The following is a 72,089-nucleotide window of genomic DNA, read 5'->3' as shown; positions in this document are numbered from 1 at the left end:
TGACTTTATGGACATTAGTGTTATCTCTGACAACGCAACACCAATTCTAAATATCTCTGATTTGGTTCAAAGTCTTGAGTATCCTGAGAAATATCTCATATCTCCTGATGGTTTTTCAAATTGGTTGTAGTTGTAGTGGTAAAAAGGTTCTTTTCAGACTTGTGAAGGTAACAAAATTTCTAGATTTAAATAAAATTTAGGAAAATAGCAAACTGACGTAAAATTTTATTGAGAAATAGGGGTTAAGATTCCACCATTCAACAATACTTATGTGATCTAATATTTTTTTACTATGCAATTTAAATAATTGGGTTGATTCTGAATATTGCCAAAAGCAGATTTTCCAAAATATCAAATGTTAATCACAAGTATAATGCATCAAGAGAATAAAACTAAGCATGCATTATCAAGGGAAAACACAGTTGATTAATAAAAACCATATCATTTTTATCAATGCAATCAATCATATAAAAATATTGCATAAATTAATAAAATAGAGATTACCACATAATTATTGTGAGAATGGCTTCCTCTGTCACCCCTGGGTTTGGGTTTAGCTCCTCATCCCAAAAACACACTCACAAGATAAATTCATGGCTAAATAGATGTTTTTATTGATGATATGGTGTTTAACAGAATTTTTGCAACGCTGTATAAATGTTACAGCGTGACTGTTACAATGTTCGAAAAATACTGTCTTTAAACGATACTTCTGAACTGCAGCAAAATAACGACACAGTTATGCTGTTGTAGGTACTATTGAAGAACGACGTTCCAGGAGCGTCTGTTCTTCGTTCTTCGTCTTCCTCCTTGAACAGCAGCAGCAGCAGGAACAATCAATGGTATCTTCCTCGTTTCGGCTCGGAACTCTCTCCTATTTCTCTCTAAACTTTTCTAACCCCTGTAAGTCTCGAAGCAATGCTTTATATAGCCAACAGGACCAAAATTCTCGTGCAAATCCGAGAGTATTTCTCTTTTTTTATTGTCGAGCAGTTGAGAGAATAATCTCTTTTCTGTTGCTTTGTACGCGTCCTATGGCCAGTTATTACGCTCCAAAATTCTCTTAAGACTTGAACAAGACTAGGTGCATAGTTATCTAGCGTAAAAGTCTTCCAAAAATCTCTCACAAATATTTGAAAGTGAACAGCACGGTATTGTCCTGTTTGGACTTTGATCCATTCTCCCGGTCATTCCAGCCCAATTGGTTGGGTTAAATTGCTTATACTGATCTTTTTATAGTCTAGGAAGTCCATCCCAGTGAAAATCCGATGTTGAATCTCCTTAAAACTCGCTCAAATTCGAACCCCTAAAACTGTTCTTCTGCAGAGTTCTTTTCCCGCAAAAATCCAGTTTTGAAACTTTGAAGATGACCTCCCCCTATCCAGTTCCGGTGTCCGTTTAGTACATGCCCTGAAATGGGGTGCCCCTTATCCAAATTAGGGGTGCCTTTAGCAATTCTTCTGGGATATTTTCCGCACTTTTTCGGGGTTCCTTCGGGGTATTTCTAGGGTACTTCCGGTACACTTCTGGGGAGCTTCCGGTATGCTATCTACGGAGGTCCAAATGCCATATTTTTAGCCAATTTCGCCGCAAAACCTTATTTTTCCAAAAACACCTACAAATAAATAAAATAACCAAATAAGTACAAAATCGAGCACTAACACTATATACAATTGAGATATATTAGACACATAAACGCGTCTATCAAATACCCCCAAACTTATTATTTGCTAGTCCTCGAGCAAATCAAATAGAAAATAAAATGACTACACTTAACACGTGCAGTAAGCCGTTAAACCACTAGGTGGCCCTAGTGGCGGAGTGTTGTCTCCGGAGGGTTTACCAGAGGTGTACCCACTAAACCTTTACTCCTAATTGGTCACAAGTATCCAAAGAGCTATGAGGACATACATATTCTCAACCTATCTCCAAGTAACTAGAATGCCAGAGAAATTAAAGGTGTCAGCTCTAAAGCTAACTGAAGAAAAGGGGAGACACATCCACACGACTGCTGGATAAAGAGATATCCGCTATACAGCTAGATAAACATTGTAAGATGCGTCCGCTGCTTTACAGCTGGATAAGATTAGGAGAGAGATAAAAATGAGAGGGACATATGCTATACAGCTGGACTAATTACGTGTGATGAGTTAAACCAGTGCTAGAAAGATCTTGTGCCAGATTGAAAGCAGACTAACAAAGCAACCAAAATGCATCTTTCTTCGACTCTCTCACAGTGCCCATTAGAAACAACGCCTTCTTCGGTCTTCAACTGTTGATGATAAACTCTCGAACCTCATAGAACCTTGACAATTAACTCTTCTCTTCGATTTCTTGCTTGACTTATAAATTTCTTCTTCCCTATGGCCTTATTGAACAAAAAGAACGTAATGATGTTTCATTATTTATTTTTTCTTCATTCTTTTTTTTTCATGGCTAAAATAAAAAAAAAATTACAAGACAAAAATTTACATGGCCATGAGAGAAGGACTTTCAAAACTTGGATCTTCGCAACTTGTGATGTCTTGGTATCATGGATTCTAACAACTTATATCATTTTCTCTTATAACTTCAACTTTGATTTTTGAATTATTCTCTTCTATTGTTGCTTCTAAACCTAAAACGTCTTCACTTTCTTCATAGATTTTGATGTCGCTCCGCTTGTTGATGATGATAAGTTTCTACTGAGAGAGAGTCGCAATCTAGTAACTAAGACTACATTGTGAGGTTGCTTTGTCTTTCTGGCATTTCCTGACCTACTTGCCTTTCCATCATGTATGGTTAGGTCCATCACGGTTACCCTCTAAAAGGAACAAGTTCTCTCCTGAATTTCAAGGATCTCAATGTTTTTTTCTCTAATGTCTCAATAGGTTGTTATCTCTAGCATTCCAATTTCTATCTTTTCGATAAGAAACAGTATGTAAACTTAGCTAACCGGAGATGAAATAAACAGTATGTTTCTCCCATACCCCCAAACTTAAATCTAACATTGTCCTCAATGTTCTAAAGATGAAATTAAAAGCATGAACAAGGAAAAACTATTACCACTGGGGGGGAAAAGAAATAAGGAAGGATATTAACGTATCACATGAACGCGGGAGCCTCCCAGTAAATGCTAAATTTAAAGTCATTAGCTAGACATCAAATACCTCTAAAAGAATTTTCACCTTCCAAAGTCGTATACCAATAGTCGAAACAATTGTGGGTCCATAAGACCAAATAGAACTGCCACGAATAGGAGACAAATACTCAAGATCAGAAAAATGAGCAGATAGAGCACAACCTGATCTAAAGTTTCTCGCAAGACAAATGGATTTATCTGAGGTGCCCACTTGGGCTTCATATGAGTGTCTCGGCAAACAGATTCATCCGAAAAACAGGTCTCTAACATATGGATTTTCTCCTGGGAAGTATCAGGCGGATCAGGTTGTGGAGTATGAATAGACTCAAGCGATACCTCAGATGCACTAGGCTTGAGTCCCAAGTTAGGGACTTCTACTGGGGATAATTGACAATCTCTACCCCCAAATTTAGGGTAATCACTATTCTCCGTAAGACCTTTAACTATGGCTTGAATTTCCGGATCCGGGGAGTATTTAAAATACTCTAGAGCTTCTTCTAGTTCACTACCCCCAAACTTAGAGTTTTGGGTGTCTCTAGATAAACTAGTCACAATATTCCTAATTTCTAGACCATCCGGTTCCTGAAAATGGTCAATTGCTTTCTCTGAGTTATAATCAGGTGGTTCATCCTCTAAATTCTTTTGAGGTATACTAGCTATAGAACTTATATGTTTCATATCCTCTATTGTCATCCCTAGAGTTTCCTTATTGTGTTGAAACACAGTTACTGGCCTAATCTCATGATATCCAAATCGGAAGTTATAGGAAAAATCTCAGATGGGCCAACAAATGCATAATTGGGGTCCAACTTAAGAGGATCTTTAGGCTCTTCGAAATAAGGGCTTAAGGTAGAATCGGTAGCTAGCAATGGTTCAAACCTAGATTTCTATCTATCGGTATCTAACATAGGAATAGAATCCAAGCGCATTTACTTGTTCAATGTTGCTATCATCGTCAAAATCCATGCTAAAACGGGCTAGACAACTCTCTAATGGATCTTCCGATTCGGTGTTTGGTACAGACTTCGGAACTAAGGTTCCTATCATGTTGACCTCTTCAATGCACGTGTCATCTAGCTCAGAATGTAGCTTATTGACATTAAAAATATTCAACTCAATAGTCATATTACCAAAAGATAGATTCATAATACCATTTCGACAGTTTATGATCGCATTAGACGTGGCTAAAAACGGGCGACCTAAAATCACTGGTATTTGGTTCTCTGGGTCAGGGACAGGTTGGGTATCTAGGATAATAAAATCCACTGGATAAATAAACTTGTCAACCTCTATGAGAACATCCTCGATCACACCACGAGGAACTTTAACGGACCTATCAGCTAACTGAAGTGTTATCTGGGTAGGTTTCATCTCACCAAGTCCTAGCTTAAGGTACACATGGTATGGCATAAGTTCACACTGGCTCCTAAGTCAAGCAACGCTTTCTCAACACGGTATTTACCTATTGTGCAAGAATGGTCGGGGACCCTGGGTCTTTATACTTAGGAGTAGTGGTATTCTGAATAATAGAACTCACATGACTAGCTATGAAGGCTTTCTTCTGGACACTGAGCTTACGCTTTCGCGTACACAAGTCCTTAAGGAACTTGGCATAAGAGGGAATCTGCCTAATTGCATCTAATAATGGAAGGTTGATATTAACCTGCTTAAAAACCTCCAATATATCATTAAAGTTGGACTCCCTCTTAGTCGGAACTAGCAGTTGGGGAAACGGGGCTCTGGGAACAAAGCCGGGCTCATCAGGACCCTTATTGGTCTCTTTGGAGACTCTATCAGTCTCCTCATTTTCTGGCTCAGCAGGGTGAACTACAGCATGTTCACTATCAGGCATGGAAACCTTGTTGTCAACTTCTTTCCACTCCTCAGGGTTGTGACAGCATTCACATGATTGTACGATTTCTCTCCTTTGGGGTTAGGATCAGTATGACTAGGGAACCTTCCATTTTCTCTCTCACTTATAAACTTAGCTATTTGTCCTACTTGAAGTTCTAATTGGCAAGACTCTGGGAATATTCTTCAATCTTGCCTAGTTTCTTGTTGAAAGCTAAGTGGTTCTTTGATAGCATGTCATGGTTATTTGCTAACATAGTGAGAGTTCTCTAAGGTAGATCTTTTTCTCAGAAGTGTTCTGAAACTGGGTTTGACCTGAAGAATTCTTAAAACCAAAACCTGGGGGAGGCTGAGAATTGCTAGACTGGCCTTGACTCTGGCCCTTAGACCAAGAGAAATTAGGATGGTTTCTCCAACCAGGGTTGTAGGTTTCTGAGTATGGGTCAAACTTCTGACGGTTCTCAAACCTAGCATTGTTATAGACAGCATGGGCTTGTTCTTCACTAACTGACCTTCCCAAAATGAATTATCGGGCTCTATTCCACAACTAGAGACTTGAGAGGCTCTATTAGGTTCAACAAGGGACCTATTTTAGACTGATTCAATTCCAAAGCTTCTAACCTTCTAGATAAAGCAGCAAACTTAGCATCTGAACCAAAACTTGTATCTACCACATTGGTGCTACTTCTATTGACCAAGAGTCTTTTAGGGGGTTCAACACAAGACCCACTGTTGGGATTTTTCAGCGATAGCTCCTAAGAAGGTAAAAGCATCATCAGCATTTTTACTAGTGAACTCACCAGCGCACATAGATCAACCATGGCTTTGGTCGAATAGTCTAAACCATCATAAATAATCTACAAGTTTCATATTATCAAATCCATGGTGAGGACACTGAGATAGAGATCATTGAATCGCTCTAAAAATATAAAGAGACTCTCCCTCTTGTTGCACACTAGCACTAATTTCTGCCTAACAGCTGCAGTTTTATGCTTAGGGTAGAACTTCATATAGAAGGCAGCGATAAGTTCCTGCCATGTTTCATGGATTCAGATGGTAGGTTGTTCAGCCAGGTCTTGGCTTTGTCTCTCAAAGAAAAGGGAAACATCTTAAGTTTCAAGACTTCATCGTAAGGTCTTTATCTAATTGTCCCAAATTTCCTCAAAGTCCCTAATATGAAAATAAGGGTTCTCATCATCTTTCCTAAGAATATAGGGATCATCTGAAGAATACTAGGTTTTATCTCAAAATTAGCCGTAGTGGCTGGCAATTTAATGCATGAAGCTCGGTTGGTCCTAGTTGGGAACATGTAATCTTTCAAAGTTGCCATCGTGGCACAACTGGAGTACTAGGGGTACTTTCCTCACGAAGAGATTCTCAAAACTGAAGTTTCCAAAAACAGGGCTCTCAAAGAAGAGTCTTCGAGCTCCCTGCTTAAATCAGAAGAACTACTAGGTTTTTCGCTAATCAATCGACCTAGAGTATCTCTTTTCCAAGCCCTATTAACAAAATCGGGCATACACTAAAAAAATTCAAAAAGAAATAAAAATCCTAACAGGAAGGTTCTAGCAATCACACAGCAGGCTGACTCGACTTTACCACAACAAACCTAAAGATTTCTAGCAAACAACAAGCATGATGGCTCCACTTAGATTGTTTCTAGACCAGCTTCTAATCCTTCGAAAGGGAATTCGTTACAATTTAAGCAAACCCCTCTGGAATCAATCCGAGTTAAAGTAAGTTGAATAGGCGAGGGAAGCTCAGTGGAGCTTTGATACCCAAAACCTCACCGATCCAATGCGGCGCAGTCACGCATTCAACTCGCAGAAACCGTCAAGAACTTCGAGGTGTGCTTAAAAGAGTAACCAATATTTTTCGAATGATTGTCCTGTTAAGCTCGATACCCTATAGGTCTCTTTCTAGTCCAAATTTTAGGCTTAGGTTCGCTTTAGGTTTCGTTTTCCTAAGGCGGGCAAGAAGGGAGCGGTGATGAAATCCGAACCCTTATCTTGTTTAGGCCAGGCCTTGCCCTTTACTAGGAATATAAAAACAGTCCGGTTCGTCCTCAAACAATTATCACCTTAAGGAATACAGTAACCCGCTTGCAGGAGATTCGCGAGTGTTTCGATTGGACTTACCTCCCGTACCAGACGGGGGATGAACCGTTGAAGTCGACTCGGGCCACGACTCCTATGTCATGTACGAACCCGAGGGGCCGAGACGATATCGTAATCGCCGTCCTTCCCTGCACAGTTTGTATTTAAGGGTACCCTTCCGTAGGGTATAAAAATAAAAATAAAAATGTCCAAAATTAATGTCCAAAGTCCATAAAAAAATACAAAAGAAAAGAAAGTCTAAAAAAAATTACAAAAATAAAAATGTCTCTCTTTTTTTTTCTCTCTTTTATCAAAAATAAATAAATAAAATTCTTCTTCTTTTGCTCCTTTTGCTTTGCCTTTTACTCCAAGTCTTTAAATGTCCACCAAAAACTTTGGCAAAAATTTCTTTCGCTCCAACTTCAAAATCTGAAAGAAAAAGACAAAAAACCAGAAACGTAAAGAAGAACAAATAAAAAAAAAAAATCTAAAAAAAAATGCTAACTAAACACAGGTCCCCGGCAACGGCGCCAAAAAAATTGATGGTTTTTCAAATTTGTTGTAGTTGTAGTGGTAAAAAGGTTCTTTTCAGACTTGTGAAGGTAACAAAATTTCAAGATTTAAATAAAATTTTGGAAAATAGCAAACTGACGTAAAATTTTATTGAGAAATAGGGGTTAAGATTCCACCATTCAACAATACTTATGTGATCTAATATTCTTTTACTATGCCATTTAAATAATTGGGTTGATTCTGAATATTGCCAAAAGCAGATTTTCCAAAATATCAAATGTTAATCACAAGTATAATACATCAAGAGTCTAAAACTAAGCATGCATTATCAAGGGAAAACACAGTTGATTAATAAAAACCATTTAAATCATTTTTATCAATGCAATCAATCATATAAAAATATTGCATAAATTAATAAAATAGATATTACCACATAATTATTGTGAGAATGGCTTCCTCTGTCACCCTTGGGTTTGGGTTTAACTCCTCATCCCAAAAACACACTCACAAGATAAATTCATGGCTAAATAGATGTTTTTATTGATGATATGGTGTTTAACAGAATTTTTGCAACACTGTATAAATGTTACAGCGTCACTGTTACAATGTTCGAAAAAAGACTGTCTTTAAACGATACTTCTGAACTGCAGCAAAATAACGACACAGTTATGCTGTTGTAGGTACTATTGAAGAACGACGCTCCAGGAGCGTCTGTTCTTCGTTCTTCGTCTTCCTTCTTGAACAGCAGCAGCAGCAGCAACAATCAATGGTATCTTCCTCGTTTCGGCTCTGAACTCTCTCCTATTTCTCTCTAAACTTTTCTAACCCCTGTAAGACTCGAAGCAATGCTTTATATAGCCAACAGGACCAAAATTCTCGTGCAAATCCGAGAGTATTTCTCTTTTTTTCTTCTCGAGCAGTTGAGAGAATAATCTCTTTTCTGTTGCTTTGTACGCGTCCTATGGCCAGTTATTACGCTCCAAAATTCTCTTAAGACTTGAACAAGACTAGGTGCATAGTTATCTAGCGTAAAATTCTTCCACAAATCTCTCACAAATATTTGAAAGTGAACATCACGGTACTGTCCTGTTTGGACTTTGATCCATTCTCCCGGTCATTCCAGCCCAATTGGTTGGGTTAAATTGCTTATACTGATCTTTTTATAGTCTAGGAAGTCCATCCCAGTGGAAATCCGATGTTGAATCTCCTTAAAACTCGCTCAAATTCGAACCCCTAAAACTGTTCTTCTGCAGAGTTCTTTTCCCGCCAAAATCCAGTTTTGAAACTTTGAAGATGACCTCCCCCTATCCAGTTCCGGTGTCCCTTTAGTACATGCCCTTAAATGGGGTGCCCCTTATCCAAATTAGGGGTGCCTTTAGCAATTCTTCTGGGATATTTTCCGCACTTTTTCGGGGTTCCTTCGGGGTATTTCTGGGGTACTTCCGGTACACTTCTGTGGAGCTTCCAGTATGCTATCTACGGAGTTCCAAATGCCATATTTTTAGCCAATTTCGCCGGAAAACCTTATTTTTCCAAAAACACCTACAAATAAATAAAATAACCAAATAAGTACAAAATCGAGCACTAACACTATATACAATTGAGATATATTAGATACATAAACGCGTCTATCATCTCCTCTATTAACTGAAACTGTGTTCGATTGGGAAAAATGCCTAGATGAACAGTTGGATGATCTTTCATATGAAAGTGATTCATAATGGGGAAAAGATCTTGATGAGGAAGTCTCACAATATATCAAGCTTTTTGACCATCTCATAAATAAAATGAAGTCAACAACTTGCTTGGCTGAATATCTGACTCCTCTTTGTCAAGAAAACAGGAAACTGAGAAAACTCTTTAGGGGATATGATTGTGGTTACAAAATCTTACAATCTATACTTAAAGATCATGAATAAGATGTGCGTTTAAAGAATTCTGAATATGATAATCTTCGTCAAAATCTCGTTGTGTTGAAAGAAATACTTGCAGAAACTGAAGCAAGATATGACTCTCAACAAAATGTTTTAACGACAGATAAATCAGCCTTCTTTCCAGAAAAAAAAATTGGTGGATGACCTTTCTACTTCTCTTGATAAGTCAAATCACTGGAAGAGAATATGAAAAGATTCAGTGCTAGCTTTACAAAATTATCCACTATGCTGGGAGCATATAAAGAACATCGTGATACACGTTGTCTGGGCTATAAAGGAATAGACGCTCCAAGTAATAGTAAGATAAAAAAATTATGTGCTAATGAAAAGTTCCTAAGTGAAAATTTCACTGACGTCAAAAGTGTAAAACCTCCTTCAGCAGCTGATTTTCCTATGAACAAAGATTTTCCACCTTCGAAAACAGCTCATATGAGAACAGTCAAAAACATTCCCTACAACTGTTATTATTGTGGGAACAAAGATAACTTTGAAAGGAGATGTCGTTTTCGACTGCGGAATGAAAGAATTCATAACATTCTCCTATAGATGTCTAAAGAAGTAATCAAAGTTGCCTCTCGTTTTGCTGGAGTAAAAGGTCTTGTCTGCAATCAAGTAAAGTGTTGTGATGAGCCAATTCTTGATTATCAATATGACACAATACCTTTTTACAATTGTAAAGGGAAGAATGTCATATGGACAACAGACTCTTCAAATTACTTTGTGAAGAGAAAAAGTCATCGAAGGAAGAAGAAGAAGAGTTCAAACTCCTTGCCTCTCACGGAAGAAAATATTGAATCTAAATTGTCTACTCCTTATTAGATTCACATCGATAATCGTGTCTCGGAGCTCAAGACAAGTATAAATATATTTAGACGCAGCATTAACAAGGAAAGGAAGGAAGCAGTTTCAGGTATCTCTTTCCCTCCTCTTGTCAATTCTCTTTTGATTAACCCTTTCGTTTCTTCTGAAGATCTTCAATAAAGTAAAAGGGAAAATCTCAATATCATTGATGAGCAATATTCTCTTCAAAATACAACTTGACTTCCCAAAAGAGCATCCTCTTTGAAACTGTGTGAGGATGCTCATAATTCTCAAGAAGTTCTTTTGTCTTGAGAAAGTGGTCTGTGTTGTATTATTTTTTTTTTGTTTTTCTTTCTTGTTAAAATGATCATCTTACTGTTGAGTCATGCTCCAGTATATTATTACATAGTATAATATTTTTGGTTAATAACTCTTGAGAATAGTTTGTTTGTTGCTTATCTTGAAAAAACTATTGTTTTCTTCTCATTGACGGGTGAGTTGTTGTTATAAACAATTATCTTATGTTCTTTTGAGCTAAGATCGTCCGTCAATATGTTTAGAATTTGTCTTTGATTTTTTTTTTATCAAAAACTACTTCTAAATTAGGCTACATTGCTCTCTTGGTTTTTAACCTGGTTCGCAACCATGAGCATACGTGCACCCGACCCTTACCGAACATAAACGAGTAATCCTACGGTTTCCCTATGATGCACTCGTAATATGTATCATGGTTTTCTTCTCCTGATACATACATGTTCTGTAACGTCAAAAGTTCCCCGACTCTTTGTGGCGCACATAATGAATGGATACAAAAAGGAAAACACAGTTGAACAAGGCAAGGTTATTGAGTTTCACGAGAACCCTGTTTTCATAACTTTCTATCATGTTGTTGATCATGAAAACAAACTTCCAGTTCAGATGTCATCTCAATTGGTAGGAAATCTTCTTCGAGATTTTAAGGTCGTACGTGAACAACTTGGAATTGCAACAAAGAATCTTGAATTTCTGAAAAACGAACTGAAGAAAGCAACTGATGAACTTTTTCATGTTCAATCGATGGTTGCTGGTCATGTCTGATGACTCTCGGTGGTGTTCTTCCTACGAGTTATTTTTTGTCTTTATTGTGTCTAGGAAACTTCTTTGATAATTTATTCTTGTGTTTTAAGAAGGATAACTAGGGTTTGGAATAACAATTATTGTTAGTACACATAGCTATTCCCAATGATTTTCATCTTGCAATGTTTTTAGATTTATTTATTTAAATTTTAAAGTTTATTTGGAAGATGATTTTGCAGTATTAATCTTTATGGTTTTATATAGTGCAACTTGTTATGGGATATGTGTGTTTGCGTTTGTGAACTATGGTTATCCCATATTTTGTCAAAAGTTAAGTCTATCATATGTCTTTATGAAAATATTGATAAAAGATAGAATGAACTTTTGATAACAAAATTAAAGCCTATTATGTCATTATCCAAATATTGATGAAGATAGGATGAACTTTTGTCTACAAAGATTAAATCTAGCTATTACATGTCTCTATGGAAATATTGATGAAAAATAGAATGAATCTTTGAATATTCCACAGTATTGGTTTTTCCCTGATCCACGTCTTTGTGTAAGTACTGTGTGGCTCCATAAGTTTTCTTATGTGAGCATTTCCGATTAAATTAATCATGGGTTCTCTTGTGGCTAATTTAATTGAGTATTTTGGATACAAATTCATGTTTCATGTGATTTGTTAATGTCCAAAAAAATCATTCTTTTCTTGTGAAAGAAAGGTCGTTCTTGTTGTTCTTTCGGGAATGACATTTTATGGGGGAGAGTTCTTAATTGAACTTGTGCTTAATTGCCAAATCTTTGTGGGGAGTGCGTCTGTGGAATATTGTAAGATCTTTCTATTGTATCTTTATAAACTCCTTGATGAATACACTAGTTTCGACTATGTGAAATCATCGAAACAAAGTTGATATGTTCTCTTTTGGTCATCAAGTATCTCTATTGAAATTTCATTAGGATCCCACTAGTTTTCATACGTTTTCCAATTTATATTGACAAAAAGGGGGAGAATTAATGTGTAGTTCACACTACAAATACATATGGTTTACGGATCATTATGTAAGGGGGAGTGGTTTTCATGTGAGATGAAGTATTGACTAAGGGGGAGTGATACATATCACCATAGTATTGTTGTCAAAGTTGTGATACAATTGGACTTTGATGTTGTGTAATGATACCATGACACTGTATAACAATGATTGGGAGGAACTATTTTCTCATTGTTATAGCTACGGATCTTCAACAACTATGATGCTGAGTTGAACACGTTCAGAATCACTGAAGTACTTGGAAGTGATAAAGATTTCGAGTAATGTTGAAGAACCAAGGAAATCAAGCATTTGGATTGAGAGCTACAAAGTTTATTTATTTTGTAATCCATATTTATTAATAGTTTTGTTACTAAAATTGACAAAGGGGGAGATTGTTAGAGCACTGCTCGGTCGAACTCGCAAGCGTTCCTATCTCAAGCTTGTTTGTCAAGTTTAGTTGCCAAAAATATAAGTCTTGATTTTTAGTCTACTTATAGATATGTCTCGGATTAGAATAGAAAGTGTAGTTGAGCATTAAACTTCACGGAGTTCATCGATTGAAGACGAATAACTACTAAGGGGAGCTTGTGGAACTTCATCAACACAATGTATGTGGAGACTTGAACTCATCAATCACTCAAAAGTTTATCTATTGTATATCCTATTTGAGACAAAAGTCATATAGCTATATAGACTTCAATTATGCACATTTGATATTTCGAACGGAGTTTAACTCGCTTACATATTTCTCGAAATATGTGTTGGTAAGATTTCACTTTAACCAAGTTCATCTTATATTCTTGATGAAAGTCAAAGATGATTATATGACGCCTTGTAACATCTTACATGATTTGTGTGAGACAGTCATTTGATGTAGACTTAGAATGTTTCGTATTGATCATTCGATCACTTGAAAATTTCTTTGAAGCTAATAGTTTGTGTGAGACAGCTATTGTAGTCTTCCAAAAATGTTTTAATGGTTGAAATGAGAGTTTAGAACAATCGGATATAAGCATAGTATGTGTACTTGCATATATGTTGTCCAAGTTCGGGAACCATGGTATGCATACCCGTATGCGTACTTAGTGAAAGTCCGGGAACCTTGTATGCATGCTGGTACGAGTACTGGAGTGAGGTTCAAATCCGGGAATTTCTGCTGAGTTTGGTGGTATGCGTACCTGTTCGCATACTGGCGAACCCAAACATAGTCCGACCACTAAGGTATGTGTACCCATTCGCATACTGGCGAACTACTTGAGTGAATAATGTTCTAAAATCGATTTGTGGGGGAGATCATCTAAGGGAATCAAGTGCGTAGGATCCTGCTGGGACTCAGAGACGTAAGGAGCGCAACTGTACCTTGATCTATGTGATATTAGTTAGGGCTCAACTACATTCAATTCTGAAGTTAACTTGGAGTAGGCTAGTGTCTGTAGCGTCTTAATACATTGTGGTGTTCTAATATGGACTAGGTCCCGGGGTTTTTCTGCATTTGCGGTTTCCTCGTTCACAAAACTTCTGGTGTCTGTTTTATTTATTTTTCCGCATTATATTTGTTTATATAATTGAAATATCACAGGTTGTGCGTAAGTTCAATCAATTGTGAATCCAACCTTTGGTTATTAATTGAATTGATTCACAATTGGATATTGGTTTTTGATACTGTTCAAGTTATTTCTTATATTCAATCGGGCATACAAATTCCTATTTGTTTGATTGCAGACGATTGAATTGAGAAATTAAGATATAACTCTTTGATATACTTTTCTTAAGATTGAGTCTGACTGTCTAGTTAATTCTTTTGAAAGTATATTGGAGTTAGTCCATACATATTGCTAAGTGAAATATTGGGAGTGGTTGTTAGACCCCCGTTTTTTCAAAAAATGTCACAATATTCTTTCCCAGAAATAGTCAATGTTCATTGGTCTCATCATACGATGTAACCAAAATCGAACAAAAGTAACATCTTCTTCCATTGTAAAGACCGGGAGAGGCATTCGAGTGCAATACAGATGTGCTTGAGATGGAACATCTTTTAGAATTCTAAAACACGCTTCGTGACGAAAAGGTTTACCATGAGCTGGTGGACCCGGGAAAGCGTATAAAATTGAAGCGAAATGAAACGCGGGCCTACAGTAATACCGCAAGTGCACGGTCGTCGGTTGTAGCTCGTGCAAGTACGGGTCGATCCACAGAGACTGGGTGTGTTTTGGAGTGTGTAGCTGTTTTGAGCTCCTAAATTGCTATTGGGCTTTGGTAACTTCTAGGCACAGTGGGCTTGGCTTTGGTTTTGAAGTGCACTGGGATCTTGAATGTCAATGGGCTTTGAGTACCCTTGACAGTGAACTGGGCCTTTGGTGGACTGAATTAGGCTTTTGCCTTAAACCTGAATTGGACTGGGCCTTTAATTGAGTTCAGGCTTTGATTGAGTCAGGCTTTTACTTTAAAAGTGACATGGGCCTTTGTAATGACTGAGAACTGGGCTTGGTAACCTAATGATGAGCTGGGCTTGTGCTGTGAGCCAAGCTCAGTTGCAGCAGCAGCAGTGGAAAGAGGAAGGAAAGCAGCAGCAGCAGCAGGGTTGCAGGGCAGTGGCCAAGGCAGCTGAGTAGCAAGGCAAGGAGAAAAGAAGAGATGGCAGTGAAGTAATGGTGGCACTAAGACAAGAACAGTGAAAATTGATATAGGAAAAATGGACAGTGGAAAATGAAGAAAAACAGTGGCCAACGGCCAAAGGCAGTGATGGTGTGGCAGTGACAGTGACAAAGAAAAGCAAAGCCAAGGCAATGGCTTTAGGCATTCATCTAGAGTGGGAAGAGAACCAGCTTGCTCACAGTCACTAGTGAGCACTAGTTTCTCCCCACTGCTCAATCAACTAAATGCTCTAAGGCTCTAACCTAGCATTGACACAAAACAGTAAACTAAGCCTAACATTTGAGAAGCTAACAGTTGACAAAACAAGAGAGCCTAAGCATACAACTAGAGTGGAAAGAGAACCAGTTTGCTCACAGTCACTAGTGAGCACTAGTTTCTCCCCACTGCTCAATCAATCCAATGCTTCAAAGGCTTTAACCTAACATTCACACAAAACAGTAAACATCACAGAGATAACATAGTAACATACACAAATCATATACTAACAGACATCAAACACTAAAATTAACAGACATTGAGCATGAAATTGGAATTGAAATGAAATGCAATGAACATGAAATTAACATAAGGTAAATTGAACTAACAGCAAAGCAAAAAAAAAATTGAAATTGAATTAAATTAAGAACCCTAAAATTTTAACAGTTGAAATTGAAATTGGAATTAAACCTAAAATTGAAATTAAACCTAATTGGTAACTTGGCTAGTCCAAGAACACCTTCTATTCGACACCCTTGTGTTCAATTTATACAAAAAGGGACCTATGAACCCTAAATTAAAAACCCTAATTTTACAGACCTAGGGTTTGATTTTTTTTTACCTAATTTGATTGACAGGTCTTCACCACATCGTCGACCCATGCTTTATCTCTCTGCTCTGATTCTTCTCACGCTCCTGCTTTGTGTCTAGCATGAATTACTTCATCAACTCCACACCCTAGGGTTCAGAGGCGTGAGTGTGGGTTTGATGAAACAATAAAGGCTAAGTGGATGGTTTTTTTTTTTTTTTGCAGATATGGGGGTAGTTGGTGGTAGTTGGTGTAGGTGGTGGCGATGGCAGTGGAAGTAGCAGGTGGAGGTGATGGTGGCGGAATGGGTGTTTCTGCAGAGAATGGGGGAGAAGAAGTCGATGGGAATGATGGAGGGTATGTTTGGTTAAGGTATAGCATTAGGTACTAGAGTGTTGGTCGGGTGTAGCGGATTTCGATGTTGGCGAATCTGAGTCACTGGATGCGAAGCTGTAGGTGAATCGGATGGCTACCCCTGAAGAGGCTGGTAGCGACCGTCGGATGTCTTGATACAACGAAGTTAACGGCGAAGATCGAGGTTAGGTGTTGTAGTGTTAAGCGGAAATATCGAGGTTTGATGAGCAGGCAAAGAAGCGACCGTAGGATCTAAATGTGATATAATCTGAAGGCTTGGAATTTAGGTACTATGGTGTTTTGCAGGGACTTCAGATTTTGATGAACGATGAAGAAGCGACCATTGGATGATGAGATGGATCCGATCTAACGGCTGAGAATGGAGGCGGGTATGGATATAGAAAATGGGTTTGGGTAAGGGTTTTGGGCCTTGGGTATGCCAAGCCCATATCTTCTTTAAGAACAATTCTTCCTTCTTGAGCCCATTCCTAGCTTTTTGGTCTTGTGCGCACCATTCTTTGCGGCTTCCTTGCGTAATTTCTTCCGGCTTTTCACCACTCTTCAGCTCTTTTCCGCTCCGCAAGTTATCCAGACTTTATTTATTACCTAAAAATGCAAAATTAAGTAAGAAAAATATTTATTCTTGAAAACAATGAAAATACAGAATATGGGATAAAATGTAGAATTACTGCACAAAAGATGAGTTAAATGCCAACAAAAAGGGATAAATATATACAATATTTGGCACTCATCATGAGCTTCCTCCCAATTATCAAGAGTTGTTTGGATCACTTCTTCTCAGTTACACCGATGAACTTTTCTCGATCAATTTCCATTACCAGAGCAAGAAATGGCTGGACTGCAAGCCTAATAGATTGAAAACGAGCACGCAATCGACGAGCATCTCGGTTTCCTGGGTTTCCCGTCAGTGAGATGAACATTGAAAAACGTTCTCCCAAAAAGAACCGTCTTGAGAGCCCATACCAGTGATTACCCTATGAAAAAATATGCTTTGCATATAGTTACATCCTCTTCTTTAGTAAACTTGGGACCACGATTTCTAACAGACATTTCTGCAGAGTGAGAGAGATTAAGAGTTTTAGGGAAAAAAAAAGAAGATGTGATTTTGGAGATGGGAAGAATGGAATTTATAGGTCGAGAAAGAAAATCGAGCCGTTGGAAATTTAGCCGTTGGAATTTGTAGTAAAACTGCTCGGCTTTACTACAACCGCCCGTTTAAATTACCATGGGATTTGGCTTTACTAAAACCTCCCATTTGAATCACCAATGCCTATTTTTTTGTTATAAATACAACACTAGGTTTTATTCTCAACCAAACCAACAAATGTCTTTCTCATCATCCACCATGTTTTCTAAAGGCAAAGCGAAGAAAATATTGTGTCGAAGCAAAAGAGGTTTGTCCATTATGTTTCATGGATAACCACAGTCTTATGAAATGCCCTTGGATGTATTCAAAGTGTCCGCGGGAAGGTTGTTCACGCATCAGAATGGTGATTGAATCACAACCAGAAAATCTCAGGTATTTACAATGTCAAGATCCCAACTGTCCAGATAGGAACCACATATGCTAGATGATGCTATGAAGATTTGAAAAGAATAAGAAGAAAAGATTGCAACACTCTGCAAAAACTTCAAACTTCAAGCCAAATTGAAGAAGGAGTTATTACACTGCAAGCATTGTGGATATGGAGATCATGAATACACACATTTTCCACAGAGAATCAGTGGATGCTCAAAGACGAATTGCAAGACTTTTATGCATTTGCGGACTTCTTCTGAAGAAGAAACATATGGAAGGCATTTCTGGGAATGTCCTGGGTGTTTTTTGGTGGAGTGGGCTGATTGAAGTTGAAGGAAAAATCGTTTCACTATGGTATTATGTTATTTAGTTTGTTGTTTATTTTGTGTTATTACGATTATCTAAAACCAAACATGTGGATGTCTTCACATTTGCACCATCAATATCATAACTAATTTAAATTTTTCCTCATAAATAAACATTGCACCATCAACCTCATAAATAAAAACAAACTGCATTGAACAACCACATCATACATGAGAATAAAAGAAATACATTAGATTAAAAAAACTACTACATAGACGTCAATTCTCGTCGGGTGGTGGAATTCCTAGGGCTTTGTAGGGAATGCATTTTTTGAGCACGCTAAGAATGTTGAAACAAGCATGAAAGTCGATAGGACGACCGCCGTGAGATACTACCCACATCGCTAGACTTATGGGTTCCACTTCATGTACGGCTTCACCGTTGAGCTTATTTTTGTGATTCTCCATTAGTAAAGCAACAAACTCCGGTACATGACTACTAATTGAACTAAAACGATGCGACAAAAAGTGAGAATCACGCCCATTAATGTTCCCCGTTTCAGCGGTGAACATTCTGTAAACTTTCTCCAGAAAGTCAACGTCGATTTAGCTACATTACTTAATACAGCATCTTGTGTGTGAAAAACAAAGGTTCTACAAATAGCTAAATCCTCTTGTTGAGTGAATCTAACACCACGAACTCTGGGAGGCAAGATGATTATAGTCGTTAGATCACAAGAGTTTCGTATTGATCACAAGAGTTCTATAAATACTCCTCATTCCAACTTAGAGTTCTATAAATACTCCTCATTTGAGAGTGAAGAATGTGTAGAATGTGTGACTTTAGAGTTGGAATGAGGAGTATTTATAGAACTCAAAAATTATAGTCGTTAGATCACAAGAGTTTTCAGTCGTCCAGATTTATCCGTTGGCGCTTTTGGAAAGAACGCGACACTTTAACCAGAGCCGCTGGAGGGTGGATCTAGATCGGGAGATTGAAGTACAAGCGCCAGCGCTATTGGCTCACACACCAGCGTTGGTCCCAAGCTCGCCCGGTCTTACATTAGGCGCGCGCTGCATGTTCCATCTCACTCAACAAACCAACAAATTTGTTGGTTTGTACATCCATTTAGACAGAAATGTATCAGACTAACCAAAATTCAAAAGAGGAAAATAGAAGAAGAGGAAATTGAGATTAAGAGATACCTTGTATTAGAATTAGAATTACAGATACACAGAACTAGAGATGATGAAACTTCAATTGATCAATACGAAACGTCCCAAGTTAACATCAAATGACTGTCTCACACAAATCATGTAATATGTTCAAGGTAATTTTACATGATCACCTTGACTTAATATTTAGTTTCCAACAAATAAATTGTTTACAACTAAACTCGTCAAGTAGATGATGAAGTTAAGCTAAAGCTAAGAAAGCTTCCAACTTGTATTTCGAGAAATATATAAAAGAGATAAACTCTGCTTCAAATTTCAAATGTGTAAAACATAAAGTCTATATAGATATACGACTTAGTCTCATTATAAGATAGAATAGAATATACTTCCGAGTGATAGATAAGTTTTAGTTCCACATACATTTTGTCGACGAAGTTCCTCCAATATCTTCAATAGATCTTCTTCTTCAATCGGTGAATGCTGTGAAGTCTAAATCTCAACTACACACTTCTATCCTAATCCGAGGCACAGCTTGGAGTATTGACTAAGGGGGAGTGATACATATCACCGTAGTATTATTTCAATGTTGTGATGCAATTGGAATTTGATTCTATATAATAGTACTATGACACTGATAACAATGATTGAGAACTTTTGTTTTCGTATTGTTATTGCTACGGATCTTCAACAACAACGATGTTGAGTTGAACATGTTCGGAATCGATGGAGAACTTGAAGTAACGAAGAATTCAAGGAAGTTGAGCCCTAACCAATCTCACACTGATAAAGGTACAGTTGCGTTCCTTACACCTCTTAAACCACGCCGGATTCTGCGTACTTGATTCCCTTAGCTGATCTCACCCACAACTAAGAATTGCTACGACCCAAAGTCGAAGACTTGATAAAAAAATCTTTCTCACACAGAAAAGTCTATTGAATAGAAAAATATGTCTCCCACAAATATACCTATGAGTTTTGTTCCATCTTTTGATAAATCAAAGTGAACAGGAACCAATTGATAAACCTGACTTATATTCCCGAAGAACAGCCTTGTATTATCAATCACCTCACAATAATCTTAATCGATTAACGGAACAAGATATTGTGGAATCACAAATGATGAGATGAATATGTTTGTGACTACTTTTCAATCTTTCCTATCGGAAAATAAATCTCGAGAAAATCTTAAATAAGATAGTACTCAATCACGATAGAAATCAGCAAGATCAGAACACGCAACTACAGAGAAAATAGTTGCGTCTTGCTTCACAATCTCAATGAAGTCTTCAAGTCGCTAACCTACAACAGGGTTTCGTGAAAAAACCTAAGTTCAAAGGAGAATCGACTCTAGTCGCAACTAGTATCACACATGAGGTGTGGGGATTGAGTTTCCCAGTTGCTAGAGTTCTCCTTTATATAGTCTTCAAATCAGGGTTTGAAATCAATGTTACCTTGGCAACAAAGCATTCAATATTCACCGTTAGATGAAAACCTGATTAGATTCAAGCTAATATCTTTCAACCTTTAGATCGAACTTAGCTTGTTATAAACAAATGAAATGTACCATCATTTAGATAAAGGTAACCATACCTAAACGTGTACACTTAGTTGGTTCAACAATAGTTAACCAATGGTTAGCGATATGAGAACTTTCATATCAACCTTATTCATCTTTATCATAACTAGTTCAAATGACTCAAATGAAACTAGTTAGAGAGTTGTTCAATTGTTTATATTCTCATAGAAGTATACAAGACACAATTGGAGAAAAATCGATTTTGATTCCCTCGAATCATTTCATGAACATTATAGCCACGGTTTGCAAAAGATTGCATTCCTTATTATATAAATGTATTAGTTCATGAACAAACCGATTTTAGAACATATCCTACTTAAGTATGCAAGCGGGTACACATACCTAAGTAGCCGGAGTTTGGTTATGCCAGTACGCGTATGGGTACACATACCATTTTAAACTTCCAAACTCCAGCAGAAATTCACGGAACTTGAACTTCCGCCAGTACGCATACAGGTACGCATACCATGGTTCCCGGTTTTGTACTTTACACAAATGTGAATACACACCATGTTTATATCCAATCATGGTTACATGTTATAAACCCTCATTTTAATAATTTAAACATTCTTGGAAGGCGACAATAGATGTCTCACACAAAATTAGCTTCAAAGCAATTTTCAAATGATCGAATGATCAATACGAAACATTCCGAGTCTACATCAAATGACTGTCTCACACAAATCATGTAAGATGTTACAAGGAGATTTTCACATGATTATCTTTTGATTTTCGTCAATAATAAGATGAACTTGGTTAAAGCGAAAGCTTACCAACACATATTTCGGGAAATATATAAGCGAGATAAACTCGGCTCGAAATACGAAATGTATATAATTGAAGTCTATATAGCAATACGACTTTTTGTCTCAAATAGGAGATAGAGTAGACATACTTTTGAGTGATAGATGATTTCAAGTCTCCACATACATTTTGTTGATGAAGTTCCACAAGTTATCTTGAGTAGTTCTTCGTCTTCATTTGATGAACACCGTGAAGTCTAAAGCTGAACTACACTTACTATCCTAATCCGAGACTTATCTATATAAGTAGACTAGAAATCAAGACTTATAGTTTTGAAAAATAAACTTGACAAACAAGCTTGAGATAACAATGCTTACGAGTTCGACCGAGCAGTGCTCTAACACTTAAAATGATCCACTCCCCCTTACATAATGATCCATAAACCATATGTATGTAGTGTGAACTACCAAATAATTCTCCCCTTTTTTGTCAATATAAATTGGCAAAGGAACGAAAATTATGGGATCATAATGAATCCACAAAAGATAATTCATGACTAAAAGAAAACATATCAACTTTCTTTCGATGATTTCACATAGTCAAAACTTAGTGTATTCATCAAGGAGTTTGTTAAGATATAAGTTAACCCTTTCAAATTCCACAATCGCTATCCCCACAAAGATATGGCAATTAAGCACAAGTTCATTTAAGAACTCTCCCCCATTTGATGTCATTCCCAAGAGAACAACAAGAGCCACCTTACTTTTACAAGAAAAGAAGGATTTCTTTGAACATTAACAAATCACATAGATTTGTATCCGGTAAACCTCGACTAAATTAACCGCAAGAAGGTATTATTGATTAATTTAATCGGAAATCACTCAACATAAGAAAACTTATGGAGTAAATATAGTACTTTCACATAAAATTGGAACAGGAAAAGATCAATACTTCAGAATTTCTCAAAAAGTTCATTATAGTAGAAACTCTATAAATTAATGATGTCAGGACTACCAAAAAATATTAATTAAGCGAGACATTAATTAACCGATAAATTAAATCAAATAATTAGTTTCTATAGAAACAACTAAATATTAAAGATTATACAAAGCTTTTAGTTTCTATATAAACACAATACCACACCATATCTTTTGTTATCTCATATATAATCACAATATCAATATCAAATTATATTCTTATAAACACAATATCAAATCCTATTTTTTATTTCCTATATAAAATCAATATCAATATCTAATCATTTTTTCATATGAAAGTTCTTCAGTAGAGCCCCCTTCGCGAAACGAGGCTATTAAAGCGGCAATCATACTGAATAATTTCTTGTTGAGCTATGAGAAAACAACACCACAAATTCTTACGATGATAAGAAAAATAAAAGATGAGATTCAATGTGATATTGATGTTAGCAAAAAACAGAAGAGAACTAAATCATTTTTCAAAAGATCTTCGTAGATCATTAAGGTATTGAATATATATATTGCATTATTAATTTATATTTCATATGGGGTCTACATAGGTAATAAAAAATATATTATCTTATAATTTTAGCGAATTATTAATTTGGCACGTTGTCCCCGACTCGGGACCGGCTAAAACTATTATTTAAGAGAGCTTATTAAATAATCGAGTATTAGTTAAAGGAGTTTCTACTGTATATATTTTATCAATATATGCATAAATAGATAATAGACTTGAATCTTGAGCACATACGAGATAATAACACAGTTCACGAACATAAACACACATATATCTCATAACCATTTGCAATATATAAAATCAATAAGATGAAATATTGCAAGTTCATCTTCCAAAAACTTAGAATTTAAATAAATAAATCTAAAACATTGCAAGATGAAAATCGTTGGAAATAGTTATGTGTAATCAAAATATTTGCTATACCAAACTCTAGTTATCCTTCTTAAATATAAGAATAAATTCTAAAAAAGAAGTTTCCTAGACATTATTAAAACAAAAAACCCAAGAGTTTAGAAAGATTAAACTTCTCCAATCTTGTCATACCTTTCCATCATAAAAGGTATCATTGATTTCCTTGACTCTCTTGACAGTGGAAACTCCATGTTCGTGAGTTAGGACATTCACCTTTCAATCGACAATATGGGAAAGTTGTCTGGCCTTGGTGCATTCAGAGATAAGCTTCTTCTGGTTTCGTATCAAGACTTTTTGTTTCTCAATGATTTTTGTCTGACCATCAATGAGATGATTTATTTGCAGTTGAAAATTTGAAAACTCAACTTTTGAGTCATTGGGAGAGAGAATTAAATCCTTGACAGACTCAACAACCCAAGAGTTGTACTCTTTCCTTGCAAACATCTTTTTCAAAACAGATTCTTGAAAAGAGATGCACCTTTGACATCTTCTATCATATCAAGATCAACCACTTCATGAGATCTTGACAGGTTTTCCATTTTTTTTTTAAGATATGGAAGAAAACGAGAAAAATGTATATTTGTGAACAAGAGGAATAACGGGAAATCCTTGTTCAAGAAACCCTATATAAACTCTTAGGAAAAAGAATACACGGACTTTAGGTCAACCAAAAACCAAAATAAGGAAATACAACATCTGTTATTCATTCATCACATTGATCTTCATATCTCGATAAGTTTCACAGGATTTCAAATTAGAGCACATGATTAACCAACATGACATATCGATTACCAGAAATCGAGATATGACTCAAACTTCACATGATGCAGATTATTAAAAAAAAAAAACAGATGAAACGCACAAACAAAAGTAATCACACGAAGAACTTGAGTATCCCAAATATGTAATCCCTGCAACTTTCAAGTTAATTAGCTCCAAGGATATATTCACCTAGATTAGGTAATAGAGTGAGATATGATATCACTATCTGTGATGGGGAAAAGCTTGAGAATACCTTCAGAGTGTTTGCGCATTGTCTTCCTTACCTTCCTTCGATCACACCTTATTTCGGGAGATTCCTACAATGATTCTTTCGAAACTCCATCAGAAAGTTTTTCTGAAGATTAATTCAAGGACCTCTTGAGATCCACTTTAGAAAATAAGAGTCATAAAAATTCCATCTTCTAGACATAGGTAGCCAGACATATTCTCATTATCAAGGGAAACATGGACATCAGTGGTGTCGGAAGTTACACTATTACAAGAGTCATCGTTCCTGTATAGTTTTCGAACGAAAATCCTTGGAAACCTTTTTTATGAGACTTCTGGTTTTTTGCAGGAGGGAAATCCATTTTAGCTGCTGTCAAACTATTTACCTCGTTAGTTACAAAAAGAAGCAAGTTTTGAAGATCAATAATCTTTTTCCTTCTAGCAAAACAATGTAGAACACTATGGTTCTTTTTTCCGCAGAATGAACAGACTCGTGGATGAGAAAACAATTGTAATTCCCGGTTCTGACTCATAGCCTTTTTTGATATCAGCAAGTTACGAAGTTTCTTACTAGATATTTCCTTAGGAGTATTCATCTCCATGCTAGGTAATACCACATGTGTGGCAACATCAGGAACAGGAGAAGACTTACTCACTAAAACAGAGTTTTCATTTTTTCAAGGAGTTGCACTTTTCCTGGGGATAACAAAAGAGATGCAACTAGTTTCTCTTTTTCAACACGATAACTATTCAATTCAAATGAATGAGCCTTGATTAAAACGTTCTTCTCTTATTGGGTCTTCTTTAACAATATCTTCAAGTTGATAGACACATTTATGTGTCTATTTGATCTCGATTTTCTATATTGTTAGACCCATTTTTGTACTTATTTTGGTATTTATTGTCTTTGTAGGTATTTTTGGAGAAATAAACATGTACGGAGAAATTGGCTCGAAAAGTGGCATTTGAACCCTCGTAGAAAATTACTAAAGGCACACTAGAAATGTATTAAAGGCACTCGGAGGAGTTGATGAAGGCTCCCAAGAAAATTACTAATTACGCCCAAATAATACTATTGGCACCCACCAGGACAACTGCTAAATGGATCCCATCTGTGGATATGGGGTACCCAAATTACTATCGGCACCCAACAGCAGGATAAGGGGCAACCATCTTCTTTGTTTGAATTTCAGGTTTTGGCGGGAAATTTTGAGTTTCATGACAGATATTAGGGTTCGATTTTTGGGCAGCTTTTGGATAGTTTCAGTACAGATGAACTCCAATTGACTAAAACATGCCTCGTATATGAGTTTGATTCGACTAAATTTGAGCAGATAGTTGGGTATTTGAAGGAACCGAGTTTCGGGTTTGGTTAAGTTAGTTTTGATCAGTTCGAATCGGAGATTTTTGTTGGGTTGGACTTGTATCGGGTGAACAGAGTGATCATGGGTATTTGACTCAACGAAATTGGGATGGATCATCAATATGAAGTTTAATAGGGGAGGATAGGTGTTACCGAGTTTCTGGTTTGAGTTCTAGACAAGATTTACTCGGTTTTTCTTGCTGGGTTAGATTTTAATTGGCCTATTATGACAACACAGGGATGGTAAGTGATTCATAAACGTAAAAAAACAAAAAAACAGAAGATTTTACGTAATTTCAATGACACAGGGAAGGTACAATATTCTCGGAATTTTAATTATATTACAGGAAGTTACGTGTAATTCAGGGGAAGATATCGTCCTTGTTGGTCTGATTCTATCAATGTAGATATGTTTTTGGGAAATAATACAACTAAGAAGCGTAAGGAAGTTCTAAAAAGGGATTATTCCCGAAACTTGGAAAAGAAAAAAACAGGGGTGTTCTCGGGATTCAATGACCTTGTGAAGTATATAAAAGGGGTTGGGAGGTTCAAAGAAGGGTTATAAAGGGTTGGGGGAGCCAACAGAAGACTGCAAAGCCGAGAAGAAGAAGTGCAGAGAACCATATCTGCTGCTGCACGAAGAAGAAGAAGGAGAAACCTTAAACCGTTACCTATTCTTTCAAAATTCAATATATTTTTGTAAAAGTTTTCCAATAATTATTACTGTTAGCGTATTTCTGTAACAATCGACTCTATAATAGTGGGTTTTATTATAATTATATTTGTTACTACCCCGCTGCTTTATATTTCTGTTCTCTTTTAGTCAACTTTGAGCTATGAACCAATATTTTGAGCGGGTGATTAACATGATCAGGAGCTAAACCTCAACACTGGGACAATGAAGGAAGCCATTTTTCATCGCTGTGGTAATTCTATTAATTCTTTTATGACTTATTGCATTTTTTTTTGACCGATTTATGAGTTTTATTGAATGATTGTGAATTCGATTGATGGGTCATGCTTTCTTAGTGTTTGGATTTCTCATGCTTTACATGTACAATCATTACTTTCAAAATCTACTTGTGGCAATGATTAGAGTCAATAAATTGTTATTATTTGAGATATAAATTTCTTGAATTATTAGTAGAACTACGTGAATATGAAAATTAGTGGAAACCTGAGTCTCAGTCCCTCTTAATATTGTGACAATCTTGTGTATATATTTGTTAGAATTAGAATTTAAGTCTTGAATCGAGTCTACACAAGTCTGAGTTGAACGAATCTTATTTACCAGTTGAAAAATAACATCAATTTTTGGCAACGCTGTCGCGGACTTGTATTTAGGCTTTAGGCTTTAGGTTTTAGATTTATTTTTATTTTTACTCCTTTGGTATTTTTCGATTCTTTTCATATTTGAAGCGAAACTACAAGGAAATAAAAAGTACTATAAAAGGAAAGCATCACCAAAGAAGGAAAGAAAATAGGAGTCCAAAAGGAGTGAAGAAGCAGATTTTGTATATAGTTATTTTATTTAGATTTTATTTCTTTTTATTTTTAGTAACTGTATTAGGGTTTTATTTGGTGTAATTTTTATTTTTTATTTTTGGACACTTTTTGGATTTTACTTTTTTGGGGACTTTTGGACTTTATTATTTTTAAAGCCTAAAGAAGGGTTATTAATAGAAGTGTTGCAGGCAAGGATGACAGTTAAGATATTGTCTCGACCCCTCGTTCGTAGACTGACACAGGATTCGGTGGCCTGAGTCGACTTCAACGGTTCATCGCCCGTACGGTACGGGAAATAAGACTCTATCCGCCCACGAATCCTATGTCAGTGGGTTTTCTTTTTTGATACAAACACATGCACACACCAGTTGTATCGTCAGATTACCGATTATTAGGAAAACACGTGGTTTAGTACGGTGAACCTGAGCTTTAGAATTGTACCTTTGACCAGTCTTTGACTGTAGGTATATTTTTCTAAAGGTAACCTGAGCTTACCCAATTTTAGTCGACCCTGCATTTGCACGTATACATAAGAATGTCGAACTGGAATTACAATATCCAATACAATGAATATCCGACTGATTTCCAAAATGGACATTATTCATATTACGACCATGGTGTGGATAGTGGTTGGGAACATCAACTTTTTGAAGGTTATGGTTCATACCATGGTGAGCCCAATTACTATCCACATGTGCACCGATCGTACGAGAAACTTTTTTATATTTCTTCTTTACAAGAGTCCCTCATGAAATTAGAGGAGTCGACACGTAAGATATCTAAGATGAATAACTTAATTAATTAGTTATTGACGAAAGAATAAGTAAACTTTCTATAGAGGAATGCCTCAAGCTGATGGCTGAGAGTATGGGAGAAGATATTAGTATTCCTTTATAATCAAAAACTCTTATACTGCACTTCCATTAGCAGTCCTCTTTATGTCTTTGTAGGGATAAAAAAAAATCATGCCAATGGTATATGATTACATTCATTATACCGTTCCAAAGACACTGCGTCAACGCTGAGATATATCTAGCTAACAAGTTCACTGAGGATGAAATATTTTGTCGAGTACATTATACTAAGTACAACAATGTGTCTATTGCATTTAGATATGGGAACATCATCTCCTAACCCATCTTCGTCATCTTCCTTTAGACGAAATGATCATTTACGTACATTTGAACCTTAACTAATCATGGGAGTGCTAGCAAGATACATGTACTTGTTAAATTTTATGACAACTTTGGACATATGCAAACTGGTGGAATAATATACCACAATAATTGGTGTTCGATCGATCTTTTCCCAGATTTTCATCTCAAATTTGAATTTCAAGCATCTTGTGAAACCTCTTATTTCATTAAGAGTACATATCATGTCCACATCATCGACATAGATAGCTACACTTCCAATTCAGGAACTTTCTTCGTGAATACGCAGGGCATATAATACCTTACTTGTTTGACCCATCCGAATCAAATAGTCACTTAGACTGGTATACCACATCCTCCTAATTGTTTGAATCAATAGGTGAGTATTACAGTGTAATTGCAAACACACTCCGTGGTTTAGAGTCATTTGACTTGGGAAGCAAAAGGTCATCACGTACTTTTGCAAATATCTTTCAGTCTAAATCTCCAAATATATAACCACATCTACTGCGTTTCAAGTTGTTTTGAAACTACTACGAAAACTAATTAACATAAAATTATGATGTTCAAAGGAGTAAGCGATCCTGGGGTTTGTGAGAAAGCTCTCTCCACAAGGTTAGTTATTATACTTTAAGACCTCATTCTTCTCGCCAAACGTTGTGAAAAATAACCATAGATGTCCCACAGGATTTACACTTAGTTATTTAGCATTACCACACCAAATACCTGTATATTTGTCAAAGAACACAAATCTTCCTGGATTGCATGGGCCAAATATGCTCTTTGTTTGATATTAATCAAAATAAAGCATGGTTCGATCTCATTTTGCTCTACTTTTGGAGCACCTATTTATGAATTATATCATAACTATGCACGCATGATCCTTCCATTGACTCATGTACATTCTCATAAACCATTAGGATTTCATTGTTATATAAAATCATTTAAAACTTTGGAGCGTCCTCCAGTTTGATTCATGGACATGTTTAGGGACAATAAATGAGTTGATTTCAGATGATATGAATAATTATCTTGTGCCTTACTTGCCTAATTTATTTCTTGGTGAGCATTAATCGAACCTAGTGGTCTCTACATCTTCCTTCATGGATCCACGGCCTCCGCCACACTTCCATCAAGTGTAGTTGTAACACCTCATTTTACGGTGCATATCCTTTACTAAAGATTTTTTTTTTAACCTTACAGGAACTTCTGCAACTGGTATGTGTGATCTCGTCAGTTTAACGATATCAGTGTACATTTGGAAAATCGATAATCCTTTTTCACTTCACATTTCATTTACGGTGTATAGGAATATATATGACACAAAATGGGAATACACCACGACATTCCCTATCGTTCCCTCGGAAAATACTTTTTCCTGTCTCCCATTAACGACGGGAAGACTATATCATTCGAGTGACTATCCGCAAATTAGTTATTGAGAGATCGTCTGTCAAAAGGTTTAAAATACGGATAATTATTGGAAATTCTTGTCCAACATAGTCACTTAATCATTTTGAGGACCCATCATAGTACGATGTGGAATCGTACTGGCACATATAGGGTTCAACTAAAAATGCGTAAGAACACAAATTCATGAACCACTTTCGTCATTGACGGTTTGGTAATCAATTTCCCCAAAGAATAGGCAGTACAACCAAGTTCTTCGTTAAATAGAAGTTTCTGTAAAGGATGTCCATGACAGTTTTTGACTATTCTACTCATCATAGTAGAACCTGGGTGTCCGAGCCGATCATGCCAAAGCATGAAAGCATTCGAGTCATAAAACTTTTGCCTTATGACAGAATAAGATTCAACCTTTTGAATCTTTGTAAGGTATAACCCAAATGCGAGAGATACAAGCTTCTCAGCAACGTGTTTTCCACACGAATTTGATGAAGTAATATAAAAATACTCTATATCGTTCTCATCTTCAGTTTCTAGGTGATAACCATTACGACGTATATCTTTAAAACTCAACAGATTCCTTAGGGATCTAGAGGAATATAAAGCGTCGTTAATAGTGAATATGGTACCACCTAGTAATGAGACACTTGCTCTATCAGAACCATCTATAAGACTAGATGAACCAGAGATGGTATTGATATTAGCCTTGAACTTTTTTAAGGTAACAAAGTATTTAGTACTTCGAAAGATGGAATTTCTCGTTCCACTATCAACAAAACAAATGTCACCATCTGATTGACCCTTTGAGTCCATTCCTCTTCAAAATAAAGAAGGTGTAAAATGAGTGCACAATATGTTCTAGCAAAAGATGTATATATCACATATATGTATACATATTATACATAAGTAAAACAAAAAGCAATATAAACAAAAAACAAAACGGTTACAAGGTACCGGTTTAATTTACACTAAATAAACCATTAGCAAACTGATCGAAATCACTTTCATACTTAGTGCCTTCAAAACCAACCAAGTAGCTAGAAACATCTAGCTTTGGAGATTTGGTGGAAACACTAGCTTCAGATAGATTCATCTCTGCTTTTGTTGCCTTCTTCTTTTCATTCTTCGTGAAAAGTTCACAGAGATAGTCAGGAGTTCGACAAGTTCTATACCAGTGGTTGTTACGACCACAACGAAAACAATGTTGATCTTTGTTAGTTTTCTTGGAAGGATTGACAACTAATTCCTTCCCTTTTGATTGTTTTGCATCCGTATCATGTTCCTTTTCATACGGATTACCACGGGTATTTTTGTTCTTTCGACCTCCATGTTTATTCTTTTTTCCACGAGAACCATGTTTACCAGAGTCGCGTCCATGTCCGAAGTAAGATGTTTCATTTACTTCTGGCACAGGAGAAGAACCACAAGGACGAGATTCATGATTTTTACCAACATTTCATTATTTTGTTCCGCTAGGATAAGGACACCAATCAACTCTGAATATCGAGTGAAACGTCGTTCAGATATTGTTGTTGAAGTACGATCTGAGACGAATGGAACGTACTGAAAGTTTTCTCCAGTTTAGACTCTTCTGTGACCTTGTCACTGCACAACTGTAATTGTGTAGTAATTCTGTACAGTGCATAATTGTAGTCTAAAACAGATTTAAAGTCCTGGAATCTCAGATAAATCCATTGATTTCTAAGGTTTGGAACATGACCACCTTTAAGTGATCATATCTTTCTTTAAAGGAGTCACATAGTACTTGGGGATCCCGGCAATGCCATAAACTCTTCTTTGTGAGTTGCGGAGAGGTGTCTGCGCAGATCCGCTGTAGCACAAGCACGTTCACTTGCCATGCTATCTCCGTTCCTGATCGTGTGAGCAAGATTTTTAGCTTCAAGATGAAATTCAACATCGAGTACCCAAGAAATATAATTCCCTCCATTAGGAAAAAGAGGAGCAAAGTCAAGTTTAATTAAATTTCGACATCGTAAGGTTAAACAAACTTACTTTTTGTACGTCGACTGCAACTTGAAATAGCTAAGCAAACGCTTTTCTTTCTTTTTCTATTTCTGTTAAACAGTACTTTAGAGCAGCAACTTTAGAACAAGCAAGTCGCGCTTTGTTAACTAAAACTTTGGAGCAACAACTTTAGAATGAGCAAGTCGTGCTGATAACGTATTACATTTCCAAAGTAATATTAACAATAATTAAAACAAGTACTAATTAACTACTAAACTCAAAATAGATATTAAGAGATGTAATAAGGGAGAGGAGAGAATTTTTTATTCACTTAAGAAATTGGGATGATATATACATTAGCTAAGGGAGCTATTTATACAAGTTCTAAAGGTGTTAGCTTGTATACACCACTTAATTTAGATGTCACACTACATGTAAAGAGTTATGTCCTAATAGCACCTCTAGCTTGCATGCAAACCATGCAATTCAACACCCACTAGCTTTAGGTGTTACTCCCATCCAACAAGTAGCTTATTATTATTAAGTAGCTTATACAAGTTGCTCACTCAAGGTGCTTATGCAAGGAGCTTGGCATAACAATGGTGCTAAGTGGATAGCCACCATATCCATGCATATCCCATGCATTTTATAACACATTTAGGTTTATCTTAGGCTTATTTCTAGACTAGTATAAAATCGGGAAATAATGGTGGAGCCGTTCTATAACTCACTGTAATAAGTTTGTATTTTGTAACCTGTCAAGTGAGGACATATTATACGTGGGTGGACGATACCATTGGAACGCCCGAACCATTTTTTGGGGACCATGGTTTTTTTGAGGGGACCATGGTTTCAATTTTAGGAGGACATTTAGAAGTAAAGTGAAGCCACCCCTTATCCACATGTTTTAGTTAAAGAGCAAAATGCCCTTATATTATTTTAATTTTTAATTTTTTTTATTATTTTTTTGAAAAATATTTTTTTAAATAAAAAATTATTTTTTAAAAAAAATATATATTATTTTTTTCAACTTTTTAAAATTTTATTTTTTTTAATTAGCTTTGGTTCGACAAGTACAAATTTGCAAGTATTTTTCTCGTAAACCCTTTAGCGATATGCAAATTCGGAGGTATTTTGCCACAAACCCATTGCTTTTATTTTGTTTTTATTGAAAAAATTTATTAGAAATCATCAAATTAGGTTTGAAATGTTAGTTACAGAGTATTGTTCGGTTAGGAGTAGTTTAAAAAAACCCTAGTTTTCTAACCGAACTCCCTGAAACATAGAACACCAAGAACACGTCAGTTAGAACGAAAAATTTCCTTGCAAACCGAACTCATAGTTCGGTCCGTTCCCAAAAGTTTTAGAAATTGTGTACCTAACCGAACTTTGAGTTTGGTCTGTTCGCAATTTTTTTAGAATTTTTTTACTTAACCGAACTCCTATCTGAAAACACACTGAACATGGTTCGGTTATATTCATAAAAATCTTTGCAAACCCAACTTTGAGTTCAGTCCGTTCGCAATTTTTTTATAAATTTTTTACTTAACCGAACTCCTATCTGAAAATACACTGAACATGGTTCGGTTATATTCATAAAAATCTATGCAAACCTAACTTTCAGTTCGGTGCGTTCGCAAAAGTTTCAGAAATTTATTCTTTAACCGAACTCCTATCTAAGTTTTTTTAATATATTTTCTCTTAGGCGAACTTCAAGTTCGACTAGATTTATTACTTTTCCCCCAGCCGAACCACATACAAAAAAATACAAAAAAAAAATATTTAAAAAAAGATATTTAAAAAATTTGAAAAAAAATAAAAGAAAAAAAATTAAATTAAAAAAAAAAATAATTAAAAATTTTAATTAATTAATAAAAGGGTAACTTAGTCATCTCCACCTTTTAGGTCACCCCTTATAATCATAGGGAAGGTGGCCTAATCAAATCATGGTCCCCTCAAAAAAGTCATGGTCCCAAAAAAAATCGTTCAAACACCCTCATATTTGACGTGGGTGGATAATTGGCCGACCGAGCGAAGCGAGGGAGGACCTTATATATGGTGAGTTTATGTCAATGTAAAGCATGACTTTTTTTTTTCCAATTTAACACAAAAAGATTGGATTTGGTGTTTGTAACCAAAAAAATTCAATCAACAATGAAAGGACTAACTTGTCCCTCCCTTTTAGTCCAATTACTCCTTAGGTATCCTATTTTTATAGGGGTATAATTGGCAACCAAACTTTAATATAACATATCTAAAAATCCGTGCCTAGGAATTTTACAAATTTTATCTCGTTCAAAAGGTTTTAAAAAAATATACGCAATGAGTACAAACAACAATATCAAATTTGGAGTTTTTACGAAAAATTCGGAGATAAACATATTTTGGTTTATGCATCGACTTATTTTCCTTTGCAACTAATAAAACAATGTACTACCTCCGTTTCAAAAAAAGTGATACTTTCTCTTTAGGTACAATTTTCGAAAATTAAATGCATAGCCATTATGCAAACCACCACAAAGGATGCATCAACACATTATGCAGTCATATTTTGGTTTATGCATTCGCTAATTTTCCGCTTTAGGAAAAGTGATACTTTCACCCTGCGTAAGGAAAAATGATATTTTCACACCATACGTGTCAGGAAAAATGATACTTTCACCCCGTGTCAGGAAAAATGATACTTTTGATACTTCCGCGTCGTGTCAGGAAAAATGATACTTTCACGCCATGTCAGGAAAAATGACACTTTGCGCCAATTTTTTCGGTTGGCCGTCCCACAGTGACAGCCGTCATCTAGTATCATTTGTATTTAATAATAAGAAATGGTTAGAACCATCTATTTATTCCCATTCTTTTAGTAGTGATGCGTGTCATAACATAACGAACACTGAGGATGGCAGAGAAGGGTGAGACTCACAGTGACAGTGGTCAGGTCGAGGGAAAGAGTGAGAATAAGATAAAATCAACACATCCCATCGTTTCAAAAGTAAAAATGAATAAAAAATTAAAGGTTCGTCATAGAAAAAAATTTCTGCAGACCCTCTCCCCACAACTAACGCTTTGTTTTTTTTTCTTGACTCACCTGACTCATTTGAATTTGACTCGATGGATCTGACTGAAAGCATCTGACACATTTGGATCCGACTCAATATGTTTGTTCTTTTGAGTCAATCTGATTCATCTAACTCAAAAATATGAGTCAATGGTTTGTTCCCATGAGTCAGGGATATTTTATTATCCGACTCAAACTGGTCCGTATCGGGAGTTAGGTACGACTAGATTTCGAGTCAAATCTGACTTAAAATAAAAAACAAATGGTCTGACATCTGACTCGGGCCGAATCAGATCCAAATCTCGAGTCAGCATAAAACAAATACACTTTAAATCTAGCATGCCTCAACAAAGTATAATGGAGAAATATCAAAAACATCACCAACCAATAGTACTTCTTCCCTTCCTATATTTGGAGACATCGTAAAACCGATCTTAACCTATGTTAGGTGGTATGGTGAAACCGGTCCCAAGAGCAAAATAGATCCTTCATATGCACATATTACTTTACGATTTTGGAATTAGGGTTTGGTAAATAGGAAAATTCTGGATGTCGACATAATTTGGACATGAATACAGTTCTTATCTTTTATTGTTCAAAGATATTCCTTGATACTCAAGGTGATCCCAATCCGAAATACTGAGAATCTTTTAATTAATATTTTTGATTATATGCTTTTCATTTTCCAGCAAATCAAAACATATCTCTTGGAAATTTATATTAGTTAAGTGCTAAACTAATATTAGATATTTGCTAATGAGAGATCTCGGAATTATAGGTTGGATATTAGCTGAAAATAGGAAAACTGAAATTAGGTACTTATTGCATATCTTGATAATATTTTCGGTTGTGGAATTTCCTTGTTGTCCAAAAAACCTTGGTCTATAAATAGCTTAGTTTGAATTTCTTGCAAACTATCCTAAGAGCCAGGAAAACTTCATTTGTGTTGTTTCCGGTGGAGCCGTCTATCCGGAGAGGAATGTTCCCTAATTAGGAGAAATATCTTACAACGACTCGTTTAAAGACTTTTGTGGGATCAAGAAGCTCTACGAGTACCGTTGGTTTGGAAACTACATAATTTCATTCTTATTTTAGTTTTCGATTATTGATTTGATTGATCAACGGTTGTTGAAACTTTGACTGCACCTAGTTTGATTATTCTTGAAAGCCTTATCTCCTGACATAAAGATTACATAAAATAGATCAAAGCATTAAAGGGATCTTTAGAACTGTTTTTATATCTAAAGACAACTTGTGATCATCCATTGTTAACAGACTTTCTTCTATGTGTGATCGATCATAAGTGGATTCAAGTTTGTGGTGTGCAGGTAAATAAGAAGACAATTGAAGATTTGAAGACAAGAAGATTTTTCTTATTGGTTTTCGTATCTCGTGATTTGTGCACACATATTGATCGGCTGGGATCCGAATTATATACGATTTATTATTGATAGATTTGATCATATGGTCGTTTAGATTGCCAACTATCATTTAGTGGTATTCTTCCATATCCGAATATGATAGTTTTGAATCTGAATCTAAGTTACCTATTTGGATTGATCTTACCCAACAAAGGAGTTTACTTGTTTAAATGGAAGAGCCTTTGTCAAACTCAACGAATCTTTTTCTAAAATATTATAAGAGTAGTTACCAAACAGTTGTGTTCCTCTACTATTTGTAAGACGATCACAAGGAGTTAAGTGTTTAATACTTTACATCGGTAAAGCAACTCAAGATAGTGATTTTCTGTCTTGGGATTCACGTGTGCGACCAACCAGTCTTAGACGTATGTATACTAAGGGAACTAAGTAACTAGGGGTAGATTACTTGGTCTCAAATATACAAAGTTGGATTTGTTCTTTCTACAATGACTTAATTCTGAGAGTATCCAAAAACTGGACTAGGCCAACCTATGACGAAGTAACGACCGTCAAAGCAAGTCATAGACACGAGTTAAATGACTCGATTTGGCAGTCGGGGAAAGGGTCGCTGTTTGAGCGTCTTTTTCATATATGACGTGTCTACGGGGGTCGCTGAACAACCTATATCAATGACCGGTTTAAATGGTCAAGGTCTTATGACTAACCTCATCAGTCATATATAGATTTTAATATAAAAACAAACATATCCAGACGGGTTGACTGAATTTTTTTGGGCTGACTGAATCTGATCAAATCTCAAATGAGAATTCAAATAAAACTCAAATGAAAACCAAATCAAAAATCAAGTTCAATGAAACTGAAGTATAACCTGTACTCATAAATTTATTATGACATTTCCATTAGTCAATCACTTTATTCATTATACAATTTACAAAAAAGGATTCAAATTCTGAATTCACACAAATACAAATACAAAATAGGATTTAAATGCTGACTTCAAATCAATGTAAGTTTTAACTATCTAATCTCCTCTTACATAGAGATAAAAACAGAGAGAAACTCTCTGCAACTCCAAAGAGTTGTCTGCTCCCTATGAACCAAATCCTATGTGGCTCTATAAATGTTATGCATCGGAGAATAAAACTTTAACAAATCAGTCACATTAGTGATACAAATACCTTATTGAATTGCACCTGCAAAGAGCTTTCTACTCCCCAAGAACCTAATCCTATTGCTTTTCCATTACACTACTATGCTCCTGAAACACTAAAGGAAGTTAAATATGTTGCAATTGCATGAAATTAGAAGAATTATTACAACTGGTTTCACCAGCTTTCAAAAAACATCTAAATTAAGCAAATATGAATTTAGAAATAGATATTAATATCGAAATGTTACCTAAACTGAGATAACACAACATTCCAGATATCTGCCTGTGTAACCACCTCGAGTTGAACCATTTACAGTTGTTGCTCTCAAACGTCTCTTCTTTGCTTTTTACACCTAGCTGATCAATCCCAACTTGTTCATGCTAGCGAAATATAGCCTTGTTGAGTGAAATTTCCCATCTAAAAAATCAGAGGAAAGTAAGTAAATCAGGAGATATACGGCAGCACTGAAAGCAAGAAAAAACATAAGTTGTATATTAAAGGTGTTACTATTCGAGTGTTATGCTTGAGATACAATGCACATATTAAAGAATCATAGATATGGATGGCTATTAAGATGCTGGAAATAAATGATTAACATTCAGCTGGGTCACCCATTTGTTTTCTGGATTATGTTATTACTTATTAACAACGAATAAACTTTATTACCTTGAGAGCTGGTAGTCCAAAAGAAAAAGCCCTTGCTCTCGTGTTCGAAAAAGGCTTAATTAGGAGCTGATTCAATGTGTGAAATGAATGAGGGAGCTTGTAGATGTTTGACTAAGCCATTAGAGCACCACCATCTTGGCATCTACAATTATATTCACCAAAGATGTAATTGACTGAAGACTAAAGCTTCGTAAGCAACATGCTAAGATCCTTCAACTGCGTCAGGAAAAAAAAGACAATAGTAAGAAAAATCACCATGAAATAGACTTATTAACCGCATAAGCTACTTTCAGCCACATATAATAGTAAAAATCGATAGAAAAAATAGACAGTGAGGACTTTGATGCTGGAATAAATTATCAACATTCAGCTGGGTTACCCATTTGTTATCTGGATTATGTTATTATTCATTAACAACGAATAAACTTTATTACCTTGAGAGCTAGTAGTCCAAGAGAAAATGCCCTTGCTCTCGTGTTCGAAAAAGGCGTAATTAGGAGCTGATTCAATGTCTGAAATGAATGGGGGAGCTTGTAGATGTTTGAAAAAGCCATTAGAGCACCACCATCTTGGCATCTCCAATTATATTCACAAAATATGTCCGTGACTGAATACTAAAGCTTTTTAAGCAACATGCTAATATCCTTCAACTGCGACAGAAAATAAAAGAAAAGACAACAGTAAGAAAAATCACCACGAAATAGACTTATTAACCGCACAAGCTACTTTATGTGTAGTACGAAAATCAAAAGAAAAAATAGACAGTGAGGACTTTAAGGTGTGTGTAGGATTTTCTTATAGCCTTTATCTATTAGTATTCAAACACGATTCCCCTCATATGTTCATTATATGCCACTGTCTGAACCGAATGTGGTCTAAAATTTCAACATCCAGTTATTCAAAGGAAAATCAGTTAATTATCCAAACAGATATTAATAAATCACGATATGAGAGACTAATGCAAGTATTAGATGTATCCGAACTGATTGAAGGACTAGACTGAAGAACAAATAAAATCTATCAAGTCCAAAATAAAAAGTTCACAAAAGAATCAATTTTTAGGAACTACAAAAAGACTGATCAATTTCATAATGATGTTTAATGCTATCTTAGGTGCGAGCATTGATCCATTTATGTTTACAAAATTAACTGTCTTCAATTGTTATTGCATTGGGTACAACACATAATATAAAAATATGTGAGAACTAAGAAACATAGCTGCAGCAAGAACTAATAGAACACATGCAAGGAGCTGCAGCAAGAACTAACATAGAGTGTAAGGATACTTGTCTTCTTTTGTTGATTTTGGATCTATAGCTGGTCATAATGTACTAGAAAACAACACTACCAAATGAGCTACATGACAACTTATGTACAAATAAGCTATAGGACAACCACATGAATTGAGAATACCTCTCAAAAAGCCTCGAAAACTCTATGCAGTGAGCTTATTTAACTGGCCAAGTTGAGTTATGAGGTAAAAGATTATAAATCATATGCTTTCACTCACAAGCAGCATACCAACATAAGGTCCTAGTAATTCAAACTTGCAATGGGGATATAAGTTAAGTATGTTACAAAAAAGCCAAATTTCAGTCCTACACGAGCATCACAAGTTAACGCATTTCCAGTATTGCCACCTCCTTGTATTCTCCTTGATGCTAACTGCACAATTTGGGTGCAAGGTTCATATCAATGGTAATTACGAAGACCTAAAATTCGAGATAAAAGCAGAATAAGGACAAACTATTGAACCTCAAACTCATCAATATATAACCTAAAAAAATGTTTCCCAGCAGAACCATGCGACTAAAGAAACCACACCAGTATGCGCATAACCTTGCCAAACTTTCCAGCTGCTTTGGTCTTCTCCCTGAATTTTCAGACAAGAATATTAGTGAGCCACCAACAGTTACATAATAAACTAAGAACCACATGGATACAATAGAAAAAACTAATGGAGCAATACTACTTAGCTTGGTTTTGAGATAAAATTGGTGTTATTACAACTCTCCTTGCATTCTTCTAGTTGATAATACATAAAAAAAACCTTCCAAAGAGCCACATTATCCTGAGATAAATGTTCCATAAGAGTTCAGATAACTAACCTAAAACAATCTCAATACAAACATGAAAGAACAAGTTCAAAATAAATCTAATAAGATAACAAAAATTAAAAAAAGAAAAGAAAAAAGAGAGCAAAAACTAGTCCTGAAGCATTTGTTTAATGTAATCCCTTTCTGGGCATGAACCGACAGGTTTCAGCTTCTCATCTTGGTTAGGTGAACCTATTGAATCTGCTATCTCAAACTACCCAGAGATTGTTTCTTTAAAACTTTATCTCCAGTTTGTGCATCGATATTACCTTTCACCGCCTATATTTGTCCCCTCAACCCAAATAGCTTGCTCTGTCTCTCATCCAATTCTACAGCTTCAAATAAAAATGCTCAAAATTTTGACAATTTTCATGAATTACTACGGTAATATAAAGAAGAGAGCATACACATAAGTCATAAATCATTTACCTTCTTAGCCATCTCCTCAATCTCCTTTTACTAACTAATAATCTAAAAACATAAAAAATTAAGCGAAATTAGCAAAATTTCACCATAAGATTAATGCATACGGTAAGGCAATCAAAATAACTTCAATGTTTTCAAAATAATTTCAGCAAAGAAGAAAGTCAAAAAAAACTTCTATGCTTCAAAGAGAACTAAATCAGAAATTGAAATACATAGAAACTCAACCCAAAGAATCTGATACAAAATCATAAGAAAAACCAATGAAAATTTCTACAAATAAAATTTACAAAAACCCTAAAAAAATCCCAGATCAAATTCCTATTTTCTTTTCAAATCTGAACAGAAATTGTAGAAAATGAAACTCTCCAATAAAATACAAGAAGATCGGTAAGTCACAAACGTTAACAACAAAGACGAAAAGAAGAAAATGGTTCACGAAGAATGAATGGTATCTTTTGCTTTGTTCTATGGTAACAAGATTAGATTGGATTCATGGAAGAACTTTGATTTTGTGGAGGAGATCAGGAAGATGGAGAAAAGGTTTGGTTTTAGGAGCAATGATTATACTAATTTCTTCTGATTTCTTCTGATTTGTTTCAGATTTCGATTTGGTGGGGAGTTAAAAGAAGATGGAGAAAAGAGGCGCATCTAGAGGAGTGGATGTGGGTTTGGAAAACCTCCTTTTCCAATAGTGAGGTCCCAGGGTTTTTCTGCATTTGCGGTTTCCTCGTTAACAAAAAATTTCCGTGTCATTTACTTTTCTTTCGCATAATAATTGTTTATTATAATAAAGGAAATAACACTTTTACGTTAAGTCCTAATCAATTAATATTGATCATATAGTACATCGGTTTTGGACCGTAACTGAAAAGGCGAGGGTCTAACAACCTCATCCAACATTTCGATTAGCAATTTATATGGACTAACTCCAGTATACTTTCAAGAGAATCAACTAGACAGTTAGACTCAATCTTAAGAAAGATATATCAAAGAGTTAATATCTCAATTTCTCGATTCAATCCTTACTCAAGCAAACAAAAATCTGCGAGTCTAATTGAATACAAGAGAAATAACTTGGATGGTACCAACTACCAATATCCAAGGATAAATCAATTTCAATCAACAACCAAAGGTTAGATTTCACAATTGATTGATACAACGCACAACCTATGATATTTCTATTATATAACAAAATATAATGCGGAAAAGAAATAACACAGACACCAGAAGTTTTGCTAACGAGGAAACTGCTAATGCAGAAAAACCCCGGTACCTAGTCCAGATTGAACACACACTGTATTAAGCCGCTACATACACTAGCCTACTACAAACTAACTTCGGTCTGGGCTGTAGTTAAACCCCAATCAATCTCACACTGATCCAAGGTACAGTTGTGCTCCTTACGTCTCTGATCCCAGCAGGATACTACGCACTTGATTCCCTTATCTGATCTCACCCACAACTAAGAGTTGCTACGACCCCAAAGTCGAAGACTTTAATAAACAAATTTGTATCATACAGAAAAGTATATGATAATAGATATATCTTCCCCCCACAGAAATACCTACGAGTTTTGTTCCGTCTTTTGATAAATCAAGGTGAACAGGAACCAATCGATAACCCAAACTTATATTCCCGAAGAAAAACCTAGAATTATCGATCACCTCACAATAATCTTAATCGCCTAGCAAAAAAAGATATTGCGAAATCACAAACGATGAGACAAAGATGTTTGTGAATTCTTTTCTATCTTCCCTATCAGAGATATCAATCTCAAGCAAATCTTACGATTGTACTCATATGATAGATACAACAAGATCAGGTCACACAACTACAAGAAAATTAGTTCAGTCTGGCTTCACAATCCCAATGAAGTCTTCAAGTCGTTAACCTATAGGGTCTCGTGAAGAAACCTAAGGTTAAAGGAGAATCGACTCTAGCTAACACAAATAGTATCACACAAGATGTGTGGGGATTAGGTTTCCCAGTTGCTAGAGTTCTCCTTTATATAGTTTTCAAATCAGGGTTTGCAATCAATGTTACCTTGGTAAGAAAGCATTCAATATCCACCGTTAGATGAAAACCTAATTAGATTCAAGCTAATATCTTTCAACCGTTAGATCAAATCTTAGCTTGTTATACACAAATGAAATGCACGTTCATTTAGGTTTGAGTAGCCATACCTAAACGTGTACACTTAGTTGGTTCACAACAATAAACCAAATGGTTAGTCATATGAGCACTTTCATATCAACCATATTCTTCTTTACCAAAACTAGTTGAAATGACTCAAATGAACTAGTTAAAGAGTTGTTCAATTGCTTAGATCTTTTGGAAGACACAATTGAAATAAAATCAGTTTGATTCACTTGAATCTATTCATTAACATTATACCCACGCTTTGCAAAGATTGCATTCCTTATAATTTAAATGTTTAAGTTCATGAATTGACTGATTTGATAAAGTAACCAGCTTAAATATGCATACGGGTATGCGTACCTAAGCAACCGGATTTGAGTTTCTTTTGGTTTCCAACCTCAGCATAAATTCTCGGGTAGAAAACTTCCGTCAGTATGCGTACGGGTACGCATACTTAAGGTGACTAGTTAAGAGTTTGTCAATTCCTAAACTCAGCAGATATTCACGGATATGAACTTCCTCCAGTATGTGTACGGGTACGCATACTTAACCTGTCTCCTTCACCAATTTGGTACAGACACATATGCATACACTTGGTTCCCGGTTCATGGATTTATACACTAATGTGCGAACACACTATATATGCTTATTTCCAAAGATGGTTACATAATCTCAACTCTACACTTCAATCATTAAAACATTCTTAGAGGTTGTTATATAGTTGTTATTCACAAACTATTTTTTCATCAAAGCGATTTTCAAGATATTGAAATGTCAACATGACTTTCGTCAAGAGTAAAGATGAACTTCGCTAAAGCGAAAGCTTACCAACACAAATTTCGAAAAATGGATAGGCGAGTTAAACTCGGCTCCAAATAACAAATGTGTATAATTGAAATCTATATACTTATACGACTTTTGTCTCAAGAGTAGGAGATAGAGTAGATAGACTTTTGAGTGGTAGATAAGTTCAAGTATCCACATACCTTTTAGTCGATGAAGTTCCACTGGTTCCTTGAGTAGTTATTTGTCTTCATATGATGATCGCGGTGGAGTCTGGAGCTCAACTACACTTAACTATCCTAATCCGATACTTTAGCTATAAGTAGACTAGAAATCAAGACATATAATTTTGAAAAATAAATTTGACAAACAACCTTGAGATAGCAATGCTTGCGAGTTCGACCGAGCAATGCTCTAACAATCTCCCTCTTTGTCAATTATAGTGACAAAATTATCAATAGATATGGATGACAACATAAGTAAAACTTTGTAGCTTCTCGTACACATGAATGATCTCCTTGGTTCTTCAACATTACTCGAAATCTTCGTCACTTCCAAGTACTCCAATGATTCCAAAGGTTGTAAGTTCAGCATCATCGTTGTTAAAAATCCGTAGCCATAACAATGAGAAAACAGAAGCTCTTAATCATTGTTATACAGTGTCATAGTATTATTACACAGCATCAAAGTTCAATTGTATCACAACTTCGACAACAATACTATGGTGATATGTATCACTCCCCTTTAGTCAATACTTTCATCTCAACATGAAAACCGCTCCCCCTTACATAATAATCCGAAAACCATATGTATTTCACTAGTACAAATATTCACGTAGGCCACACTTGATCACCGTGTCCATAGGATTTTGACAATGGATAAAATTATGGCATCAGGTGTCGTGACAACTGGCTACCTTTATGGCTACATAAACTTTGAGTGACTATTGCACATGATTTACCATGCCATATCCCTTTAACTGTGTCTATATGGTACCCTGTTTTTTTAAGTAGTTGAGCATTTTTTCTACAACCATGGCCATAAGTTCCTTATAGCCACACAATTTATGTTTAATGTGGCTAGTGTTTACTTTAAAGCTAGATGGATTTACTTGAACATGGCCTTTGCTAGCAATCAGACACGCAAAAATCATTTTATCATGGCTAATTCGTGACTTACAGTCACATTGAAACTGTAACACCATGGCAACAAACGTTCTTAAGATACAATACATGATTTCGATGTGGCGATTGTTTATCCTAAAGCCACATGGATTTATTTAACCATGGAAACCTCTATTATTTAGACACGGAAAAATAGTTTCAGCATGGATAATTCATGATTTATGGATACACTAAATCTACAGAACCATGGTCATCCGTATCATTCAGACACACAAAAAAGAAAAATTAACATGGTGTTTGTGGGTGAAAACCATTTTTGCTGATTTTGGTAATTTAGGGTATGTGGATGAGAAACGAATATAAACCCTAAACAATGCACGGGAGTACTTTTGATTCGAGAGATCAATCTGTACAATCCTGTCCTACACCAAGAAATGTCCGTTCCAGGCTTGCTTCAGTCACAAAGAGAAGGAGAATGGTTAGTCTTAAGGAGGGAAGCGAAGAGAGTGTTGAGACCAGAATCGTTGACTCTGAAGGTGTGGTTGTTTATGACTTGTATCTGAAAGTAGAACTGGATAGCAGAATTGAAAGCTACCAAGTGATTTCTATATACTGTATCGTTGCCGACAAAACCTGTTCTTTGGTGAAAATAGATGAAGCCTATTTATACAAGTCATGTTAAAACGTACCCTGGTCTCGTAGGAAGTGGAAACGATTGAGTGGTGGAAGAATAGAGTAACGTGTAACCGTCGGTCATTATGCTTCCATGATGTGAAGTGAATTCGTTTACACCGTTACTTTTTACCACCACTAATTTTCCTGCTTCATGAAACTTTCTTGTAACGGAGGCATTGCACGCGCGCACGCTGTAAACCGCCAGACCAATACACTGATGAGCATCCCCCAGTTTGTGACATGTGTTGATGTCTCAAGTGTTTTCGTGGAAAACATGTAGCACTTTGCTACGTGTGGCAAGTTAAAGTCAAGGGACTGATCGCAGGAAAATAGCATGTAATGCTATTAGGATCGTTTTGGCTAGTCGCCTAAAACTTTCCACAGGTTTGTTAGTTCGGTGGCGAACTTCGATGGCTGGGATCGCATCTCATGAAGGAGGGTAGTCGTTGATTATGGCTACCTTGTGTTGGTGCCTGATAATGGTGCGGTGGCGTTTTGGTGTATGCCAGTGGCAATGTGGCATGGCTGGCATGGCTCGTGCATGCCAGTGGAACAGTGGTGCAAGTGGCGTATGACGTAGCCATGTCCACTAGATTTAGGCAGCTGGTCGAATGAAACTTGCCACAAGTCTGTCAGTTCGGTGGCGAACTTGGATGGCTGAGATTGTAATTCAGAAGAGAGGGTGGTCGTTGATTATGACCACATTCTTTTGGCACCTGTTGATGGCATAATGGCATATCCGCGCCTATGACGTTATGGCATGGCCACGCCTCTGGCGTTGTGGCATGGCCAAAGCTAGGATTTGGCTCCATGGTCAAAATTAGGGCTTGGCGGCGTGTCCAAGGTTCGGAATTGGCGTCGTGGCCAAAGTTAGGGTTTGGCGGCGTGGCCAAGGCTAGGATTTGGCGTCGTGGCCAAAATTAGGGATTGGCGGCGTGTCCAAGGCTAGGATTTGGCGTCGTGGAAAATTAAGGCTAGGCGGCGTGGCCAAGGCTAGGATATGGCGTCGGGGCCAAAATTAGGGCTTGGCGGCGTGGCCAAGGCTAGGATTCGGCGTCGTGGCCAAAATTAGGGTTTGGCGTCGTGGTGAAGGCTAGGATTTGGCGCCGTGGCCAAAATTAGGGCCTGGCGGCGTGACCAAGGCTAGGATTTGGCGTCGTGGCCAAAATTAGGGATTGGAGGCATGGCCAAGGCTAGGATTTGGCGTCGTTGCCAAAATTAGGGCTTGGCGGCGTGGCCAAACCTAGGATTTGGCACCGTGGCCAAAATTAGGGCTTGGCGGCGTGTCTAAGGCTAGGATTTGGCGTCGTGGCCAAACTTAGGGCTTGGCGGCATGGCCAAGGCTAGGATTTGGCGTCGTTGCCAAAATTAGGGCTTGGAGGCGTGGCCAAGCCTAGGATTTGTCACCGTGGCCAAAATTAGAGCTTGGCAGCATTGCCAAGGCTAGGATTTTGCGCCGTGGCCAAAGTTAGGGCTTGGCGGCGTGGCTAAGGCTAGGATTTGGCTTCGTGGCCAAAATTAGTGCTTGGCGGCGTGGCCAAGGCTAGGATTTGGCGTTGTGGCCAAAGTTAGGGCTTGGCGGCGTGGCCAAGGCTAGGATTTGGCGTCATGGACAAAGTTAGGGCTTGGCGGCGTGGCCAAGGCTAGGATTTGGCGTCGTGGACAAAATTAGGGCTTGGCGGCGTGGCCAAGGCTAGGATATGGCATCGTGGCCCAAATTAGGGCTTGGCGGCGTGGCCAAGGCTAAAGTGGCTCGTGGCATTTACTGCGGTAGAGTGGCATGTTGGCATGCCGATTAACTTGTTGTTGTGGTAGGGCGCGTTTGGATTGCCAGTTAGTATGGTGGCGCGGCAGGGCGAGTTTGACCTTTAATGCATGGTGGAAAGTTTAGAGCGACTTGATTGGTCAAGAAAAAGGGCCGGCCAAACATAATGCGCGACCACATCTTTAGTGCTTGTGGCGCATTTTAAAGTGACATGTTTGGTCGGTAGGAAGGAGAGGGGCCGTCCAAGCATGGGTGTGGCTACACTTTTGGTGTGAGTGTGGCGGCTTTAGAGCAACCTGATTGGTCGATGGGAAATGGGGCCGACAAGTATGGGCCCAACCACAACTTATGTGCGTGTGGCGAGTTTAAAGCGACCTGATTGGTCGAGGGAAATAGGGCCAGTTTAGGATGGGGCGTGGCCAATGGAAAGTAGCGCCAGCTGGCCTAAGGCATGGCCACGCCTCCCTTTGCTACTTCGGCTCCCTGTTTTCTGATTCTGGGCAAGGTTTTGCACCTACTAATCCATGTAGGATTAATTTCCTAGTTTACCTATGCTTACTTTCGACAAGCAAGGTCTGGTATAATGCGCAAGGTGCAAAAGTAATTGATTGAATTCTATGTGTTGACACAGATTTCTTTAAGTTCATTTCCAGAGAGCAGCATGCTTTCTGATTGAATACCTTATGCAAAGACCTTATCCTTGATATTTGAAAATTCGTGCTACTCTGCTGCGAGTGAACAAAAATTGTCATGCCATATCAACATTAAGGGTTCATCCGGGGAACATAGCATATAAAGCATTCAAAAAAACTTATATTAAGCGAATATAGACAAGGCGCCGAAATTTAGAGAACATCTGGGATGGTTGCTACATGCGCCAGTCTGGATAAATTTCATGTAAATATATTTAATAGCTCAATAAATATGCCAGTGGAGAGGTTAACACTCATGGCTCCGTTTCCTTACAGAGTGACGTCACATCAGATGCAATATTTTACAATTTTAACCCTAAGCTAAAAACCACCATCAACATTAAGTCCCCTGCTTGGCACGTAACAGTGGCGTTGTTGCTGGGTAAGCATGAGATGGTGACAGAAAAGAGTAAAATCGAAAGGAAAAGACATGAAGAGATCGCCAGGGAAATTCGACTAACCTTTGGCGGAAGGCATGAGAAATATGTGATCCTTGTATTGGCGGTTTTGCATAAATTCGGCTTGGCCATGGGGTATTGGCATCAGCGCTGCAGCTTTGGGTATTGATCGACAGAGGTGACCTTGCAACTTGGTCCGCGGAACGGACGCTGGTTGGCTAGGAAAGGTAGATGACGCTGTTGGCCTTGAATGATGGATGAATGATGAACGACGTTGCTTTCTTGGCTACATCCATGGAATGGTGCTGCTGGATAGATCCTCGGAGCAGTGCTGTTGGCTAGGTCCGTGGAGCGGTGATGTTGGCTAGGTCCGTGAAGCGGTGGATGGCACTTGGCTGGCTAGATTACGGAGAAGCAGAGATGGCACGGCTGGCTCCTGATTCGTGGAACGGTGGATATGGCACTTGGAAAGCTTGCTGGCTAGATCACGGAATGCTGGAGCGCTGGCGCTAACTTAACCATAGAGTGCTGGAGTCATGGAGAGTTGGCTTGACCATGGAGTGTTGGAGCCATGGAGAGTTGGCTTGACCACGGAGTGCTGGAGCCATGGAGCTAGGTTGAGCGACTGGTGTTCTTCGTGCTGGCGCGCTGCTGGTTCGGTCATGGAGCGGAGATATTGGCACACTACTTTTTCGGCTATGGACCATGAGTGTGGTGCGCCTAGTCATCTATTCCAGTTCATGGAGAAATAAGGAATCCTTATTCTGTTCAAACTCTAGAAACTACGTTCGTATGAAAAGGGGATATCGACCCTCTTCTGTTTTTGTTGTTCGTTCAGCTCCGCGCTTTCATCTGCAACATCTGGCTCCTCTTAGTCATTTGTCAGCGGTGGTAGAGCGATCATTAATGGAAACAAAGCAATCTCCAATAGTTATAATCAACGGAAGGGCAAGCCAGGAGAACTCAAAGGTAGGTGCTCTCGCATATATCCACCCAAAAGTATCATCGATCTTCTCTAGAATGTGTAATAAGGCTCTGACTCCAGAAAGCATTAATGAATAACTCCACCAATTGATGCTCGGTCACATTTGGTTTATGACAATCTAACGCCCGAATTCTGAACCCCTTGACTAATCGTTCGGATGTTCATTGTTTCGCTCCTTTTGAGTTGTGGCCATGTCCGTCTAAGCCTTAGCAAAAACTTCTTGTATTTCCATCAAATCCGCAATGGTAACAAGGGATCTGCTCCCCCAGTCTCTCGTCCTGATGGTGGAGTAGCAGAGCTCTGGTGACTGTTGGAGGTGTCACACTTTAAGAAATGTTGGGGGTGGCGGCAGCGGCTCTGGCTCTGGTGACTAGAGGTGTAACGCCTAAAGGAACGTTTTCCGCGCTGCTGGTGTTGGCAGGTGGCATGTTAATGCCACTGGAAGAAACGTTAATACCAAGAGTAATCTCAATGCTAGTGTTTTCAGGGTTTGTTGCTGATCTGGACCTGAGTTTTACCATCTTGAGATCGGGATTGAAAAAATGAAATTGGAAATTGGTATTGCAACCGAGAGATTAACCTCCCACTGTGATCGCCAATTGTTTGTGGGTGAAAACCGTTTCTGCTGATTTTGGTAATTTCGGGTGTGTGGATGAGAAACGAATCTAACCCCTAAATAATGCACTGCACGGGAGTACTTTTGATTCGAGAGATCAATCTGTACAATCCTGGCATAAACCAAGAAATGGCCGTTCCAGGCTTGCTTCAGTCACAAATTGAAGGAGAAGGGTTGGTCTTAGGGAGGGAAGCGAAGAGAGTGTTGAGACCAGAATCGTTGATTCTGAAGGTGTGGTTGTTTATGACTTGTATCTGAAAGTAGAACTGGCTAGCAGAATGGAAAGATACCAGGTGATTTCTAGATACTGCATTGTTGCCGACCAAAACCTGTTCTTTGGTGAAAATAGGTGAAGCCTATTTACACAAGTCATATTGAAACGTACACTGGTCTCGTAGGAAGTGAAAAAGATTCATTGGTGGAAGAATAGAGTAACGTGTAACCGTCGGTCATTATGCTTCCATGATGAAGGGAGTGAATTCGTTTACACCATTACTTTACCACCACTAATTGTCCTGCTTCATGACACTTTCTTGTAACGGGCGCATTGCACACCGCACACTGTAAACCGCCAGACCAATACCCTGATGAGCATCCCCCAGTTTGTGACATGTTTGATGTCTCGAGTGTTTTCGCGGAAAACATGTAGCACTTTGCTACGTGTGGCAAGTCAAAGTAAAGGGACTTACCGTAGGAAAATAGCATGTAATGATATTAGGCTCGTTTTGGCTAGTCGCCTAAAACTTGCCACAAGTTTGTCAGTTCGGTGGTGAACTTCGACGGCAGAGATCGCACCTCATGAAGGAGGGTAGTCGTTGATTATGGCTACCTTGTGTTGGCGCCTGATAATAGATCAATGGCATTTTGGTGCACGCCAGTGGCAATGTGGCATGGCTCGTGCATGCCGGTGGCACAGTGGTGCAAGTGGCGCCTGGCGTAGCCATGGCCACTAGATTTAGGCAGCTGGTCGCCTAAAACTTGCCACCAGTCTATCAATTCGGTGACGAACTTGGATGGCTGAGATTGTAATTCAGGAGACAGGGTGGCCGTTGATTATGGCCACATTCTGTTGGCACCTGTTAATGGCATAATGGCATAGCCGCGCCTGTGACGTTGTGGCATGGCCACGCCTGTGGCCTTGTGGCATGGCCAGATCTAGGATTTGGCTCCGTGGCCAAAATTAGGGCTTGGATGCGTGGCCAAGGCTAGGATTTGGCGTCGTGGCCAAAGTTAGGGCTTGGCGGCGTGGCCAAGGCTAGGATTTGGCGCTGTGGCCAAAGTTAGGGCTTGGCGGCGTGGCCAAAGCTAGGATTTGGCGCCGTGGCCAAAATTAGGGCTTGGCGTCGTGGACAAGGCTAGGATTTGGCGTCGTGGACAAAACTAGGGCTTGGCGGCGTGGCTAAGGCTAGGATTTGGCGCCGTGGCCAAAATTAAGGCTTGGCAGCGTGGCCAAGGCTAGGATTTGGCACCGTAGCCAAAGTTATGGCTTGGAGGCGTGGCCAAGGCTAGGATTTGGCCAAAATTAGGGCTTGGAGGCGTTGTCAAGGCTAGGATTTGGCATCGTGACCAAAGTTAGGGATTGGCGGCGTGCCCAAGTCTAGGATTTGGCGCCATGGCCAAAATTAGGGCTTGATGGCGTGGCCAAGGCTAGGATTTGGCGCCGTGGCCAAAGTTAGGGCTTGGCGGCATGACCAAGGCTAGGATTTGGTGTCGTGGCCAAAATTAGGGCTTGGCGGCGTGGCCAAGGCTAGGATTTGGCGCCGTGGCCAAAATTAGGGCTTGGCGACGTGGCCAAGGCTAAAGTGGTTCGTGGCATGTTACTGCGGCAGAGTGGAATGTTTGCATGCCGATTAATATGTTGTTGTGGAAGGGAGCGTTTGGCTTGCCATTTAGTATGGTGGCGCGGTAGGGCGCGTTTGGCCTTTAATGTATGGTGGCGATTTTAGAGCGACTTGATTGGTCAGGAAAATGGGCCGACCAAACATAAGGCGTGACCACATATCAAGTGCTTGTGGAGAATTTTAAAGTGACCTCTTTGGTCGGTAGGAAGGAGGGGATGGCCAATCATGGGCGTGGATACACTTCTGGTGTGAGTGTGGCGCCTTTAGAGCGACCTGATTGGTCGATGGGAAATGGGGCCGACAAGTATGGGCCCAACCACAACTTATGTGCGTGTCGCGAGTTTAAAGCGACCTGATTGGCCGAGAGAAATAGGGACAGTTTAGGATGGGGCATAGCCAATAGAAAGTGGCGCCAGCTGGCCTAAGGCATGGCCACGCCTCCCTTTGCTGTCGTGATTCCCTGTTTTCTGATTCTGGGCAAGGTTTTGCACCTACTAATCCATGGCAGACTAATTTCCTAGTTTGCCTAGGCTTACTTTCGACAAGAAAGGTCTGGTATACTGCGCAAGGTGAAAAATTAATTGATTGAATTCTATGTGTTGACACAGAGTTCTTTAAGTTCATTTCCAGAGAGCATCATGCTTTCTGATTGAATACCTTATGCAAAGACCTTATCCTTGATATTTGGAAATTCGTGCTACTCTTCTGCGAGTGAACACAAATTTTCATGCCATGTCAACATTAATCATCCGGGGAACATAGCATAGAAAGCATTCAAAGAAACTTATATTAAGCGAATATAGGCAAGGCGCCGAAATTTACAGAACATCTGGGATGGTTGCTACATGCACCAGTCTGGATAAATTTCATGTAAATATATTGAATGGGCTCAATAAATATGCCAGTGGAGAGGTTAACACTCATGGATACGTTTCCTTACAGAGTGACGTCACATCAGATACAAGGTTTTACAATTTTAACCCTAAACTAAAAACCACCATCAACACATGGCTAATTCATAAGCTATAGTTACACGGAATCAAAGGCAGCAAGATCAAAAGATTTAGAAAGACGCATCAAATGTTTTCAATGTGTCTGTAGGTTACGTTTTGGACACGTGAAAATTGGTAAACTGTGACTGTATTTCATATTCAGCCACAGAAAGGCACAATCTTCTGTTATTGGTGTCTTTAGGTAGAACCTGTTGTCCACCTATTTGTATCATGTGTAGCAAAGTGGAATCTAATACAAATTAATCACTGATACGAAAAATTCTCAGATACTCTTTATATAGCATTGAAAAATTATTGTTATTACATTTCGAGAGAAAATTCATAAATGTAAATAATTAAGTAAAAACATGGAACATATATTCAACACCATTGTTGGATCTTTGAAGACGATTAACCACCAAGCCATCCCCTTCCAAGTTTTCCCATGTGAGCCCAGTTTCCTCTGCATTTCTGTGTAGCTTCTAAATAAGCACAGTTTCCCATAATTGCATATCATGAGGTAGGATCCGATGACAATTTCATATGAACAATATCTTATAATATTTGCACAAATTCTTTTTCAGAGTCCGAACGACGATGAATTTGAAGCTTATATTTGGATGATACATTTTTCTTATTAAACTCTAAATTCTACAAAAATTAAGCACAATTCGAGATACCAAACCCCACCATCTTCCGAGTTTAATTTTGAAGATTAATTTTCGACGGTTGATTTTCACATTGGTAAATGGTCGTGTTATACTTCTCGGATTGTGTTAATTTTTGGTAAATTTGTTGAGTTTCATAAGAAAAACGTATCACCAAATTATTGCCTTCGAATTCTTTATCATCTGGACTCTAAAGAAAAATTGGATCAAATCTTATAATATAGTGTTCATATAGGATTGTCCATCGATCCCCCTCGTACATCCGTATGCAAAATTATCGAATCACATGGTTTAGAAATTTGAAATTTTATGTAAAACAGAAAAACATAACATAATACAAAGGAGCATTTTTTTTATTTATTTTGCTAAGTCCCATAATATAAAAGAACAAGTGTGATCTTTATGGTGTTTATCCGACCAATAGAAAATCAGAATATCTAATCCGACGAATATAATTGCAAACACAAAAAGGGACATGGATTACCACTTACAAATGAGGGAAATTATCAATCTCGACGGGCGGGAACAAGAAATTTGGCGCATTATTTCACCCAAAATTTCGCTGAAATTTACTCTGTTCAGTATCTTTTTTTCTTTTCTTTCCAAGCTTGAAACCCTTCAACGAAACCCATGAACAGAATTTCACCACTTCCATGGTTCACCATCATAACCTAGACTTTTGTCAATGTTAGTGATCAAAACAATACGCATCTATGGCTACATTTGATGGCATTAGACTAAAAACCATGATCAAACAATACCCTATGGCTACACTTGATGGGTTTTGCATTAAACCCATGACCAAATGGTGCATTATGGCTACAGGGTAATACAAAACGTGGCTATAGTTATACTGATGACCAGTAGCCACGCAAATAACTCGAAATGTGGCTAGGATGTAAACCAAAAAACGTGGCCTATGTGAAGGTTTGTACTAGTGTTTGTAGTGTGAACTGTTAGAGCACTGCTCGGTCGAACTCGCATGCGTTGCTATCTCAAGCACGTTTGTCAATGTTAGTGATCAAAACAATAAGTCTTGATTTCTAGCCTACTTATAGATGTCTCGGACTATGACAGAGATAATATAGTTGAGCTTAGATTTCACAGAGTTCATCATTTGAAGACGAAGAACTACTAAGGGGAGCTTGTGGAACTTCTTCGAAAAAAGGTATATAGAGACTTGAACTCATCTATCACTTGGAAAGTCTATTTCTACTATCTCCTATATTGAGACATAAGTCGTGTTAAGATATAGTTTTCTCTATACACATTTGAGATTTCGAGATGAGTATATCTAGCTTACGTATTTCTCGAAATATGTGTTGGTAAGCTTTCGCTTCGACCAAGTTCATCTTATATCATGAGAAAATTTTCGAGTCTATGTAAGAAAAGATTTACCGGATGCAATTTTCTTACATGGTTTATGTGATACAATCATTTGATGTAGGCTTGGAATGTTTCGATAATGATTATTTCAATATCTTGAAAATTGATTTGATGCTAATAATATATGAAAACGGCTATTGTCATTATATAAGAATGTTTCAATGATTGAAATAAAGAGTTGAGAATGCAACCATGTTTTGATATAAGCATATATAGTGTGTTCGCACATTAGTGTATAAATCTATAAACCGGGAGCCAAGTGTATGCATATGTGTGTATACAAAATTGGTGAAGGAGACAGGTTAAGTATGCGTACCCGTATGGATACTGACGAAAGGTTTCGAACCGAAAATTTCTGCTCAGTTTGGTTTTGACAAACTCTTAACTAGTCACCTTTAAGTATGCGTACCCGTATGCATACTGGCGGAAGTTTTCGAACCGAAATTTTCTGGTGAGTTTGTAAACTAAACAAACTCAAATCCGGTTGCTTAAGTACGCATACCCGTACTCATACTTAAGCTGGTTACTTTGTAAAATCGGTCAGTTCATGGACTTAAACATTTAAATCATATATAATGCAATCTTTGCAAACCGTGGCTATAATATTCATGATTGATTCAAGTGAATCAAACCGATTTGGTTTCAATTATGTTTTCTATAACAATTGAACAACTCTATAACTAGTTTCATTTGAGTCACTTGAACTAGTTATGGTTGAGATGAATAAGGTTGATATGAGAGTAATCATATGGCTAACCTCAGTTAACTATTTGTGAACCAACATGGTGTACACGTTTATATGCGGTTATAGAAACCTAAATGAGTGTACATTTCATTTGTGTGTAACAAGTTAAGTTCGATCTAACGGTTGAAAGATATTAGCTTGGTTGAATTAGGTTTTTCACCTAACAGTGATTATTGAATGCTTTGTTACCAAGGTAACTTGGATTTCAAGCCTTGTTTTAAAAACTATATATAGAAGAACTCTAGCAACTGGGAAACCTAATCCCCACACCTTCTGTGTGTTACTAGTTGAATAACTAGAGTCGATTCTCCTTTAACCTTAGGTTTCTTCTCGAGACCCTGTAGGTTAACGACTTGAATACTTCATTGGGATTGTGAAGTCAGACCCAACTATTATCTTTGTAGTTGCGTGGTCTGATATTGCTGTTTCTATCGTGTTGAGTACAATTGAATTAATTGGCTCGAGATTTTATATCTCCGATAGGCAAGATAGAAAAGTAATCACAAACACCTTCCTCCATCGTTTGTGATCCCATAATAACTTGGTTCGCTAGTCGATTAAGTTTATTGTGAGGTGATTGATAATTCTAGGATGTTCTTCGGGAATATAAGTCCGGGTTATCAATTGGTTCATGTTCACCTTGATTTATCAGAAGATGGAACAAAAACTCTTGGGTATTTTTGTGGGAGACAGATTTATTCAATCCTATAGACTTTTCTGTGTGAGACAGATTTGTCTATCAAGTCTTCGACTTTGGGTCGTAGCAACTCTTGGTTGTGGGTGAGATAAACTAAGAGAATCAAGTGTGTAGTATCCTACTGGGATCAGAGACGTAAGGAGAGCAACTGTGCCTTGAATCAGTGTGAGATTGATTAGGGTTCGAAAACAGTCCAGTCCGAAGTTAATTGGTAGTAGGATAGTGTCTGTAGCTGTTTAATACAATGTGGTGTTCAATCTGGACTAGGTCCCGGGAGTTTCTGCATTTGCGGTTTCCTCGTTAAAAAAATTCTGGTGTCTGTGTTATTTCTTTTCCGCAATATATTTTTTTTATATAATTGAAATATCACAGGTTGTGTGTTAAGATCAATCAATTAGAATATCCAACGTGGGGTTGTTGATTTACATTGATTGACACTTGAACACTGGTCTTTGGTACCATTCAAGTTACCCCTCTTATTCAATCGGGGTCGCAGATTTCTATTTGCTGACTGCGGATTGAATTAAGAGTTAGAGATATGAAACTCTTTGATATACTTTATTCTAGATTGAGTCTGACTGTCTAGTTGATTCTCTAGAAAGTTTATTGGAGTAAGTCCTCTCAGATTTCCAAAAGAATTGTTGGGTGTGGTTGTTAGACCCATGCATTTTCAATTGGTATCAGAGTAGGCAAACATATTAAAGACCTCATAAGTCTGTGTTTGTAGCGATTTGATATGGACAAAGGTTCTATCTTTATAAACGTACCACCAGTCTTCGATGGCTCAAATTACTTGTGGTGGAAAATTGCTATGCGTGCCTTTCTTCAAGAGCGTGATTTTCAATCATGGTTTTATGTAGTTAATGGCTATGATGCTCCCGTTGTGGCAGTAGAGAATGCAACCGTTCCAAAGAACATTGGTGAATACAATGCTACCGAGATACTTGATGCAAAGCAAAACTTCAACGGTTTGAATGCCATCATACATGCCATTACCCCAGATCTTCAACACCATGTGACAACGTGTACTAGGTCTAAAGATGCTTGGGATATCTTAGAAATCGTATTCGAAAGAAATACCAGTGAAAAGGAAGCTAGGATTCAAAACCTTAATTCTGATTGGGAAAACCTTCGTATGGAAGATGAAGATTCGTTTGATGAGTTCAATCACAAAGTGTCTGAAATTGTTAATGCATCTTTTGCGTTGGGTAAGACTATTCTTGAAAAGGACATTGTGATGAAAATTCTTAGATCGCTGCCATCTAGATACGATTCTAAGAAGCATGCCATCGTTGAAGGAAATAACCTTGATGCTCTCTCCAGAAATACACTGGTTGGAGCTAAATATCTTTGATCATGAGCATACATCCAAAGCTGGAAAGGATGTTGCCTTCAAAGCACAAAGGAACACTAAATTACTTGACAAAAGTAAAAGTGTTTATGTCTATGAGGATGATCTTTCTGAGATTGATTCATCAAATGAATATCTTGTTAAATCAGTCTCTATGATCACAAGACAGTTTAGAGATTTTATATTGAAGAGAAGTAAACGGTTCTCCAGAGACAAACCTAGGTCGTCAGTTAAACCTCACAATCGCATTCCTCCTAAAAACATGGACGCTGACAAGGCTGATGATGAGGATATGCCTCAGTGCTTTAAGTGTAAAGGTTTTGGTCATTTTGCAAATGAATGTCTGAATCGTAGAAAATACACTGGAAAAAAAGTCTTGCTGCAACTCTTGATGAAATGTCTGATCACTATGATTCCAATGAAGACGAAAAATTAAGTGTTGCACTTCTTTGTGAACATATTGATTTTTATAATTGTAGAAATACATACATCAATCTTGATATCCTTCCAGAAGAAAACTCAACCAATCTGGAAGAAGAAATTAACCTTTCTGTTGGAAACTCTATGTCTGAATTTTCAGATTCCACTCTGTGCCTAGCAGCTTGCACATATCGTGTGTATGAATCATCTTATCCAGGGACATGTTCTTATTGTTCACTCAAGGGTCATGAACTTTCAAAGTGTTACAAGTATAAACACAAGATGAGGCATGTCAAGAGACTTCCACGAAGAGAAAATCCCCTAGCAAACAAGCTCAAACTTGTTCAGAAAACTGCTGAGGTATGTAAGATTTTATCCTCTTCAAAGAAGTTGGTTTCCAAAGATAAGTCAAGACCACTAGAGAAAAGAGTATGGTCTAAACAATTTGATAGACAAGGTTCTATGAATTCCTTTCAAAGAGGGGACGATGGACAAATTGTTGTTCACCACAGCACAACTTGATTGTGTTGTTTTAGTGCATCTTGTCTCATGTGCCTGATCAAAAAGATACAAGATTGTGCACACCTCAGGCTTAAGAAAAAAAATTGTTATGATGGAGACTCCAAGAATCATGTGTTATGATGGAAAAGATGTTAATATGATTGTTAAGCCATCAATCATGAAGGAAAAAAAAAATCTCCGTGACCTCCAACTTTGAAGATAAAAAGAAGGAATGTGAGGAAGCCAAGAGTTGTTCCTTCAAATTCTCAGAAATTTTCTGATGTTCTTGAAGAGTTGAAGGAAGCAAGGAAGTAGATTCAGCAAATAAAGGCTTTTGTTATGAGAACTCTCGAAATTCAGAAGGCCCTGATTCGACATCATCAGCCTAGAGTTGGAATTGACTCCTTTCTCCATGAACCTTATGTTCCCATGGCTGTTGACGACAAGGAGTTCGGGGACGATAAAGAATTCTTCCTAGGTCTCAATGTCTAGTAAATCTTCTCTTTACGTTTTTAGAAGAATAATAGGGTTTGGAATAGCCATTATTGTGAGTACACATGACTATGTCCAACAATTTTCATCTTCAATGTTTTTATATTTATTTATTTAATTCTAAGTTTTTGGAAGATGATTTTTGCAATCTTAATATTTATGATTTTATATATTGCAAAATGTTATAGGCATGTTGTTTACGTCTGTGAACCTGTGATTGTCTCATACTTGTTCAAAAGTTGTCTCATACTTCTATGAATGTATTGATAGAAGATAGAATGAACTTTTGACATTACAAAAGTTAAAGCATTTTATGTCATTGTTTTGATGGAAAAAAGGATAAAACTTTTGTTTACAAGGATTAAGTCTATTATATGTCATTGTGCAAATAGTGATGGAAAATAGAATGAATCCTTGTTTATTCCACAGTATAGGTCGATCTCCGATCCACATCTTTGTGCACATACTGTGTTGCTCCGTAAGGTTCCTTATGTTTGAGCATGACCAACTAAATTGATCATTCTCTTGTGGTTAGTTTAGTTGTTGGTCCGTAAGTTCTCTTATGTCGAGCATGACCAATTGAATTGATCACGTTGTGGTTAATTTGGTTGTATATTCCAATTAAATTAATCGTGGGTTTTCTTCTGATTAATTTGGTTGTATTTTTTCGACTGCATTAATCACGGGTTCTCTTGTGGTTAATTCAATTGAATATTTTGGATACAAATTCATGTTTTCATGTGATTTGATTTATCCAAAAGAAATCCTTCTTTTCTTGTTAAAAGCAAGGTCGCCTTTTTTGTTCTTTCGGGAATGACATTTATGGGGGAGAGTTCATTTTGAACTTGTGCTTAATTGCCAAATCTTTGTGGGGAGTGCGTCTGTGGAATATTAGGGGTTATCTTATATCTTTATAAACTCCTTGATGAATGCATTTAGCTTCGGCTTTATGATGTCATCTAAATAAGTTGATATGGTATTCTCTTTTGGTCATGAAGTATCTCTGTGAAAATTTCATGAGGATCCCACTAGTTTTCGTACCTTTGCCAATTTATATTGACAAAAAGAGGGATAATTAATGTGTAGTGTGACACTACAAATACATATGGTTTACGGATCATTATGTAAAAGGGAGTGGTTTTAATTTTGAGATGAAGTATTGACTAAGGGGGAGTGATACATATCACCATAGTATTGTTGTCAAAGTTGTGATACAATTGAACTTTGATGTTGTGTAATAATACTATGACACTGTATAACAAAGATTGAGGGAATTTTGTTTTCTCATTGTTATCGCTATGGAATCTTCAACAACTGTGATGCTGAACTTATAACCTTTAGGATCATGGAGTACTTTTAAGTGACTAAGATTTCGAGTCGCGTTGAAGATGCCAAGGAGATAAAGCATTAGGATGAGAAGCTACAATTTCAGTCTATTTTGTAATCCATATGTATTGATAGTTTTGTCACTAAAATTGACAAGGGGAGATTGTTAGAGCATTTCTCGATCAAACTCGCATGCGTTGCTATCTCAAGCATGTTTGTCAATGTTAGTGATCAAAACTATAAGTCTTGATTTCTAGCCTATTTATAGATGTCTTGGACTAGGACATAGATAGTGTAGTTGAGCTTAGATTTCACAGAGTTCATCATTTGAAGACGAATAAGTACTAAGGGGAGCTTGTGGAACTTCTTCGAAAAAATGTATGTGGAGACTTGAACTCATCTATCACTTTGGAAAGTCTAATTCTACTATCTCCTATATAGAGACATAAGTCGTGTTAAGATATAGTTTTCTCTATACACATTTGAGATTTCGAGATGAGTATATCTCGCTTACATATTTCTAGAAATATGTGTTGGTAAGATTTCGCTTCGACCAAGTTCATCTTATATCATGAGAAAATTTCCGAGTAACATCTTACATGGTTTGTGTGATACAATCATTTGATGTAGGCTTGGAATGTTTCGATAATGATTATTTCAATATCTTGAAAATTGCTTTGATGCTAATAGTATGTCAAAACATCTATTGTCATTATAGAAGAATGTTTCAATGATTGAAATAAAAAGTTGAGAATGTAACCATGGTTGGATATAAGAATATATAGTGTGTTCGCACATTAGTGTATAAATCCATAAACCGGGAGCCAAGTGTATGCATATGTGTGTATAGAAAATTGGTGAAGGAGACAGGTTAAGTATGCATACAAATACGCATACTGGCGGAAGTTTTTGAACCGAAAATTCCTACTGAGTTTGGTTTTGACAAACTCTTAACTAGTCACCTTAAGTATGCGTACCCGTACGCATACTGGCGCTGAGTCTGGAAACTAACAAACTCGAATCTGGTTGCTTAAGTACGCATACCCGTACGCATACTTAAGCTGGTTACTTTGTCAAATCGGTCAGTTCATGGACTTAAACATTTAAATCATAAGGAATGCAATCTTTGCAAACCGTGGCTATAATGTTCATGGTTGATTCAAGTGAATCAAACTGATTTGATTTCAATTGTGTTTCTATAACAATTGAACAACTCTTTAACTAGTTTTATTTGAGTCACTTGAACTATTTATGGTTGAGATGAATAAGGTTGATATGAGAGTAATCATATGGCTAACCTCGGTTGACTATTTGTGAACCGACATGGTGTACACGTTTAGATACGGTTATATAAAACTAAATGAGGGTACATTTCATTTGTGTGTAACAAGCTAAGTTCGATCTAACGGTTGAAAGATATTAGCTTGGTTGAATCAGATTTTTCATCTAACGGTGATTATTGAATTCTTTATTTCCAAGGTAACTTGGATTGCAAACCCTGATTTGAAAACTATATAAAGGAGAACTCTAGCAACTGGGAAACCTAATCCCTACACCTCCTGTGTGTTACTAGTTATATAACTAGAGTCGATTCTCCTTTAACCTTAGGTTTCTTCTTGAGACCCTGTAGGTTAACGACTTGAAGACTTCATTGGGATTGTGAAGCCAGACCCAACTATTATCTTTGTAGTTGCGTGATTTGATCTTGCTATTTCTATCGTGTTGAGTACAATTGAAATAATTGGCTCGATATTTTATATCTCCGATAGGAAAGATAGAAAAGTAATCACAAACACCTTCGTCTCATTGTTTGTGATTGCACAATAACTTGTTTCGCTAGTCGATTAAGTTTATTGTGAGGTGGTTGATAATTCTAGGCTATTCTTCGGGAATATAAGTCTGGGTTATCAATTGGTTCCTGTTCACCTTGATTTATCAAAAGACGGAACAAAAACTCCTGGGTATTTATGTGGGAGACAAATTTATTCAATCCTATAGTCTTTTCTGTGTGAGACAGATTTGTCTATCAAGTCTTCGACTTTGGGTCGTAGCAACTTTTAGTTGTGGGTGAAATCAACTAAGGGAATCAATTACGTAGTATCCTGCTCGGATCAGAGACGTAAGGAGCGCATTTGAACCTTGAATCAATGTGAGATTGATTAGGGTTCAACTACAGTCCAGTGTGAAGTTAATTGGTAGTAGGATAGTGTCTGTAGCGGCTTAATACAGTGTGGTGTTCAATCTATACTAGGTCCCGGGGTTTTTCTGCATTTGCGGTTTCCTCGTTAACAAAATTCTGGTGTCTTTGTTATTTCTTTTCCGCATTATGTTTTGTTATATAATTGAAATATCACAGGTTGTGCGTTAAGATCAATCAATTAGAATATCCAACCTTGGGTTGTTTATTTACATTGATTGACACTTGAACATTGGTCTTTGGTAACGTTCAAGTTACTCCTCTTATTCAATCGGGGTCGCAGATTTCTATTTGTTGATTGCGGATTGAATTAAGAGTTAGAGATATTAAAATCTTTGATATACTTTATTCTAAATTAAGTCTGACTGTCTAGTTGATTCGCTAGAAAATGTATTGGAGTAAGTCCTCTCAGATCTCCAAACGAATTGTTGGGTGTGGTTGTTAGACCCCGCATTTTCATGGACTACACATTAATTCTCCCCCTTTTTGTCAATAAAATTGGCAAAGGTACGAAAACTAGTGGGATCCTAATGAAATTTCCATGGAGACCAAATAAAAGCACATATCAACTAGTTTAGATGAAATCATAAAGCCGAAGATAAATGCATTCATCAAGGAGTTTAGAAAGATACAAGATAACCCCTATAATATTCCAAAGCCGCACTCCCCACAAAGATATGAAAATTAAGCGCAAGTTCAAAAAGAACTCTCCCCCGTAAAATGTCATTCCCGAAAGAACAACAAGAGCGACCTTACTTTTTACGAGAAAAAAAGGATTTCTTTGGACACCAAAAATCACAAAGGAAATGATTTTGTATCCAAAAAATCAACTAAACTAACCACAAGAAACCCCATGATTAATTTAATCGTAATACTCAAACAAATTAACCACAAAATAATTCATGATTAATCTAGTTGGAAATTCTCACATAAGAAAACTTACGGATCCACACAGTACTTATATAAAATATGGGTCAGGGAAGATCAATACTGCAGAATAGACAAAGATTCATTCTATTTTGATCAATATTTGCATAACGACGTATAATAAACATAGTCTTTGTAAACAAAAATTCATCTTATCTTCCATCAATTATTTGCATAATGATACAATAGGTTCAATTTTTGTTTTTCAAAAGTTCATCGATCTTTTATCAATACATTCATATCGACATATGAAAGAGATAACTTTTGACAAAGTATGGGACAATCATAGTTCACGGACGCAAACATGCATATCCCATAACAAATTACAATAAATAAAACCATAAAGATTAATACTGCAAAAATCATCTTCTAAACAAACTTTAGAATTTAAACAAATAAATCTAAAAACATTGAAGATGAAAAACGTTGGACATAGCTATGTGTAATCAGAATAATGGCTATTCCAAACTCTAGTTATTCTTCCTAAAAACACAAGAATAAAATTCTCATAAGAAGATTTCCTAGGTAAAATCAAATCAAAGTTCATTTAGAACCTCATACCTTTCAATGAATCCGTCATAGAAGGTATCACTGATTTCCTTTACTATCTTGACCGTAGAGACACCATATTCATGAGTTAGAATGCTAACTTTACGATCAACCACCCGAGTCTAGCCTTGACACAGTCCATGATGAGCTTCTTTTGATTCCGTATCAGAATATTTTGATTAGCAAGGATTCTGGCCTGATCATCTAAGAGTTGGTTTATTTGCATTTGAAGATTTGCAAACTCGACCTTTGATTCATTTGGAAAACGAGTTAAATCCTTGACAGAATCATCAACCCAGGAGTTGTATTCCTTCCTTACAAGCATATTCTTTAGAACCAGCTCTTGAATCAACTCACGTCCTTGAATGTCTTCCTCCATACCAAGATGCACAATCTCTTGAGATTTTGCAGAGTTCTCCATATAATTTTTGTTAGGGATGGAAAAACACAATATAGAGTATATATATGTGTGTGTTTGTAAACAGGAGACGGAAACTCTTTTTATGGAAACCCTATGAACTCACTAGAGGAGGACACGAACGTTCGTGGAGGGCATCAATAAGAACACAAACAACACAAAACATAATTATTATACAACATACTTGAGCATTTCTCAATCATCATCCTTGCAGATCCCAAGCTAGGTACAAGGATGAGGATAACTGGAATCAAGTGGTAGAGTGAGAAGTAACCCCACTACGATTATTGAGGAAACAGTTGTAAACATCATCTTAATGTTTGACCTTTGTGTTCTTTGCCTTTCTTCATTTGACTTTCATCCCAGACGAGTAGGACACAACCTGTTTAACATATCCGTCAGAGGGATTTCTCTGAGGACAAAATCTAGGACCTTTTGAAATTGGTTCTAGAGGGTCAGAATTCAGAGAAATCCATTTCCTAGACTTAGATTTACATGACTTATTCTTATAAACACAGGGAATGTGTTCATTAGTGGCATAAGAATTTATACCATTAAGATGAACTTGTAACCTGTGACGATTTCTAGAAAAGATATCACTTTTATAATATTTCGGGTTTTCTGCAGGCAAGAGATTCACCATAGACTTCGTCAGACGATTTACTCCATTGACAGTAGAAAAAAGAAAATTATGAAGATTAGAAATTTGTTTCCTCCTGGCAAAACAATGAAGAACATAGTGATTCTTTTTCCCACATAAGGAACATGTTCGTGGAGGAGAAACATTTATAGGAGCCTGTTTTGACTTCATATCCCTGTTAGAGGATCGCAAGTCATGTAAACACTTCTTAGCAGGAACTTCCTTGGGAGAACATTTCTTCATGTACTATAAATCTATCTGATAACTGATCATTGGTACAAAAGAATTTCTCATTAAAATAAAGTTTTCCTCTTTCAAGGATTTGTACGGTTCTTGGTCTAGAATAAGGGAAGCTCCTAATTTCTCCTTCTCAACACGAAGTCTGTTTAGATCAGATGAATGTGTCTCGATCAAACGGTTTTCTCTAATTGAGTCTTCTTTGACAATATTCTCAAGAACACAAATCTTTTCACGCTGAAGAGTAGTTTCTTGAGCAAGTTTTTCAATATTGTTGGAGAAGGATTCAATCATACAATAGAATTCACGTTCTCGACTAAGAGACTTCTCAAATTCATCAATAAGCTGAGCATGATTATTAAAATCAATAGCCACAAACGATTTTTGTTTGAGATTATGGTGAGCTCCATTTCATCTTTTGATATAGTGTCAATTGTCTCATTTCCTTGGGATTCGGAAGAATCGGCTAAGGAGTAATCCTTTGAGGGAATCCCAAGACATTTGGCATAATTAAAATCTTTGGAGGACATTTTGGTGTGCGCAACAACAAGAGATAATCTTCCGTCCACAGAGTCAGATTGCTACAAACACAAACTTTTGAGGTCTAAAACGTGTTTGCCTGCTCTGATACCAATTGAAAAAGCGGGGGTCTAACAACCTCACCCAATATTTAGATTAGAAATTTGTATGGACTAACTCCAATATACTTTCAAGAGAATCAACTAGACATTTAGAGTCAATCTTAAAAAATATATATCAAAGAGTTAATATCTCAATTTATCGATTCAATCCTTACTCAAGCAAACAGAAATCTGCGATTCTAATTGAATACAAGAGAAATAACTTGGATGGTACCAAAGACCAATAATACAAGGATCAATCAATTTCAATCAACAACCAAAGGTTGGATTTCACAATTGATTGATATAGCGCACAACCTGTGATATTTCTATTATATAACAAAATATAATGCGGAAAAGAAATAACACAGACACTAGAAGTTTTGTTAACGAGGAAACTGCAAATGCAGAAAAATCCCGGGACTTAGTCCAGATTGAACACACACTGTATTAAGCTGCTACGACACTAGCCTACCAAAAAATAACTTCGGTCTGGAATGTAGTTGAAACCCAACCAATCTCACACTGATCCAAGGTACAGTTGCGCTCCTTAAATCTCTGATCCCAGCAGGATACTACGCACTTGATTCCCTTAGCTGGTCTCACCCAAAACTAAGAGTTGTTACGACCCAAAGTCGAAGACTTTAATAAACAAATCTGTATCGCACAGAAAAGTCTACGATAATAGATAAATCTGTCTCCCACAGAAATACCTACGAGTTTTGTTCCTTTTTTTGATAAATCAAGGTGAACGAGAAGCAATGGATAACCCGGACTTATATTCCCGAAGAACAACCTAGAATTATCGATCACCTCACAATAATCTTAATCGACTAGCAAAAGAAGATATTGCGGAATCACAAACAATGAGACGAATATGTTTGTGACTTATTTTTTATCTTGCCTATCGGAGATATTTAATCTCAAGACAATATTACAATTGTACTCGTACGATAGATACAACAAGATCAGATCACACAACTACAAGAAAAGTAGTCCGGTCTGGCTTCACAATCCCAATGAAGTCTTTAAGTTGTTAACCTACATGGTCTCGAGAAGAAACCTAAGGTTAAAGGAGATCCGACTCTAGCTAACACAACTAGTATCACACAGGAGGTGTGGGGATTAGGTTTCCCAGTTGTTATAGTTCTCCTTTATATAGTTTTCAAATCAGGGTTTGCAATCAATGTTACCTTGGTAACAAAGCATTCGATATCCACCATTAGAAGAAAACTTGATTAGATTCAAGCTAATATCTTGTTATAAACACAAATGAAATGCATGTTCATTTAGGTTTGAGTAACCGTACCTAAACGTGTACACGTAGTTGGTTCACAACAATTAACCAAATGGTTAGTCATATGAGCACTTTCATATCAACCATATTCTTCTTTACCACAAATAGTTCAAATGACTGAAATGAACTAGTTAAAGAGTTGTTCAATTGCTTGGATATTTTGGAAGACACAATTGAAACAAAATCAGTTTGATTCACTTGAATCGATTCATGAAAATTATAGCCACGGTTTACAAAGGTTGCATTCCTTATAATTTAAATGTTTAAGTTCATGAAATGACCGATTTGATAAAGTAACCAGCTTAAGTATGCGTACGGGTATGCGTACCTAAGCAGCCGAATTTGAGTTGGTTTTGGTTTCCAACCTCAGCAGAAATTCTCTGGTAGAAAACTTCCATCAGTATGTGTACGGAAGAGTTTGTCAATTCCCAAACTCAGCAGATATTCACGGATGTGAACTTTCGCCAGTATGCGTACGGGTACGCATACTTAACCTTTCTCTTTCACCAATTTCGTACACACACATATGCATACACTTGGTTCCCGATTCATGGATTTATACACTAATGTGCGAACACACTATATGTGCTTATACCCAAAGATGGTTACATAATCTCAACTGTACACTTCAATCATTGAAACATTCTTATAGGATGTTATATAGTTGTTATTCACAAACTATTTTTCATCAAAGTGATTTTCAAGATATTGAAATGTCAACATGACTTTCATCACGAGTAAAGATGAACTTGGATAAATCAAAATCTTACCAACACATATTTCGAGAAATAGATAGGCGAGTTAAACTCGGATCGAAATAGCAAATGTGTATAATTGAAATCTATATACTTATACGACTTTTGTCTCAAGAGTAGTAGATAGACTTTTGAGTGATAGATAAGTTCAAGTCTCCACATACCTTTTAGTCGATGAAGTTCCACTGGTTCCTTGGGTAGTTCTTCGTCTTCATATGATGATCGCGGTGGAGTCTAGACCCCAACTACACTTAACTATCCTAGTCCGAGACTTTATCTATCAATAGACTAGAAATCAAGACATATAGTTTTGACAACTAAATTTGAAAAACAAGCTTGAGATATCAACGCTTGCGAGTTCGACCGAGCAATGCTCTAACAATAACTATTATCAAGTGAATACCTTGTCGTTTTATTGTCTCGACTTTTTCCATAAGCGATCACTCTTGGTATCAGACTCATAGGTTGAAACGAATAAGCGTGGTGTATTTGGGTACCCTCGTCATTTTACTAGTCAAGTTTTGGATAGGTTAGAATTATAATTGGGTATCAGAGATCACCCTTGAAGACTGAAGATCGACGAAGATATTTAAAGAACTTCTGTATCAGGTATGTGAATACTAAGCCATTCTATTTTACTCACTATACCGTCATTTTATCTATTGAGCCTATGTCATATGATTTACAAAGAAGATGTTTCGATTCAAGCTTGTCCTTTGAAAAATATCGAAATATGATTTAGCGATTATATGTTCAAAGGTCCTTAACAATATTAGTAATTCTATGAATTAATTTTTGGATCATTTGAAAATTACCGTGCAGATGATTATATCACTTGGAAATGTTTCAAACATCATAATACAAAAATATGAACTTACTCAAATTTATACTTAGGGTAGGTTGGCGAACCAGTTCGCAAACCATAGATATCTGAGATATAGAAATACAGGAAGGTTGGCGAACCAGTTTGCAAAATTGTAAGTTTAGTTTGGCACAGTTCACGAACCCGGTTGACGAATCGTGGTGAACTGATTTTATAAGTTGGACAAATTGGCTAGCAGTTGGCGAACCCAGTTCACGAACCATGGTAAAATGAATTTGGTAGTCTAGTAGGGTTTAAAAAACCGGTTCATGAACCGTAGCACCCTGACTTATGAACAAGACCTACGGTTGGAAAATTGTTGTACCAATTGTCCTGATTATATTTAGCAGAAGCTCAAAGACTTATTATTTTAATATGTTTAACATTTTTTGAACTCTCTTAAACTCTAAGACTTCATTGATCACTTAAACACTAATGTGTGTGAACCATGACTAATTTCTTAGGTGTTTAAATGAACATCAAATAAATTTTAGTTCTTTGGATAACTTGCTAAACCGAACCGTCATTATACACGGTTTCATAACCAAACCTATGTGTATAATATTCTGTTGTAGTTTGAATACCTAATTTGTTTACCTGATTCTTAGGTTATCTTAGCTTGAATTCTAAGCTAACCCTGGTCTTTGAAAACTATAAACAGATCATCTCTGTCAACTGGGAAAATTAATCCCTGATACTTTGTATCCTAGTTCATTCTAGGGTCGCCTCTATTGACCTTTTAAGTCTACGACTAAAATACTTCTCTTGGGGATTCGTGAATCCAGGTCCGACTATCTGTTCCTTGATATTTAGTGTATCCTGATTTTGTTTTTTTTTGTTATCGAGGTTTTTGTAATCTCTTTCTGGCAAGATAGATAGTAATCATAAAGTTCTCTTCGTTTCAGATTTTGTGATTCCTCAAGATAGACATCTAAAGACCGATCTTAGTTGATCTTTCAATGATTGTTCTTCAGACGTGGTTAAGAATCTAGGTTGCTCTTCAGGATTCGGAAGTTTCGGATTTGTGAGGTTTGCTAGCTTTTCAATGCAAACAGATTTTCATACCTTGAATTTTGATCTAAACAAAAATCAATAGGCTTATATGTTAGAGGAAGATTGGTATCAAAAGTCTTCACTTCAGCTGAAGCAAATCTTAGGATATAAAAGACGTCAGCTAAGGGAATCAAGTGCGTAGAACCTTGTTAGGTTCAAGAGACGTAAGGAGCGCGAGTTTAACTGAACCGCTTGGAGGGTGGATTCGATCTCAACTACATTCTACTACGAAGTCCGATAATAGGCTAGTGTCTGTAGCGGATTAATATAGTGTGGTGTTTAATCTGGACGAGGTCCCGGGTTTTTTCTACTATTACAGTTTCCTCGTTAACAAAACTAGTGTATGTGTGCATTTTACTTTTCCGCATCTTTTAACTGTTATAAGTACTGCATACGTTCATACTCCTATCAAAACTAAAAGTTGGGTGTATTTGGTATACCCTATGTCTTCAAAATAACTTCTTTGTTTTCTCTCTTTTTAAGCATCATTAGAAATTCTTATTAGTGCATTGTTGGACGAGACGACTTCATTGTATCCTGGCGGCAATATTCATTTACTATATTGTACTCCCAAATTCTATTCAGAATGGTCAAATATTTGTCAAAAAGTATCTTAATTGAGTCTTGAAATCAAAAGTACAAAATTTCTTTTTCGAAGTAGAAACCACAATTTTCTGGTAGTGTTTTTCATCCTCCTGTTTGGACCAAATTTTGCAACATGTTAAGTCTCTACGAAGCCTCATGCTTTGCATTCGAATGCGAAGATATTTTTGACAAAGCTCAATAGTTCAATGTTAAGCCTCTAATTGTGAGTTTATATACATGACGGATCCACACTCCATGGTCAGCAAACATATAAAGCATCCATTGGAACTTCCTTTGCAATGTAGAAGCACCAAGTTGTAAGAACAGTTGGTTCTTAGCCATTCATATATGCTAACACCCCAGTACCGCAAAAGAATTGGATCCTTTGTGATTTGAATTTACCAAGTTAGATTTTAACATGGTTCAACCAACAGACTAACATGAACTCATGCATGTATCTAGGGCATTTTATTCTTTAAGAGCGTCCACAGTGGTGCGAGTATAACCAAAGACCAAAGACTAAAAAAAAAGATCAAATTTGGGTTTAGTCCGTCGTGTGGCGTAGCGGTTGCAGATTAAATTTGGTCGCACGTTGATAAAGATTACGCCTGGGATCAGGCGTTGGTAAAGATAACGCCCGACGTGGGGCGTTGGTAAAGTATACGCTTCAAAAAACAAAAACAAAAATAATAATAATGGGACGGAGGTATAAAGCCCGTCCCATGCAAGTTTCAAAAAGTTTTAAAGTGTTAAAGTTTGAAAATGGAGTGGGGCGTTAAGTATATGAACGCTCCATTTCGCGTGTTAAGTTTATGGACGCCCCATCGGGCGTTATCTTTACCAACGCCCCATTCAGGCGAAGTTTATATGCACGCCTGTTCGTTGGACGTTAACTATACCAACGCGCGATGAATGGTGGAGATTATATCAACGCCCGATATGTAGCGGAGATTATATTAACGTCCGACTATATTTGGATTTGGTCTTGATCGCCCACCAAATTTGGTCTGAATTTTACTCTTTGATCAAATTTTGATCGATGGTCCGTCCCACTACGCCAGCCCACTCGAGTAAAAATTTGGGTTTACTCGTCCATTGCAATTGCTCTAAGTGGCATTAAAATTCTTAACACGACATTATGGTAACTTGATGAATCACCAAAGTTCTTGTAGAAGATATATGGTGGCATTTGTAGGGCTGTTTCACCCTGCACTATGGATTGTATTCAATACTTTACTGTATTAATAGACGTATTTGATAGATGGTTTCTTGTTTATATTAACACGTATTATTATTGTGTTTGCCGAACTGTTTAAACTGTTTGTGCAAGATGTCTGTCTATATTTGGATAGTCCATATAGGATGTAAAAGTGGTCTTCTTATGTTGGCTCGGATCGTGTCCATTTCTCCTCCCCATTTCTCCATCAGCATCTTATGTTCTCTTGGTCGATTGAACTCAAACCTTGCCACAAACAACAACAACATCGATGGGGTTTTGGTCTTGAGACGGTAATGAAGATGGAATCAAAACTGTTGGCAGTTGGATTCATGGTATCAATCATATGTTGGCTGATTTGAATTTGTAGTGATGGTGATTGTGATGGGTGCTGGGTTGTTTTGGTTTTGAGCTCGAACTGCTGGTGTAATCACAAGAGAAATGTTGAGATTGAAGAACACAGAGATGGGGTTTTTGTATGTTGCTTGAATTAGTTTTGGGGGTTCTTGACATCAATTAAATATGGGC

At 37.1% G+C, this 72,089-nt stretch overlaps 1 protein-coding gene and 2 long non-coding RNA genes across 14 annotated transcripts in view; 1 reads left to right on the top strand and 2 right to left on the bottom strand.

Moving 5' to 3' along the window:
• Positions 1 to 30,826: 30,826 nt before the first annotated feature.
• LOC113316537 lies at positions 30,827 to 31,727 on the bottom strand. The gene is made up of 3 exons (XM_026564699.1): positions 31,634 to 31,727; positions 31,433 to 31,522; positions 30,827 to 31,272 (listed from the first exon to the last, which is right to left on the bottom strand). Exons 1-3 carry the CDS (start codon positions 31,725 to 31,727, stop codon positions 30,827 to 30,829), a joined length of 630 nt encoding a protein of 209 aa, XP_026420484.1.
• Positions 31,728 to 37,209: 5,482 nt separating this feature from the next.
• LOC113317748 lies at positions 37,210 to 41,257 on the bottom strand. Of its 12 annotated transcripts, none has more exons than XR_003343948.1 (9): positions 40,613 to 41,257; positions 40,453 to 40,512; positions 40,060 to 40,158; positions 39,865 to 39,960; positions 39,666 to 39,752; positions 38,522 to 38,737; positions 38,088 to 38,303; positions 37,669 to 37,838; positions 37,210 to 37,528 (listed from the first exon to the last, which is right to left on the bottom strand). It is a non-coding gene; the product is annotated as an uncharacterized LOC113317748 (long non-coding RNA). The 12 variants fall into 12 exon arrangements; XR_003343950.1 differs by having other exon boundaries at positions 39,865 to 40,158; positions 40,613 to 40,654; positions 41,010 to 41,257; XR_003343947.1 differs by having other exon boundaries at positions 39,865 to 40,158; positions 40,453 to 40,518.
• A 30,497-nt stretch (positions 41,258 to 71,754) lies between these two features.
• Positions 71,755 to 72,089, top strand: part of LOC113315202 — a 2,530-nt gene continuing 2,195 nt past the window's right edge. Inside the window, exon 1 of the long non-coding RNA XR_003342842.1 lies at positions 71,755 to 72,089. This exon is cut by the window's right edge and continues 131 nt beyond it. This is a non-coding gene — a long non-coding RNA (uncharacterized LOC113315202).

The sequence above is a fragment of the Papaver somniferum genome, chromosome 10 (assembly GCF_003573695.1).
Source record: "Papaver somniferum cultivar HN1 chromosome 10, ASM357369v1, whole genome shotgun sequence".
NCBI lineage: Eukaryota > Viridiplantae > Streptophyta > Magnoliopsida > Ranunculales > Papaveraceae > Papaver > Papaver somniferum.
The sequence above is the reverse complement of the archived record's forward strand: the minus strand, read 5'-3'. Positions and strand labels throughout refer to the sequence as shown.

Excerpts from the sequence above, each read along its gene's own strand:
- LOC113316537 (XM_026564699.1), bottom strand. The coding sequence starts at position 31,727 with ATGGCAAGTGAACGTGCTTGTGCTACAGCGGATCTGCGCAGACACCTC. Across the intron at positions 31,523-31,633 it reads GGCATTGCCGGGATCCCCAA|ACTACAATTATGCACTGTAC; the intron begins GTACTATGTGAC and ends AATCTGTTTTAG. Across the intron at positions 31,273-31,432 it reads TAAACTGGAGAAAACTTTCA|AAGTAAATGAAACATCTTAC; the intron begins GTACGTTCCATT and ends CTCCTGTGCCAG.